The sequence below is a fragment of the Scophthalmus maximus genome, chromosome 19, assembly GCF_022379125.1.
Source record: "Scophthalmus maximus strain ysfricsl-2021 chromosome 19, ASM2237912v1, whole genome shotgun sequence".
Taxonomy (NCBI): Eukaryota; Metazoa; Chordata; class Actinopteri; order Pleuronectiformes; family Scophthalmidae; genus Scophthalmus; species Scophthalmus maximus.
Genome location: NC_061533.1, coordinates 20028765 through 20093201, shown reverse-complemented (window position 1 = coordinate 20093201; position 64437 = coordinate 20028765). Strand labels below are relative to the sequence as shown.

Genomic DNA, 64437 nt, shown 5'->3' with positions numbered 1-64437 from the left:
TACTTCATGTTAGGATTGATATAAGACTAAATATTCTTTATTTCATCTGTTGGGGGAATCTGGGTGTTAGAACAGCAAAATGGATAGCAGAAATTGCATTTTAATTGTTCATATGAATTACTATATTGGTTATTGGGGTTTTTTCAGAGTTTGCATGTGATCCATACTCATCCTCCTTCTCTTCAATTGGAATCAAAACTTTGCATTTCTCTGATTGCTCCTCTGTGGATCCTTAACATAGTTATGACAGTTTTAATCAGTCTCGGGCCTTTTCAGGCCTCTTACCACACCATTGTGTGCTCAACCTTTGACCCATGAGCTCGTCCTCGTCGTCAGTTAACACCTGAGACGGTTCTCTCTACCTGTGAGACAAGGAAACATTCTCCAGAGATTGGAGAGATTTGATTAACACACATTCATCTGATTTTAAATTTATAGACACATAGACCCCCATGATGAAACAACATAAACAACACGGACAACAGTTGTGACCAAGTATTATGGCTGAAATTGAACAATTATGACAATTATTGTAGCAGCAGCGGCTACATCTCCAAGACAGTTCTCCATGCCAAGACCACAGGTGGAAACCATTATGAGCAATATGCAACAGGCCGATGAGGTGACATGCTTCTCATGCAGGTGGAAGCTAATGATGTTCTGAGAGGCCCAAAGCCGGTGCTGAGGTGAGCGCTTGCCTTAGATCAGGGGAGGTCAGATACAATGTTCCTTAGACATACAGTCAGTGTCTCCTTTTCTTTCTCAGCATGAAATGCATCTTCAAACAGTATTTTAGACTGATATTCCAGTGTCTCTTGTTCTTAAAAACAGTCCAGTGTCTCTCAACTTTCTGTTGCTGACCTTTGGCCACTGCATGCCTCTCTCGATGTTAACTTCACTTCTCACCGCTGCAACACAAAACTCGAAAAGGCCTCCAACTGTGTTTGGAGCTAATCTGGCCCAGTCATTTTCTGCCTTTACTGTATGTAAAAACAAACAAATGCTGACTGTCTCTCCATGGGATAGATTAAAATGAACTCAAGTCAAAGACTGTGCAGTACTGGAATTATTAGCAAGATATCTGTACTTTTCAAAAAGATTAACTGCTGCAATGTTTAAAAAAAACAAAAATGGCCACATGGAAGACACGTCAGGTGCTCGTGTGAGAAATATTGGCTGTATATTGAATAGATGATCGCAAAGATTAAAGTCATGTCAAGTCTGGCAACTTTTAGCAATACAGTCATCAACAGATTTAAAATGTAATCTCTTTGATTCTTTAATCTCTGTAATCAGGAATATTCATTATAATCTAATTAACTTCAACAGTAATGTTGGGTCATCATAATGATCATTTCAAAGTTGAATTTTAACTGCTTATAATTTAGAATCTTCATCTAAATCCTTGCTTTCCCTGTCTTTCCCAATGCTGACTGTGTGTGTGTGTCTGTGTGTATATATGTGTGTGTGTGTGTATGTGTGTGTGTGTGTGTGTGTGTGTATGTTATTGTGTGTGAGTATGTGCGGTGTGTGTGTGGTGAACTTCCGTATCTTAGTGTCTGACTCTCAAGGTTGAAAGACATCTGCCACTGCCAGTGTTTTGTTTTCGGGCATTTAAAGGAATGAAAAACATCTACTTTGCTCATTCAAGAATTAATCTTCATCATGGTTTTGTTAGGGTATTGTCAATCATTCTTTTCAGGCTTGATAATAATTAACAGTACTGAAACTTATTTAAAATCCCAGACTCTTTACTGGCTTAAAAAACTGAGCTCTCTCTCAGAAAGCATGTTATGGCTTCATCAATCAGCTGTTTAAAATTCTTCAGAACTCTCGCTCACACATTCAAACACATTCAATTTCTTGTTGCTCTGCTCTTGTGATCCGATAAACCGTGGGTTAAGTTCTCCCCCCACGTCTTTGAGCAGGTCTCCCATTGAGCCTCATGGGCCTCCTCCTCCTGTGACGTCGTCGTAATCTGAGCCAAAAAATGCTTCTTCAATATCGTGTCTGTATAATAGCTGCGGCATACAAAAGCAATTTATCATCTGTTTGTTTTCTAACTATTGTATAAACTACTTCTTGTTTGTAAAAAAAAACATTGTTTCTAAACTTAAGCTTTTTAACATTAATACTTTAGCGTATAGACAATTTATCTTTGTCTTTCACATCTCATTTGAAACTGCAATCTCATGTTTCTCAGTTGCCCTTTTCAGACACCTCAGGACGTCTCCCCCGATGAGCACAGCCGCACTATTGGATATCTACCTGCGCCGGACTCATCTAAAGGCAGAACAGGAAGCAACTCTGTCAGAGTGAGGACCTACGCAGTCACACTATACCACTGCCAGAGCACACCATCTCCACAAAGGCACGATCAACCCTAATGGGATTATACTACTAAATGTCGTATTTCAGCTCAAACTTTAAACTTAATTTAATTCCAAATCCTTTAACTTAATTAGTTTATACATCTTAATTTAATTTGTCACATTTTTTTCAGGTAATTTATGATTCCGTCAAACACAGACTATGGAATAATTGATGGAGTGGATGCTGATTCAGGAAGACGGAAAACGAGGATGTGTTAAGCAGAAGTATTTATTATAAGCTCAATATTGAGGAGACTTCCGGTTCGCTACACAGATCAACAGGTTCACAGTGTTCGGCGTCCGAAGATAGTCTGCCCATCCCCAGTTTCTGTAGTGTATTTTTAACTTTGAGTAATGTCGTCATCTCCCCGCGACTATGACACCTCAAGTAAGGCTTCAGCTGCTCAATGATTGTTTTGGCTTGCCATAGATAAGATGACCTTGCTTGGTGCCCGAGAAGCCTCATCTTAAGAGTTTCTCAGGGAGGATAGACGAAAAATCCTCAACACAAGAGGATGGAGAGTCATCATGCTGTAACAGATCAAGAAAAAGCTTTTATACAGTATATGGGAACTAGATTTTCTATCAGAACAAAATTTTGTGTTGAAGTGGGGACAGCGATATCAGATGTTTACAAGTAAGTGTCAGTGGTCCACTGTTATTCAACATGATGATTTTTTTTTTATCAATCTAGACGGGAGGATATGTGTACCAATATATTCAGATAATGGAGCCATATGGATCAGGAGTGCTGAGAATGATTAACGAGGCTATTGTAACGATAGAACAATGTTCATATAATAGGTGATTTAAACTTTCAGCCAAGTCTTCTTATATGAACTTTACTAGAAAGAGAAAAGTAGAACAGATCTAGGTTACATTTATATAGACAGTAATTGCTTATAGGTCTTTTGTTAATGTGGCAGCAGCCAAATCTCATTTAAAATTTTTATTTGTGTCTAGGTAAAATGTGGCAGAAAAGTGAAAGACGAGAGGTGGGTGGTTCTTGGTATACGGTTTACTCAATCCTATTTACACTAAAATGAGTCACATATTCATCACAAATGGCTTAAATTATTTATTTAGGTCTTATTTATTACTTAAACAGAGATGATAGACATAATTGCATTTAAATGCTTTAAAATTGTAAAATCAAAGAAAATACATGAGATGTTACGCCGTTGCCCAGGAGACGCGACAATATGGCAATACGGCAATACGACAATACGCATGGGCAAACAGTGAACAATTGAACAACCTCAGTCTTATCGCGTTGTCAGCCTTTACTATGGCCCATAGATATTGCGCAGTAGAGTTTCTCCCATCATGCCTCTGGGACTGGGCTATGAGAACAAGCGAATAGCGTTCTGGATCTTTCTCTGTGCATTCATGATATGCTATGCTATATCCTATGCTAGCTAACTTCTCGGATGTTTAATTAGACTTCTACAGGACTTGCCTCAGACTTTAAACCATAGATGTATTTATACTGATGGCAACAGACGAACATTGAAGATAATTTGAAAAATAATATGATATTAAATTGCTAAAATCGTTGATCATGGTTAATTTGTGTTACATTTTAATCTATTTGTTTACAGGGAAAATTTGTAATTGGATTCTTCACAATAAATCATAACCAGGCAAGAAAATTTAATTCTAACTCTGTCATTTTTATTGAGACACTGATGCAACTTGTTGGATAAAGTTATTACTTACAAACAAGTTCTTAACCTTTAATATTGAAAAGCATATTGTATAACATGTCTTCTTTTTAAAGGTGTGTATAGTGTTATTAGTTATATTTTTCAAGGTTCTCCACAGCTGTCTCCGGCATTCAGGGTTGGAGCTGAGCCATGAGTTCCTTATGTATTATAAGATCTTGGCCCTTTTCAGTTATACGTTCACAGATTATTTGTTTTGGTTTTGTTAGATCAAAGCACACATCAAAGACTGCTATAGAAAGTATGACACCAACAATTCCATCCTATTATTGAACATTGCGAAGTAATCAGAACTTTTGCATCACTTGACTAGTATGACACAAACCTGCAAGTGAGAGAGATGTGTTTTCTATTTAACAGAGCTAAATGGTGAAGGAATCAAACAACAGTGACATGTTTCACTACATCCCTAGAGTTTCTGTGAATATGGGTCCACAACCTGAAAACCCACCAGCTCAGAAGCTTCTTTCAAGAAGAGAAAACCTGCCCACACCTACATTACGGGAAGAGAGGGTTGGTCTAATGTCAACAATACGGTTACTTAATCTAACCCTAATGTGAGGCTGGAGGTGGCTCAGGAATGCACCTCCAGCTGCACCAGGGGAGTGATGACTATTTGTCTAATCACTCACCTGGATCTTCCTCAAAGGAGAGACACGATTAGCCAACTCACTGAAGCTGTGCCAATCATCCCACCTGGCACTGCTCCCGCTGAGCCGGCTTAGCACCACCTCTCTCTCCTAAAGCTGAGCCCTACACACCTAACCACTGTAGTTAGGTTCAATTTTAGGATACTTACTTTAGTATGTCAGTTTTATGCCACCTTATGCTTCTACTCTTCCTCCACTTTTGTGGATGGAGTCAGTGTAGCAGTGAAACCAGTACAAATGTAATGAAAAGCACTGGAGAGGCAATGCCTACCCTACACACCATTCATGCTATATCTGTCCCACCAGAGTTGCATATTGATACAAAATTTTTTACACAACATAGATCTTAAAGGTATGCTGGCCTTACACCAAATGACTTTCATGCGATTGCACTGTCACAGACAAATTTCCAATGTCTGTATAAAAGAGTTTTGCTAGAGTTGAGGCACGCTCCCGTCATCTCGATTGTTTGGTGTAAGGTGGTGATCAGAGCTGTATTAAGTCGGTCTTTTTCTCATCTCTCTCAAAACACTCAAACACAATACAAACTTTTGCATCACTTGACCAGTAGCCTATGACACAAACCTGCGAGTGAGAGAGATGCGCTTCTATTCAACAGAGCTAACAATACGGTGAAGGTAATCAGACAACAGCAACATGTTTAACCACATCCCTAGAGTTCCTGTGAAGATGGGCCCACGACCTGAAAAACCACCAGCTCAGAAGACTCTCTCAAGAAGAGCAAACTTGCCCACACCGACATCAAGAGAAGAGAGGGTCGGTTTAATTTATTTAATTAATGGCTTAATCACAAAAAAATTGAGGTTAGGATTCTGTGTGAATAATAAGGTTACTTGATCATTTATTATGATTAGATAGTTACCATCCTCTGCTTTGATAAAGGGTTACCTGTACAACAGCTGCATAGACTTTGCACATTGATTATCTTAACCTAAGCTAATCACTCACCTGGAGCTTACTCAAAGGAGAGACACGATAAGCCAACTCACCGCAGCTGTGCCAATCAGCCCACCTGGCACTGCTCCCGCTGAGCCAGCTCAGCTCTACCTCTCTCTCCTACAGCTGAGCGCCAAAACCACATCCCCTCCACACCTAACCACTGAAAGCTCTGGAGGGGCGATGCATATCCTATACACTATTTACTATATTTGTCCTGTCCGAGTTTCATAATGATACACAAAAATTTTTACACAACATAAAAGATCTGCCATGCCCCCCCTCCTACAACCAGTCAGTGCCAATCTGGAGATACCCTCCCAAGGAATATTTCCACCAAGTTTGGTTAAAATCTGTCCATGCATTGTTGAGTTATTTTGTACAAATACAGGTGCAGGATAACTAGTGCAACTTTACCAATACAACCAATACCAATGATAGTTTGAAGTTACAGTGAAATTATGTTTGTGAGTTGAATAGTAGCCCACAATCCCTCTGTTGTTGTTCATAGATTCATTTCACAAAGACGGGCAACGCGATCGTTGTGGACCAGCCGCCTGTCATTCAACAGGGGGCCAAGACCACTCAACGGTTGGCCCTGCCGTCAATCAAGGGCCATCAGAAAGCCCAACATTTCGGCCACAACAAGCAAGCTGCCCAGCCACCTATCTTTAAGGGCCTACAGCAGACACCTTCCCTTCAATATGCTATCAAGGTTTGTCCCAATATTGTTTTTTTTTACACATTCATTTATCTGCATCATCATGGCATTTTGTAGGAAGGTTTGAAGTTTATAAGTATGTTTACTTGATACTGTAGCAGCAAAATGAGGGTATACAGACGAAAGAAACCATTGATTCTGTGGTGAAGCAGAGAGTCATTGGGAAACCCCCTGATAAAACACCAGCCGTGTCTCCTGGAGGTATGTTCTTTTCAGATTGGTTTGTATTAGTTTTCTATTTTTTTTCAATCAAGTCTTTTCTGATTTCCTTGTGAGAACCTGAGAAAACAAGAGATCTGTTTTTTTAATGTACAGCTGTTGTGAGGAAATTTAAGGCATTTCTGACAGCGCATGAGCTGCAAGAAATCAATAATTACAAAGAGGTGTGGTACTGGGGTCAAAACGCCCACAAGATCAAATCCTCTGAAAGACAGGACACCAAGGATGGAGGCTACAGTGCAGTAAGAGCTCAAGTCTTTACTGTGCAGACACAAACAATTTGATCGATTGTATATATAAGTGCATCTTTAATTTCATGGAAAAATAATTGCTGACGATGATTTTAAACACCTTGTCACGTCTGCAAGAAGTAGATGTGATGTGAAAGTAGGTTTACTTTGTCTTCTAATGAAGCTATAACTCTTAAATCCACAGATTATAGATGACCACTTGGCCTATCGTTTTCAAATCCTGGATGTGATTGGTACAGGCTTCTCTAGTCAGGTATTCAAATGCATGGACCACAAGACCATGGAGAACGTGGCTGTCAAGGTCTTTCGAAACAACTTGAGGTATAACACAAAACAGAAAACAGACAAAGGTTACACGTGATGAGAATCATCAGCTATATAGATACGATGTTAATTATAGGCACCCTGTGAGATTTCTTGTTAAGTTTAATGTACATTTAGTGTACTCAAAGCTCTCAAGCTTATATTTTGTTCTTCATATGGTTGATAACTCGGCATAAGGGGGTTGGTGGAGTTAGAATTATTATTATTACCATTAATGATAATAATAATAATAATAATAATAATAATAATAATAATAATAATAATAATAACTTGTATTGATATAGCGTCTTTCAACGGACCAAAAGACGCATTTCACACACACAAAAAATGTTATCACAAACAAAATTTGTTGGTTGAGGACTCTTGGCTATCACTTACAATAATCAGCACTCCCTTGATATCTTGCGAGGCGGTAAGGATTCTGGTAGAAAGATGTTTGTGACTCCTTTTTGTCAAACATATTGAGCAGTTCTGCCCTCCACTGTGTTGCCATGTGATCTTTAATATCTGAAGGCTTTAATATACCTATTCTCTCCTCCAGTGATGCCTTCCTCTACTGTTTGTCCAAGGCCCTTCTCTCCCCAATGCATTCGATTTTAGGTTGCCTTGAAGACTTTGGAGAAGGCATTATTTTTAACTCACAGTGTCTTTTGTACCAAAGCTTTCTACCATGTAGCTGTAGATCAGGTCACCAGCTTCTTCTCTGCTGGTCCACAAAGCCCATCCTGAACGTTTTTCAGGTCATTGTTGATTGACGTCCACTCATCTTTTTGTTGCTGGACTTCAGCTTTCACTTTTTATATGCATTCCCCTTTGTGGTCCAATGGTTTTTCAGTATTCACAAGCTGGGAGAAGCTGAAGTGAAAATTTTAAATGCCTTGCGAAGGTATGACAGGGATCGTTCAGCCAATGTTGTCCATTTAAAGGAGAAATTCTACTTCCGCCAACACCTCTGCATCATTTTTGATCTCTTTGAGTAAGTTCAACACACATTCTGTTAACTTTCTTTATTGTCTGGGTGAGGAAATTCTATAAAAAAAAAAGTCAAAGCAAGCCTTTCCAATTAATTTTCAGTGAGGACCTACGTAAAGCCGTAAAAAAGACCAAGACGCCTGGATTTGGTGAGGAAGAGATTAGAAAATACACCATAGACGTGCTGAAGTGTCTACAGCTACTCAAGAAGAACGACATTGTGCATGGTGACCTTAAAACGGTAGGAAACAATGCTTCAGCATTCTTTTGTATTTGTCTATTTAGTCATTCATTCCTTCATATTCATCCTTTTGTTTATTATTTTCACTTTGAATTCCCTCCACAATTTATTCATTTAGTTCACCAAAGTTATTTCTGTTTTCCCTTTTTTAAAATGTATTTATGCATTTCGGCTTCATTATGCATATAAGGGGGGTTGTGTGTCAACTTTTTGCCTATTGGCTGATCGACATCATTCAATTCAATTCAATTCAATTTTATTTGTTTAGCGCCATATCACAACATACATTGTCTCAAGGCACTTTACATAGTGAGGTCAATATTACAATCATTGAGCAGTAACCACAGACAAACTGACCATAGAGATACTCATGCAATCACAAAATCCAATTAATTAATTTATTGCATGAATGATGACATTGCTTATCAATTTATCATGATCATGATGTCATCAGCAAATGCATAATAGTACCTGCATGTTATTTTTCAGGATAACGTACTGCTCCATAAAAAGGGCAAAGGAAAGCATGTAGCAGTCTGTGACTATGGAGGGAGTTACCATATGAAACACAGCGGTGAGTGTAAATGTTTTATCAATACCAAGTTCTTTTAGTTATTTTTTGCAAATACTTTTGGCAAGAAAATACAGACCACATAAACACATCTTTGTTTTTTTCTCTCCTACATCTTCCTCCACAGATAAACCCCTCGTACACACTGTGAACTACATGGCTCCAGAGCTGCTCCTTGGCAAAAGGTGCGGCCCAGCGATTGATATGTGGAGCCTGGGCTGCATTTCAGCTGAGCTCCACATTGGTGACCGTCTATTTATTGGAAGTAATGATGTATGTCTGTTTGGCTGCATAATGCAGGTAATGTTCATCCTTAAAAAATGTATAAATTCAATTCAAACTGGGTTTTTTTAACAAGATGCAACTTTTACAAATGTTTGAATGTGAATTCTTGCAGGTGCTGGGAGTCCCTCCGGCAAATCTGCTGGCGAAGTCACCTTACAGACACATGTTCTTTGGTGAGCAAAAACATTCAGGACCTTTTGACCCTTTGACATTATGAAAATTATTCATTGATTTTTCATGTTTATGCAGATTCTGAAGGCCTCCCTCTGCTAAGGGAAAAAATAAGATGTAACAGCACCACTCTGGCCCAAAAGCTGGACTCTAAGAATGCTGATTTTATCGATTTCATTGAGCGCTGCCTTGAGTAAGTACTCATGGGAATGACACTATAAATAGGCCTTTAAGTAAAACATATTTGAATATAGCACTCCTAGAGTTTATCTGTGTCATAAAATATCTTCTTTCTGCACACGTATCTCATTTAGATATAATCCAAAAAAGCGTATGACACCAGAGCAGGCCATGCACCATCCATGGATTTGGCAAAAGTCCAAACCTGCAATGTCGGCTGGAAAAACTCGATCAGGTAAGACCATAGTGCTCTCACACCTACAGCACTTAAACATATCATCACTAGTAATTACACAACTGCACTGGCAAAGAACTATAGGATGCATTGAAATCTGGTGCAGATTTTCAGTTCAGTTCAATACTTTATTTATCCCAGATGGGAAACTTTAAAAAAACAACACAACTAAGTAAAAAAAAGAACAAAAGCATATTTCATCATATTTCCTGTACATACAACACAGAACACAAAGACTCAGGACGACTTATGGAATATTAAATCTCCAAATGCAAATTAAGCAGATTTATTGTACAGGGAACAAAAACGTTTTTTAATGATTCATTTTCTTGCATTCGTTCTTTAATCAAAAGATTACTAATACTTATGGCTCAGGTGCTTCCCTATTTTTCAAATGGCGTCACCAGCAGGTTAAAATTTGACTTATATTTGGAAATATATCAGCATCTAAACAATAATTTCACTGCAGACATTCATATTAACTAGTGGGTGATTCCTGACTTTTCTATTAGTGCTACCAGAAGGTCAATTTTGGTTTTGCTGTGCTGCCAGTATGACAGATATATCACATTTATTTACCTTTCCCTGTCAACTTCTACCCAGATGTCACAGGCTCCAGCAACAAACAGCCTGCCCTACTGAACAGAGAGAAAATCACATCTGCGCAACTGGGGAAAGGCTTGAAATGAAGAGGCAGACACCAAGATTAGACTTAAAACTTTACTCTTTGATAAAAAAATCCTGGAACAAGGACCACGCCTCAAAAGCAATTATTGTTGCTCTATCACATTTGTAAGAATCATTTTCACATCATTTGTTGTGTGTTAATGTAAAGTATTAATGGGTTAATTATTCTATTCTAGCCTCTATTGGGATCGAATTAGTCACTAATAGTTTGTGCTGTTGTAGTTAGACATCAACTTTTGTGTAAGTTTTATAGCAGTAAATGATGAAAGATGCATCCTATGGATGCGCTGCGAAGCATGATCAGTAATGTTTCCTGGGTTCATTGGTTGTTTCGGGTCTCACAACATCATACACCCTCGGCCAGGTGACACAGAATATATTCATTCTGCACACGTAGAATGAAGATCAAGTCCCAACTTGCGTCAGCGAGTGGGCCACTTGTTCTTCAGTGGCCCACTAATGCCCAGCAGGGTGTAAAAATGATTTGTACATGTGTAATTCAAATTTGTGCAGTCAAATTTTCAACAGTGAGCTTTCACAAAGTTGAGACAGACAAATGTCCCATCTCTGAATGGCTCTTTTCCGGTATGAACTCTGGAAAATTGTGTGGACATTTTGCAGAGTTTGTTGCTCACATATGGAGAACACAGCAGGAGATTGTCAGTCAGATTTGTTCACAAAAGCCAGAACATTTCCTGAACATTCAGGCGAGTGGTGGTGCCTGGGTATAGGGCCGAATTGCTCACCGTGAATCTTTCAGAGATTTTCCTGCTGTATTCTCAAATGGGCTCACTTTCCGGACATTTTACTAGGGGGCTAGCAGGAACATTTCTGTAAAATATTCTGAGCAACATTTACAGACGATTGCGTTCTCACATACAGCCCCTCCGAAAAAGTTCTAGAAAATTTTCGGACTTCAGTGCATGTGTGGATGCAGCTTATGAAACACTGAAGTAACAAGCTATTAATTACAAGTTACATGTAAGAAATTGTGACCCTTTCTTTACTCTTAAGCTGACACAGCATGTTGCCCACTGACACTGACCAAATCAAACTGTCAAATTGGGGCAGAAGAAGACCCACCTCCACCCTGACACTTGGCTAACCCCTTTTAATAATAATTTAATTTCATATCGGTAAACCTAAGTGCTGATACAGATATGTCTGTGAAAGGCTCAAATCGGCCGATATAATTGGCAAACCGATAAATCGGTCAGGCTCCAGTATTAACAGTGAAATAAATTTACTGTTGTCGCTTGTAAATACACTCTGTCACTGCTGACTGAATAAAGCAGAGGAGCACCTCTTTGTGATAAAATTCATGAAAACTGTCACTACTTAATATTTGGAACTACCAAACATGTTTGTAGTAGAACTAATCTCACAATCTCACAGCAAACTTACAGTTACTTTGTTATTTGCAGTCATGGTTCTGTAGTTGTCCTGCAGGGGAAATGTTTTAGTCACAGAAATAGATATTATGATATGCAGTGACGGCACACATACTGTACTAATATTCTGATGATGACATTTCGTAAAGAATTATAGACAAGAAAATATTTAGTGGTTTGAAATGTAAGGTCCATGAGAAAAACAATGTGTCTCATTTGAAGTCTAAATAAATTCAAAACTCAAATGTAAACACCTTTTATTTTCAATTTGGCGAAATTATTTTGTTTACTTTGTTCGACAAAAATGCAAATGTGCATACTGAATGTAATAAATCTCTCTTTGGCATGCATAAAAATTGCTTTAACAAGACTGATCGGTGGAACGTTACCACAACTAGAATCATATTGACAAACATACAGTACAGGTACAACATAATCACATCCACTGTTAATAAAGTTCACATGTCATTCCTGCAGTATGTTCACGGACAGAGCATGGTGGATTTTTAAAAACTGACATTGCTTGATCGCAAAGCTTGGTTAAGACTCCAGGAATTCAAACCTGTGAGCGTTTGGTGTGGATATGCTTGAATTACTCTGCATAGGATGCTGCAAACCAGAGCAGGCTAGTGTCTTTGAGCACATTGGTCCTCTGGAGTTAGTTTTGAAAGAGTTTGTAATTGTTTTCAACTCCCCTTTGATCTCAGACCATAGAGAATGAGATACTGTATCGGAAATGTATTTCAGTGTTCTGTTTCTCATTGATATCAGATCTACTTCTTCATTGCATGTACTGTAGCTGTCAGACAGTGATGCTTCTGTCGGACTGGGCTTGCACATTGAAAAATCACAGATGGTCACACAGTTACAACACAGGTGTGATCTTGCCACATGGGTTCCTTGGTGTAGCACCAGGGTCACACAAAAGACATTCCACTTATAGTTTCTAATACAACACATACTGGGTGAAAATGAACTAAAATGTTCAACAGTGCACTGATCTTTTACACCTTTTTTGCAGGCATTTGCTCTCTCATCCTGACTACAATCTACACAAAAATGCAAGATTTTGCGAAACACTTCTATTTGCCATTTAGAGGATGAGACGAGACATCAGCAATCTATCCACACAGCAAGTTATTTAGTGAGAATGAAAGTGAAAAAACCTAAGTTGAACAATCATCAGCTAGGCTATAGCAAATTTATCCTCATTTGAACTGGAGACTTTTCAGGAAGAACACTTATTGAAAGTGTGAGGCGACTTTTATTTCCAGTTTCACTCGGATTCGGATGCTCAGAAGATCTTAGCAGGTCCTCTGTTGAACTCGGTCAAGTACAGAGAAGGACACAGCTTCACATTCAGGACCGATCATTTCAAGATCTCAGCGAGACATCATTCGTACAAATTCTGTGGAAAGAGAGGGGGAGGGTGAAAAAATGCAGCAGTTGCACCACACTTCACATTATATTTTGAAAAATGAAGCAGTTTGTGAAAGCTGCTTTACCTTCGAAGTCAACAAGCCCGTCTCCATTCAAGTCAACCTCCCTCAGGATATCTTCTACTTCCTTTAAACCAACCTATATAAAAAACAACAACCAAGTTGGCAGGAGTAAGTGGTGCACCGCACTCGTACAAAAGTTGTTTTGAGAGTTATATTTTGATCCAAATCTTACTTGTTGGCCCAGCAGCTTTCTCATTGCGTCTCGGAGCTCAGATGTGCTAATGGCACCATCTCCATTAGTGTCAAACTGAGATTACAAAGCAGCGAAACAACATTAATATTGGAAATGCCACTCGTATATGTCAACATGACCAGAGCTATGGAAACCAGTTATCTAGGTTCAAATCAAGACTCTCTTACCTCTCTGAACGCATCTTTTAACTCTTTGATTCCAATCATGTCTGCCGTTTCGGCGAGGAGCTTTGGGCCCATCAACTCTACAAAATCCTCAAAATCAACATGACCTCCCACTGAAGAAAAAGAGATTTTGGCACAGAAGTTCAAACTACAATACACATTCAGGATACAGTATGTATGCATGACATACAAATACACATGACACTTAAGTCCTTACAGTTCATGTTTATCTGTTGACTCAGTTCAATCAACTCCATTTCAGTGGGCATGTATCCCATGGTTCTCATACAGTTTCCTAGGTCTTTACAGCTGATGAAACCATCCTTGTCCTTGTCAAACTCTTTAAAAGCGTCCCGCAACTCTGTTGAGCAATTACAGAAAATGTATTTGTAACTAAACTGTATGACAAAATTTTCTTAAAACTTTGTTAAAACTTGTCTCCCTTTTGTGTTTGCTCGGTAAAGAGCTTTGACAAAACAGTAAAAACAATTAAACTAATTTACAATACATTTTGTTTGACTCACTTAACTTCAGTAAAGAAAGAGAAACTTACCATCCATTTCTTCTGGCCGCAGCTCTCTGTCCTATTAAGAAATAAAATTTCATGCTTGGTAAGCACAAAAACAAATTCACAACTGTTGAAAAAGCCAGTCATCATGATCACACCTCATAAAAAACACAAACACAGTGTGAGGTACATGCAAACAAACCACTGACAATTCTGTGACTCGACTGATGCCCAAACCTAAATTAGTAACCTTCTCCATGACAGTCCTTGGCCGTTTTGTGAACCTGTACTTAAGGACGCCCAACGATAAATGATGTGAACGGCACACTGGAACTATTTCACATCTTGATGACAAAACCTCCAAGTATAAATAAGCCGATTCCTATCAAAGCACGACAGGGCTCCGTAATCCTCAAGTTTACAGAAGAATGTGGCGGTTTCTATTTTTTTCCACAGCTTGCTTACGATGAGCACAACCTTTAAAGGGCAGAGAGAGGCAGACAAATCCCAGAGCCCTAAGGGGTTAACAGCAGGAGCAGTGACAAGTCTAAACACTACCGTGAGTGCTGACGTCAGGTTGGAAGAACTGCCTGACGGGAACCTCTGAGACAGAATACACAGGAGGCACAGGAGCCTGAAGAAGCGTATCCAATCAATACAACATGCATGCATGCACAGCACCATCAGCCCTTCATCCGTTCATCACTGCTGGCTGATCATCCATCACCATTTACAGGGACATATAGGCCTGATCAGTTTACTCAAAAACATCCAGTTCTGTACCATTTCCACTTGATTCTTGCACTATATCTTCATGGTTACATGCACTTATTTCAAGTCACTTTGGAGAAAAGCATAAGCGAAATGATTCAATGTAAAAAAAAAAAAGTGGTGAAAGTACAAACTATTATATATTATATTTCACATTTTGGGCAATGTGCTTTTTCACTGATACTACTCATATCAGTCTGCTAAATATGAGGCTACAGTGCAGCCAGAAGCGGGTTAGCATAGCATAGCATTAACATTAGCAAAAACAGGGGGAAACAGCCTCTACATATTTACTGTACAGGCATGAGAATCCTATCGATCTTCTCATCTTACTCTTGGCAAGAAAGTGTCAAACTATTGTATTTCTCAAGTATTTTGTGCATTCACTGTACACACTACCGATATGGTATATGTGAGAGGCAACCAGTGGAGCATTACTACACCTGTTCAACCTGTTTGAGCCAAAAGGACTGCATTCATGTGCACTGCATGTATTTACAAGTTCCTGAACACTCTTGCTGTCATTCATGAGCTTTAAGGCTCAGTTAATTAGCAAACCTATGTGACCCCTACTGGCAGATGTCAGGATTCCATTCAAAAGCTGGAAGAGTGGAAGTAGTTAAAAATTATGACAGGAAAATAGGTTTTAGTCCAGACTTACATACAGTCTGCCTGCACTTGGCCGTGCCTGTACTCAGGAAGACACAGGTTTGTCCCAGCATGTTGATGACAAGAACACAGTTTTGTGTCATGGACACAATGGAGGCCCAAGATACCCTCCTCTCAGGACATTACCCCTCTGAATCTGCTGTCACCATTCTGCACCATCTTCCCAGAGGGGAGCAGAGACTGAGTTAGAGGCTTCGGAGCAGAATGAAATAAAATTACAAACTGAGAGACCATGTGCGACATTCACCTCTATAATGTGTAAAATAGGTTTAGCTAACTAGATTTAATAGATCTGTTCTTCTCTGTAAATTATGTTGTCTGCGTGCTTGTGTGTTGTGCACTATAGCCAATTACAAGCAGTGAAGTGATGTGATGTATTAAAGAAACTTGGCACATGCTGACCTTGACTGTTTTTTAAAAGCTGGTTGTGTGTATCATCAAAAATACCTGTAAAGACAAAAATGCTTTAAATCTTCTTTAGGATTTTTGCAGTGTGAGAACTCTATCAACATCCACACAAGCATGAACAGAAAGACCAAATACAGCTTCACACAAGTATGCAGCTGTGTGCAACATTTCCAAAAATGTCAAACCACTGTGAAGATTTATTTACCAGTTGCACCACAAAATCTACCATACAGACTGAGAAAGACAGGGCTGTCATCACAGCTCTCTGTAAACAGTCTTACCCTTCTCAGGGAACAGTCTAAGCAGTTTCCCATACTAAAGGAGAAAAGAGACACTAAAAAGGACCATGAGGACCTTTTCTCTCTTAAGTTTGCAGTTTGGGTTCTGGTTTCAGCAAGACCCATGTAGCCTGGGGTGCTCACCTGCAGCTGATTCAGAGAAAAAAAAAGTGAACACTGTACTTCACTATTTGGCGTGAATGAAAGTAGCAAAGTAGTGCCTGTGACTCAGTCGGAGAGAAAGAGAGAGAGGGAGACAGAGAGAGAGAGAGAGAGGAGCTGGGGTGAGGGGGAAGTAGGAGGGTGGGTGAGAAACTAAATGAGAGAGGGAAGTGGACCAATGAGGGAAAGAGAAGTATGCCTATTAAAGGAAAAGAGGGCGAGTGTCTGTGAGATATTTCACCCAACTGTCACACTGACATAGCTGTTGTAGCTAATCTGCAAACAACACAGAAAATTGAACACAGCACCAGATGCCAGAATAAACAAGAGAAATGTGATGAGCTGTGTAAGCTTTCCCAAAGGAATAACTACAAAGCTGCACCTGACAAGTCACCTTTCACCCAGTGTTGCACCTAATGCCAGGTGTTTGCTGCGTCTGTGCTATAGGAAAATCTTTCCCAGGCAAGTTTACAAGAAGACTCTTCTGCAAAGATTTCTTTCCAGTTCTGCTGTCCTCCTCACCTGCACTCTCACTTACTACACTCATTTGTCAATGTGCAACCTTGTGATTGCATTTTGCATTCCTGAATTTGCACTTCATATTTCTGCATATGCCTTTGTTTTTTTTGCCTCCATCCCCTGAGCCACACACACATCATCCTGTCCTCTCTGCATTCAAAGACAAGGTCACATGGCACCAAAGAGAAGTGCATGAAGACTCTGAGAGGCAGGAATGCAGTTACCATATAGTCCACCTATTTCTAATCAAAGTGTGTGTTTCTACATTTGCAAGATGAATACTATCAAAATTAGATTAGACGTAGTTGATCACCAACTGTTCACATGTATTTCCATTTATGGCAAAGTAGCAAAACACTGTAGCCAGAGCAGTGAAAATCCTGGTTACTCTCAATGTATTTTTCAGACAAAAATGCCAAAGGCATGTGTGTGTATCTCTGAAACCAGCTGTTACATTTTACATTTCTGCCTGACATTGAACTCCTCTCCATCCAGCTGTCTAATGAAAGACCTTTTTCGGGTCACGCTAATGTTTTCACAGAGCTGCTCGCAGACTGACTCATGGGATATTTGTAGAGTACTGGAATATATTTTTCTCCTCAAGCCACAATAGATGCTTCCTGTTTCCCCCGCATGGAGCCTGTTTTAGAGTTAAGACCATTCTGTATCATAATCCTGATTCATGATCAGGTAAAAAAAATTCCAAACACCACAGACAATGTCCTCCATGACCAACATATTATCAGGAGTTGGGCTTTGTGATGATTTGTGATGAACTTAACTGTGGTTGCAGACCTTTTCTCTGTCAGCTAAATTTATGCAAATCCACATCATTGATACCAATCCAAGCATAAAAAGCAGAAATCATTCCTTATGTATGAATAGATTGGTTGCTCAAAATAGAGCATCCATCACCAGCGGGAACATCAAAGTGATTTCCTTTGAACATAACACAACAATCACTGCAGAGCTCCTGACTGAATGATGCAGGAACATGAATTTACATCTCGTCTTTGGTCAAACACGCATTAGCACATCATAGAATTCCCCCTCTCTGGTGGAGCATTTAATCTGCCCTAGCACATCCACTTCACGAAGGAAGTGCTGACTGACTGAGGTCTGTACGAGGTAGTACAGTATTAGACAAATTACATAAGAAATGAATGTGTATAGAAGACGTGTTTCCCTCTCTATCGTCCGTCCTGTAATTATTATGTTTTTTGCAGACTGCATCACAGAGCACAATGGCGTATATTGTTTAGAAACAGGATTTTAGTGGAGCCAGTTGACCACTTCTGGAGAAATTACAGTAACAAAGCAGAGCAGAACTGCAGGCCAGCGGACCCTCAGCAAACATAATGGTTTTTTTTTTAAAATTTCTAATAAAGCCTGCAGTTCTAACCCTCTTTTGATCCAACCCATAGAACAGACTTTTCCAATTACTCTGCAGGATTTGGGTTTGGGTTATCACAGCTTGTCAGTGGCCACAAACATTCAGCATCCCTGCACTTCACACTTGAAATTGTTTGAAAAAACAATTTGAGGGGGGATTTAATTAAGTCAAAAATGATGGTACTGTAAGTAATAGTTTTCTAATTCCTGTATATTCTTCGGTCTTACCTGGCCAAAGAGTGAATTAAGGATGGTGCATAAATTTATGTCGGATGTGGAAGACGCCGCACTGGACCTACGGGAGCGACGTGATGACCTGCTGGACAGCGGGACCAGGGAGCAAGAGGATTTGGAGGGACTGGTGACCTGACCACCACTATTGGTCAAACTGGCCCCGTTGTGGCCCCTCGGTTCACAGAGTGGAACCCTGTCGTCATTGCTTTCCGACACCGAGGGCACCCTGGGAACCGGGCAGGTGTGAGTGTGACAGCTACGGGGGTTCTCAGGTGCAGGTACTCCTGCTGTCGGCGGCCGTTCCTCCCGGTTGTGCTTCCTGCGGTGGTGGTGCCGGTGTGTGGGTTTGGATGACCTGCAGAGCTCCTTCACACCTCGGCCCTCCTCATCGTTTGGAGGGTAAGGAACTTGGATGTGAGGGGCGTGTGACTTGCTCTTGTCCCGGGTGGCTGCATTATCACCACTGTCTTGGCTGCCGACAAGGGAGGGGTGGCACAGGGGTCTCCGGGCACTGATGTCACCATCGGCTGACCTGAAAGACTCCTCGACTTTGCTGCTACTGCTCCGGAGTGCGGTGGGACGGTGGTGATGCTGGTGCTGATGCTGATGGTGATGCTGACTTTTCCGGCTTTCTGCTGTGTGTTCAGGGAGGTGTGTCGTTCTCCTTGCCGCCGCAGATGATTTCAATAAGGAGGTCGTGGATTCAGATTTTGGAAAGGAGGAGCTCATAGCTGCGGATCGGGTGTAGTCTGTCTCGGGTTGATTCTTGACATCATTTGCCGTTCTCTCCCCATTGCCGACCCATATTCTCCAGCAGAGGCTGCCCGCGTTAAGTCGGGCTACATTTCACCATCTGATCGCTGTGCTGCAGTGCAGCCGGCGCGCGCACAGGCAGCGGAACAGCCGAGCACACACGTCGCGAGCGCGTCACCTTTTCATGTGGATGCTTGGCTCTCTGGCATCGTGTCAGTGACGCGGATATGGTGGATGGTAGTAAGAAATAGCCCGTATACCAGTGGTCGGCAAACTTTTACATTACAACGACAAACCAAATGGATGCACATTGCATCGTGAGATGAAATGCCCAATTAAGAAACCCAAACATTTATGTCAGTCACCACAGTGCTGAGATGTCCTGATCCAAGCAAAAAATTAAATAAAAAAATAGCTCAGGACATAATGTCAATAAAAAATTATCAATATATAGGCTGTATCTCTGCGATAATGTCCCATCCCAAGTGAATTAAGGCTTTTTCTCAAAAAATAGTGAATCCCTATACCTTCTCTTATTCTATATTAATTTGTGTGGTCCCTATTAAGCTGTTCGTTATTTTAATTGTGATGGTTGGGACTCCTCGTGGACAAAATATTATAAACACCAGTCACATGTAACCGTTTTATTCTACTGCATTTAACTGAAACAGTTATAAGGCAATATATCATCATGTGTTCAAAAATAAGTTGTGTCTCTGCATTGCTCACCTGCATTTGAACTGGGGATGGGGGTGGGCGCATATTGGACCCCATCAGCTAAACCTAGAGTTCCCTGGTTCCCTGCAGATTAGCACAGCTCTGGCTTATGAGGGGAAAAACATTTTATTCATTCATACACACGTTTGATTATGCTTTTGCTTCAGTGCATATTGCTCAAATGATGATCCTTGTTTGTACATGTCTGTGTTGGCTTTAAATTGGTCTTCTCTCCCACCATGCTACAGTGTCCTGCTCTCGCTCAAACACACATTAGACTCCACTCCCCATAGTCTACTTTGATAATTCAACAGCTGTGACACTATTGCAAAACCAAAATCAGCCTCCTCCGTCCATCAAAGATGTGGAAACAGGAATGGACCTTCGAAAACATGTGGCTTCCAGTGAAGGATGCTGATGCTTTGTTTAAAATCCCCCGCTGTGGAGACAGATGAAGCACCAAAAATTTAATCTGCATGTATTCTTTATGAATCAGTGGAAGCAAGCATCATTAACATACTGTTTTTATATAATGTGATGTTATTGTTGCCTCAGCACTTTAGTGCTTCTGGTTTGATTTCTCCCAGAGGCATTGCAGTTCTGACAGGAAATAACTACTGTTATAATTATAAAACAGAGAAGACATGCCTACGCCTCCCTTTGCCACTGCATCAAAATCACATCTGGCCAATAAGAGGCAAAGTGAAAGTCCACATTTTTAGTTCTGGTCTCACATCTGTAATATCTGTGGAAAGGTGACACTTCTGACAACAGCTAGTTAAATAAGACACTTGACCATTTATTAAATGTACAGAAATACCGTTCAAAATCAACAGAATACTGTGTTAAAGGACAATTCTTTAATCCAAATGTAAACAAAATGGTTGCTCCATCATATACTGTAAAGCAAATGCTTCGGAATGACAGATTTCATAGTCTTAAGTGGATTGCCAGCACTCTTGATTTCAAACCTACAGTAGTTATAGACAGCTCAATGTGAGTGTCAGTGTCGTCGATCCTGTAAACAACCTGTAAATGATCATACTTTTGTAAAAATTGTAATTGTTTAGATGATTACCTTGAATCGCAGTGGATTCGTAAAGTTGCTAAAGATTCATTTTCACTACCTTTTAGAGTGTGCACATATATCCATGAGGTGCTGTTGAAAAATTAAGGGTTGTGGCTTTAATAATGGTTAACATATGGCGCTGCAGGAAATTACAGAGCCATAAAATAAAAACATCACAAAACAATTGAGATAATACTTCATAACCATTTTACAGAATATACAAATGTAATCTAGCAAAATTATTTCATGGCTGGCTCTTTGAGAACGGAGGATGAAATGCAATCACTCTAGCTGTAAATCAAGACAACACAATAGTTATAGCATTGAAGACAATCATTTCAAAACATCTCACACTGTTCAGTTTTTTTTCATACCTCAACCCTATTTACAGAAATACAAACCTAATATCAAATACAACCAAATTGCAAGAGTTTAGTAAATTTACCAAAAACACTTCAGCTCCAGTGATACAGCACAGTCCCACTCACACAGTCTGACCTAGAAATGTGCTTCTCTAACCATGTCTTGTGAAAGCACGACTGATTTTCAGAGGGGAGCGAAATGAACGACAACATCAGCTGAAGTCATGACAGAGACATTTGCTGCGTCTGTAAACATTCATGTCATGACTGACATTGGACCTCAGTTATCAAACCACATGTGGAGGAAATCTGTTTGCTTAATAATGATAAACAGCTACTGCAACACTGTCACTTGCCAGTTTAGTCAAAATGTCATAAAATCCCAACTGTGCAACTAATAATTTATTTTTATTAAAACAAACAAACATCCCACGCTGGTTTATTTAATCCTTCATGCATCATTCTGTCAATGGCTTTGGCTTAATGTGTCTATTAGAGCCTTTACTATAGAAAACCAATAGCAGTGGTTCCTTTGCTTCAGCATTTCTTTTACTGTGATATTACACAAAACCATAATGGATGGACTCGAAATATTATTACATTCTGCAAGCTGGCATTTGTCAAAATTAAAATAGTCCAAAGTTTGTTGCATGTTTGAAAGTGGGTGTTTCTGAAAAAAAATGTACATGATTTGTTTAGAATCGGAAATTTAATTTAAGTGGGACTGGATATGTAAAAAGTTGAATGATCAAATATCTTAGCCCTTGCGGAAGTGTGTGTAGTTGTTACATTAAGTGTAAAATAATTAACAATGTGTATGATGTGTAGCGTTAAGTAATATGTTGTTATATCATGTCTCCGCTAATGCCTGTGAAGAGGTTGGGGCCCATAAAGGTTTACTCCATGACTTCAGTTCATGTATAGCTAATAGAATATGTTGACCTATGGGCCTATTAATGCTGTGAAGCATAACACAGTATGACACATTGTTTATTGGCAGGCTAATATCCGTAGTGCACTTCATTCTCTAAGAGAAAACTGTTGAGCTGTTTCAAGCAACAAGCAAAAAAAAAACTGAATAAACTGAATTTTCTCCAGAACGTTGGACGGAAATGGAAATGTGGTGGAAAAAATGTGGGAAACTTTACTTTCTGCTTTAATCTTCAGTCAAAGCCTTCGTCTGTTTGTAAATTCACAGAACATTCAATGGTTATATATAATAAACTAGAATGGCGCTGGCATGGTAATAATACACGCTAATAAAATTGCTGCGTGAATAATTGTGCACCTGCTAAGTTTTGAAAAATTCAAGTAATTTCAAGTGTGGCTGTCTTTTATTACAGAGGCATAAACATGAAGGTGATCGATACAAGAGGCCCGATGTTTAGTCATGTGCTAAGAAGAGTTATGACAGACACTGTATGAGCCGGAGAGTATGTACAGTACACAGTCAACGTGAGAGGTGGTCTGTGAGGCAGAAGAAAAAAAAAAAGATTTGCTCCCCAATCCTAGACACTTCCCTAAAGGCCATCTGTCCTCTCACATGGACATGGTTCCTCACTCACACTTATTTCCCTTCCCTGTCCTCTAAACGGCCTGGAGTGAAAATGTAGTCCAAGGCTTGCCTCTCTGCCGCAGCCACATTGGGGTGCCAGAGGTCCACCATGAAGACCACCCTTGGGCCGTCGTCTGCGCTGCCTACACACACACACACACACACACACACACACACACACACACACACACACACACACACACACACACACACACACACACACACACACACACACACACACACACACACACACACACACACACACACACACACACACACACACACAAATATAGCAGTAGCAAAATCAAGAACCTCATTTTATCATAGTTTCAAACTGAAATCCAGTCTTTTCACTTTCTTAACTGATATTGGGTTATAAACTTTTAGGTCAATCCTCCTTCAAGAAATGAATAAAACGGGGCAAAGTGCAATAAAAGAATCCATTCTAATCCCTTACCCTCGTGAAAGGCCCTGTGAAGGAAGGAGTCGTCAAAGAGCAGACAGCTGCCCTCGGACCAGCACTGTGGCTCCCCACCAACTACAAGCTCACAGGAGGGGGGCACTCTGAGACCTGCCAGAGAAAAAACACAGGTCATCTATAGGGCATACTAAATACAAGGCATCTATAACATTTTGTGTTGCTAAACAATCTCACGTGTTCTGTTCTTAAAGCATCCTGCATTATTATACTGTGCTATTTTAAAGCATCCGACAAAAGATCCTGTCTACACAACAAAAACGTTCCTACTTATTGAAGTAGAGATGCAAATATAACCAAACCTCAGGTTTGTTTGTTTGTCAGCTTGATTATGCAAAAAATACAGAACGGATTTTCCACAAAACGTGGTGGAAGGATGGGTCATGGGCCAAGAAACATTCGGACAAGGGGGCAGATCAGGGAATCAGGTTTTGTCTTTCCCTGTTGTTTTAAGTACAATGCCTCACACATCACATGGCCGAATCCCTTTCAGCTCACCAAACTGTTCACTCTCTTACCCAGGTGGCAGCGCAGCCTGACATTTGTCGGGCCGTAATGCTCAGTGATCAGAGCTCCAGGCGTCAGCACAGAGAAGCAGGCATTGCCGAACACGTTGTTGGCGATGAAGGTGCGCAGCTGTCCCAGCACCCTCCACGCCCGCGGACATCTCCGGACATTAAGAACCAGAGGGGTGCCTTGGTTGACCAGGTAGTAGGTCCACCACTGCCCACGTGGAGTGCTGTTGGCTTTCCACCCTGGTGGGAGAGAGGACCCGCCGCGGGCCGGAGGTTGGTGGTAGATGCTCTCAAACTCAGCCAGAAGGGCGGGGAAGCTCTGCTCCAGCAGCTCCACATCATGCCTCTGTACCTCCCTGGAGAAGAAAGGGGCTGACGGTAGGTCGGGCAGAAAGAAGACCTCTGGCCTCTGGATGGTTGGTCGGCTGTTAAGGTATCGGCCTTGATCACGGACTCCTTTATGCACCCTGCCCATACCTGACCAGGTGTAGCGCTTGGCGTAATCCTGCAGGCTGTGATAGAGCCTCTGGTTCAGACTTTCTCCGGCACTGGTGCAGCGGAAACACTCTGACGACTGGCAGAAAGTGAAGCCGTTCTGCTCCTCCAGCAGTGATCCATGTTTCCCTTTCCCCCTGCTGCGACAGTCTGAATTCATGAAGCCCCCCACCACCCCTCCGATCCGTCCAGGCCCAGCCAGATACCTCCCACGCAAGGGGCTGGAACCATGCTCCCGGCCCACCCTGTAACAATACCACATAAACAGCAGCAGCACACACATGGCAATGGCAAAAGCACAGATCTCACACTCCCTTACAGACTGCATCCCCCCGGCCACCATCTCCCTCACACTCTCTAGCGACCACTCCATCTTGGCTCGTGTCTGAATTGCTGAATCTGAAAATGCTGATGGAAAAACAGTTAACTTGTCTTTTCTTGATTTTCTTGATCGCAACTGAGAGGGGCCTGGAACCACACACAGGGTGTTAGTGAGTCAATTGTCAAGCAGATCTTATCACCCCCCCGAATGTAAACAGTCTGCTGATTTGATCTGACACACTCGCTCTTTAGTCCGAACATTTCAGCACTCTGCAGTGAGGGAAGCTTTCTCTTCGCATGATGTCTGGCTGTGCGGCATTTGTGCTGCTCCCTCTCTCGTTCTTTCAAACAAATGCAGACAGACACCGCGCCTTTGGGTGATCTGTTCTCTGAAAAACAAAGACAGGAGGAGAGAAAGGCGGATGAGAGGAGAAGAGGATGCTGTATCTGACATTAAGTGAGCACTGAGACGGCCACTGACACAAACTCTGCTTAATGATAATGTGCTCGCTGGCGGTCCCATCCTGTGCGCACGACATGCAACACACACCTGCTGAAACTCACCCACACACAGTGGACTTGACTGCGCGCGCGCGCGCACGCGCGCACACACAGGAAACTATTTTGATTTCAGCTTCCACCCACCCTGTGCTTCCACCCACCCTGTGCTGCACTGTGTAAAACCAGGATTCACGGAAAGAGTGATGCATTTAACACACACTCCCACTTGAAATTTTTGGGGCGCACCACGCAAGCTCCTACCAGTAAATTGCATAAACGTAAAGAGTGTCGATACCCACCCACAATTGATATAAATGACATTCATCGGATGCTCAGCAGGAGCTGCATAAATGGATCCTCGGGGTTGGGGTGATGGGTTAATAATCTGTGTAATCGTATGATGCCTAAGTGAAAAATAAAAGGCTGTATTACATGAGTTTGATTATAAAATGACAATGGACCAGCAGCCAAAACGCGAATGCGCAAATGCGTCAGCTGTGATCAGAGCTCCGCGGTACGTCCTCACCAAAAATGGTCGGGCAAACCTTCTCCAATAGATCCTCCCCTAAATCCTGTCTGACAACCCCCCCCCACACACTGCCACTGCTTCTGAGGAAACACTGGACCATCAAACCCAACCATGAAGCCAACACACACAAACAGACACGCGCGCGCGCGCGCGCGCACACACACACACACACACGCCGTGTCATACTCCACAGTTTCCATGCAATCTGACCACTGAAGCCACTGCAACCAAACCAGGGCCGAGGTGCCACAAAAGTGATCAGTGAACAGCGCTAAAAAAGCAATGCGGGGTAACCAAGCTCACTTCCCCTCGTGCCGAGCTACGTAGCTGTCTGGAGCGTTGGTTCGTGCACAGGTTTGCATCCATACCTACTCAACATTCACGAGTGTGGCCAGTGGAGAGGAGAGGCGCACAGGTGTTTCTCCAGGCGACGCTGCGCACCACTGCAGTGCACAAGATAGACGGATGTCACTTGCCAACATTCTAGGAAAATGCACAAAAGAAGTCCTAACTGGCACCGACACCCATCGAAAATTGGGAAAAAATATAAAAGCTGTCCTACCAACGGTTTGACTCCCTGCCTATGGCGGACGGCAGCGTCGGCCAGGCTTCAGATAATATTGTTGTAAATACTCAAAGCTCCACCAGAGGATGCCACTCAGCGTCAAGCGACCGGAGGAATGCGAAATACAATTTCCAGTCGCACCTTTCAAAATAACCAATTCTTAATTTCATTAAGTATTATTTTTTTTCTCTACACTTTTCCAGCCCCTCAACTGTGAAGATTTGATACTTTTCTAATCACATAAGATGAGTGGTGAGGTTGCAGGTTGCAGCAACCTAAAAAAAACTCACTCTCACCCTCTTTCTAAGCATGTTGATAAATAGATTTTTCCATTCTGGGCTACTGTAGAAACATTTTCTTGTGAATATACACGATATAGGCCTACATCGAAACTTGATTATGAATAGTATGTTCATTTTTGTCCTTAGATCCCCTATAACTTACACACTGGTCCTTTAAAGTAAATGTTTTTTAGGATTCAGACAGTCTTCTTGGGCTCTGGGGTCTTTTACTGTTTTCTGACTATTTCTGACAAGACAAAACATTTACTTGATTAATGAAAGAAAATAACTGGCAGGACGCAGGCAATAATGGCAATGGAAATAATCGTTTGCTGCAGCTCAACTGAAACCAAACTGAAAACTTGCAGCGGTATATTCCCTTATTTTGAAGGCCAAATTACCTTATATCCGGTGTAGCTCTGATTATCTTTGGTTGGCTTGACTCAGAGGAAACCCTCCTTCCGCATATGTCTCATGGCTCGCCCATCGACTCATGTTTGTTACGATTGCAGACAGCATTCCCCAAGATGCACTGCAGCCCGCCTGGGTGGGTTTCGGCCTACACTTCCCAACAGGACATTTTATTATGTATGCTGGACCCACATGTCTTTGATAATTAACATCTGTTAAGCACCAGTAAATGTATAGTGCAAGTGCAAACGCTGATATTATTACTATTATTGTTATTATCGCGTTCGAGTTTTTATTGCCTGTATAAATGAAATATTATAATTAAAAAAGATAGGCTTGCACTGCGGTTCTGTTACAAGAAGCTGATCATAACCGAACATAAGACGTAACATTTAGTCGCAGAATTCTTGTTGTATTAGTTTGTGTCCTTATCTTGAATCCCCCACCATTATTATTCTGATTATTATTATTTTAAACGCTCTGTGTCACTTTTAAACCACAGTCTCTTCCCCGCCTCTGTCGCCCCTGGCGGAGGGCGGAGCCTGTGCACGCCCCTGATGGGACAACTGGTCTGAGTGAGTCGGTGAAGTTTGATATTGCAGTGGAAGTGATAACCTGTAAAGGTTACATGGAACTTTAATGATCCCCGCGGAGACACATAGAATCGTCCATGGCGAGGTCAAAGTCGAGGGTGTACACTTGTTGCGCACTGATGCTGCTGTGCGTGGTCGCTATAATTGTGTGTCTTGCTGTATTTGTGAGGCGCAAGTGTCCGGCCGGTACTTTCTCAAATGCTGCAGTGGCGGCAGACTCTCGGAGATGTTCAGAGATTGGACGGTGAGTAACAATAATTGTGGCTGCATTTGTTCTGCCCAGCATGAATTGCGCGCACATTACGCACAGTAAACACGGTCTAGTTTTGGGGAGTTAACTTTTGCACTTCTTTGAGATCAACTGTACCTAACAATTCCAAACGTAGCCCAATAAATTAGCCGTTTCTTATTTTTCTACACTGACACAACTATTATAAGGTTACTTCTAACTATAAAATGCTTCCTTTATTTGTTTTAGCACTTCTTCAAAACAGAAACATTTTTGAGTCTTAAAAAGGAAATGCAATGAGCATTACGTAACACCGGCATGTCAAAAAACTTGGCGCACAACTTAAATACATTGACCTGTATTTTAATCAAGTGCGACATCTTCTAGGGACGTCCTTCAACAAGGGGGCTCGGCGGTAGACGGCGCCATTGCAGCGCTGCTGTGCACCTCCCTCATGAACCCACAGAGTATGGGCATCGGAGGGGGGTCCATATTCACAGTGATGGACAGCTCTGGTAACTGACACATCCATTCATGGTTCCAACACAGTAGAACCAATGACTGTCCTGCTAACGTGACAAACTTAATTGGTAAAATCTCCTCTTTACAAAGGTAAAGTGAAAATCATCAACGCCAGAGAAACTGTACCACAGTCCTTTCAATCTGACCTCCTCGAGTCATGCCCCAAGACCTTCCAGCTGCTGTCAGGTACCACTCCCACATGAAGACGACTGTCAGCTTTACTAACCTGATTCCTCTTTGGAGAGCTTTGCTTGTTTTTCTTGCTCAGGGTGTTGTGTGAGATATGAGGACATTGGGTCCAGGCTCCTGCGTTATCACACTGGCAGCAGAGAAAAGCATAAACACTTAGATCTTTATCTCAGTCTCCTTCCTGATCAGGAATTCAGCTCGATTCGCATCGGGAGAACTGTGTTTGCCACATGAAGGTACAAAGTAAAGATTTATGTAAGGTCCAGCCATGAAGATACTATCAGCCCTTCCCTGGACATGCAAATGTATGTGTTCCTTTTTTGGCTCTGAGCTTAGACCACACACACAGTTGCACAGCAGTCATCATAGCTATTAATCTAGTTGCCACATATCGGCCTACTTGTACTTGTTTGTAAAGTATGATCTGTAACTGATGTAATGAGACAGGGAAACACATCTAGTGTAAAACAACATCCAAATAAGAGCTAATAATATCATGGTCCTTATATTTCTATCTACACACACACCCAGCTTTTCACTAGGTGCCAGGCCTTAGCTGTCAGCGGAGAAACTCAGTATCCTCTTATAAAACTCTTCTTGAAAATTTTTATAATATGATAGTTTCTTAAACGATGATATTTGTTACTTTTATCATTCCTTAACTGTAAAGCACTTTTATCACTTTATCTTTCTTTAGCACCTTTTACTGCGAAAGTAGTACTCAGATCCTTAATTAAAGTAAAAATACAAGAATGTAAGAATCTTCCATTACAAGTAAATGACAATTTACAATTCACTTGCAAAAATCTAAATTTTATTCATACAATACCAGATATTACAAAGTGCACTAACAGGACAAAATCAAATCAAAAACAAAACATACATAGTAATATGACTTCAAAGCATGAACCAACCAGCAAACACAAATTGAATGAGAAAGGCTTTTCGAAAACAGGAGGAAAAGCAATTTAAAATATCTAATTCAAAAGCATCTTGAGGAAAAAAATATAGTGAATTAACTCTTTGATCACAGTATCTTTTTCTGTAATATTAATGTTGCACAGAATGGATAAACTCAAGTATAAGCAGCTCCCAATTGGGAAACAGAGATATTTTAAATTCTTCCATTGACCTACCTATCTTTCTATCATCCATCCAGGGAGCCAGTGGATTGGGGTCCCAGGGGAAATTCGAGGTTACGAACAGGCTCATAGACTTTATGGGAAGTTGCCATGGGCAACCCTCTTCCAGCCGGCCATCCAACTGGCCAGGGAGGGGTTTCCTATCCCCCAAATCCAAGGGCGATACATCCCCTACATTGGTACAAACCAGACCCAGTCACTACGGTACAGTACAAAAGACACCCACAGAAACATTACCCCTATGAAACATTTCACCTTTCTACAAGTGAGTGACATTTTTTGTCTCATTGCGTTTGTCCATTAGGAAGTTGTTTGCAGATAAGGATGGGAACTTGCTGAAGACTGGTGATACAGTGAGGTTTGAGAAACTGGCCGACACCCTTGAGATGATTGCAAATCATGGAGCAGACGCCTTCTACACCGGAAGAGTAGCTGAGGATTTAATCCGTGACATACAGGAGGCAGGTATTGTTTCATTTTACTCTTTCTATTCCCTATTATTTTCTATATCTGCCTGGAACATTTATCTTATTATTAAAAATGAATACATTCTGTGAAGCAATGCAGTGATCATTCACCATCCACAGACTAGTGTTGAGCTTCCTGGAGCTCAGATGCATTTCCTTCAGTTTCAGTGAGCAAAATAACTTTTTTCCTCCATTTCATTGCTCAGGAGGAACACTCACGGTGCAGGACTTGGCATCATATAAGGTTGCAGTGACTGATGCGTGGGCTGTTCCTTTGGGAGAGTACCAGATGTATATACCCCCACCCCCTGCAGGCGGCACCATCCTCAGCCTCATCCTTAACATCTTGAAAGGTTCCTGCAGTACACAGAGCTACTGCTCATCTACACGTTCAAATCACATGATGCAGTGTGGTAGCTTTGTTCATGTGTTGAACAGATCCAGCCAAATTATTGCTGTTGTTGATGGTTGCATATACAAGTTACTTTCTCTCTTACTCTGAAACAAGGAGACTGAAGAGTTTCTTCATGCCAGACAGTCATCAAGAGCCACCATTGGAAGTGGGATTAAGTCAAGTGAAACACGCAATACAAACAGTTTGTTTTTTATCCACAGGATATGGCCTGAATTCAGCATCACTGACAGGTGAACAAAAGACTCTAGCGTATCACCGCTATGTTGAAGCTTTCAAGTTTGCCAATGGACTAAAGAAACACATCCATCCACAGTTCACCTCGGAAGAAGTGAGAGTAACAAAATGCTCCTATTAACATTTGCGCTCATATTTACACATGCTATTGCTGTACACATCACCAGTACTCTTACTTAGTAAAGTTGACCTCATTACCAGTGGTGGAAGACGTATGTAGATTCTTTGTAAAAAATAAATATAAAGTCCTGTTTTGTTAAGCACAGAAGTCTTATCAGTGAAATGTTCTTAAAATATCAAGAGTAAATCTAGTTGTTTCATAGAATAGCTGCAGCCACTTTATTATTTTGATCTCTAAGAAAACAACATGTTTGTTCATAACATACTTTGTATCAAAAACCTGAGTGAGATGTCTCCCTAAAAGTGTACAGCTGCATAAACTGGAAAGACTCAATGGTTTTTACAAATCAAAATCATAGTCAAGAGCAGCAATTGAGTAAAAACATTTAGTTACGGGCCACAGTCAAAGAACTATTTAGTGTTACAAGTGAGGTTTACGTGTGAACCGACAGGCGTTTTGCCATTTTCAGCCAACGTATCAACAGTCTTCTTGTGTTGTTATGGTGACCCAAGAAACGTGTGCATCATGTTGTTCTTTCCTCTTAATGTTTCTACCAGCCTGCTTAGTCTGAAAAAGAACAGGCGCAATATTCGAAAGAAATAAGAGAGATAGTTAAACAAAAGTCATGCAAAACAAGGACTCAGAGGGTTAAAAATGGACAGCAATCCCTTTCAAATTTAATTCTGGTTTTGTTCTTTCTTGTTATCTAACTAGAAGCCCGGAATGTGATTATAACTTTATCTATAAAGTTATAATCAGATTAAAGATTATTAAAGATTATAAAGATTACAACTTTATCTATAAATTTATAACTTTATATAACTTTAAATGCTTTTAAATTCTCTGTGCTTCCCACAGATGGCACGGAAATTCACAGAGGACAGCTTTGCCGACAGAATACGGAGCTTGATCAGCAGCGACAAGACTCATGGTGCCCAGTACTACAACATCACCCCGTACCTTGAGAGTGTGGGAACCACGCACGTGTCGGTGCTGGCTGAGGATGGGTCTGCTGTGTCCGTCACCAGCACCATCAACCACATGTCTGTACCTGAAGATATGTTTCTTTGAAAATAGAGTAATGAGAAGATTATAAAGTGTCATAGTGTCACAGTCCAGTTCATCTCATGTACTTTCCTCACAGCTTTGGATCCAAGGTTTTCTCTCCGAGTACTGGGGTCATCCTCAACAACGAACTGTCCGACTTCTGTGGCAGAGTTGATAGCATCTTTCCTGGTAATCAGATCACTGTGGTTTTCATTTGAATTATTTTTTCATATTCATAGAGTTACATTCTGTTCCTTGTTGACCAGGATCACTGGGGATGGAACACGATACAAACTCTCAGTCCCTTTAACCCTTTAATGAGTTACCTATTGAGCAGAGTTAGATGAATAGATGTTCTGTAACAGTATTGCGCCTGTTCTTTTTCAGTCTGGGGGGAAATAGGTAACTCATTAAAGGAATGAAATACAAACTCTCATTCCTTTAATGAGTTACCTATTGAGCAGAGTTAGATGAATAGATGTTCTGTAACAGTATGTGCTGCAGTCGGGGGGAAAACCTGTTTGACTGTATCTGAGACCCCAGAATTTGCATTATATATTTTTTATGAAGTTGTGGGTTTATATATATTTGGGGGAAAAGATCTTTGTGTCATGTAACTTCTTATGACACTTTTACAACAACTCAAGCTCAACATTGTTTTATCAGCTTGTTTCATGAGAAATGCTTCTAAACTTAATTGTGAGCTTAATTTTTTATCCTCTTTGGGGTCTCATGCACCCCAGCTGCAAAACGTGATTAATGTTGAAAGTAGTTCATGGCAGCACTAGCCTCCCAAATCTTAAATACATCTATTTGAATTTAAGACCTCTCGACTTTTACAGAGAGTGTGAAACATCCACGCAGCCTTAGTATTCACTACTGGCAGATGTCCTAAGCCGCCCTCTGATGGACGTCTGTGATTTTGTCCTTTCAAAGGCACATTTCTAATCATATTATTCTTGTTCCTCTCACATTGATGAGTCTGAATTGATGACGTCTGTCCTGTCACTCAAGGCTTTTTGTTGTTTTTGCAGGGGAGCAGCCTCCCTCCTCAATGTCCCCCGCTGTGCTCAAGTCTCTGTCGAAGACCCTTGTGATTGGATCGACTGGTGGGAGTATGATCACCACAGGGATGGCCTCGGTACACACCCATGGCAATCACCCTAAGTGACATTAAGATAAATTGCTGCAGGCTAATGCCTGTCACTGTTGTCATTGCAAGAACTGATTTCACCATTGTCTTAACCATAATGTCCATAATCCATTGTTTAATCATCACTGTCCCATCTGGCAGATTAAAATATATTATTCTGCCTCTTTTCCAGACGCTCATGAGTCACCTTTGGTTTGGAAAGAGCCTAAAGGAGGCGATTGCTGCTCCAGTTGTTTTTGTTGACTCCAAAAATGCACTGAGGTTTGAGGCCAACTTTGACAAGGTACTGTACTACATCCAGTGCATTTATCTGACAGAGTAACACATAACACTGTTCATGTTATATCTGGCCTCCTCTCCTCTTTTCCCCGCAGAATGTAATCAAGGCTCTTAAAGCTCTGGGACACAGTCAAGACACATCGAGCATTTTCTACAATGTGGTCAACGCTGTGGAGAAGGAGGACGGCTGTATCTGTGCAGTGTCTGATGCCAGGAAACTGGGCCAAGCAGCCGGATACTGAGACTGAGAGCGAGTGACACTGGTTGCACGAGGTGGCCAGAAGGTTAAAGAGACCGTCCTGCTGCCACAAAACCTGCAACAGATTCATCCTGATGGAGGATCATGGCACGAGGCACTGAGGAACTGGCTTCTTGAGCGGAACACATAAAAGTAACATGTAGGAGTTAAAACACGTGACCTCTGACTAGACTGGGACTAGACTAGTATTTATCTGAACAAGAAGAAATTCATACCCCTGTCTCTGATTGTATCTGACCTCCTGTGACTCTTTTGTTCTGCTCGTTTCTACACGTTTTTATCTCTTGTGCAATTTCTGAAGTGTTTCTCTTTCACTGAAAATTCTCCATTCTTCTTACATCATACAAATGACTTGATAAGACATCCATGTAGATACCTGAGACAATGCTGGCTGTTTTGGACCGTATCACTAAGTTAATTATTCATATCTGGTATGATATGTTATTCACACTTGGTACAGTCAACGCCGTTTACATCATATATGAATACTATGTTAGTGACATATGAAAAGATTCTAAAAGCTGATTTTGAATGTGGAAAAGTCCTGTAAGAAATGTGTTAACCGTCCATACGTTAAAGGGTAGTTATCATAATAATACTTGAATACATTTTATAGGAGCATAGGAAGGTGCACACGATTAATAGCAACATGTCATAATTCTTTACCTGTATTTAACGAGTTCAACACAATAAAAAAACAGTGCTTGAATGGGATTTAATCCATTAAGTTACAGAATGAGTGCAGTGCTGAAATAAGAAAAAACGAATAAGGGAAGAGTTAAACAGAAACACGACAATAAAAATATTGAAAAGAATGATAATAAATAATTCCTTTCAATTTATGACAAACAACTAATAATGGAAAGTGCTTTTTTGGATGCGGCCCTCAGCTGGCCGGTTCCTTTTAACCTGAGGCCACTTTTGAAGACATCTGCTCTGTAAATCCCTTCCTTTGTGCTGTAATGTATTCTGAACAATCTGCTTGACTTGCTTGTGCTGTTTTTCATAAATTATTTTTAATTTTTGTGCCGGCGCATGCAGCTGGGGCAAGAAAATCCAATCAAAAAGTGACTCAAAAGTTTGTGAGGAAATACAATGCACTTTCTGTGTCTGTACGAAGGCTCCATGAGCCATCGTTTTTGTTACGATTCTGCCCCTGGAACTCTGTCGACTCTTGAGAATTCTTTATTTTTCTTTATGGTCTGTTGTACATGTTTTAATTACTTCTAAACTTTGATTTATTCATTTAAGATTCCTCTTTCACCTCTGTTTAGTTACCTTTGTTATCCCGTCTGTGAATTCTTGAGTTTCCTGTTTTATTCGGAAGTCCCCTTCCTGGTGTCTGCACTTCTTTTCCCTCTGTCTTGTTTCTGTTCACTTTACTTTTCCTGTCTCCTCCCCCTGTGATTGTCCATGTTGTCTCAGTTTCTCATATAATCATGTATTAACATATACTATGTTTAAAATGTGTGTCTGGTATGTTGTAATAAGTAAGTAAATAAATAAGTAATAATTAGCTGAGCCTGGTGTAAAAATTCAGATAAGGGAAGTCTGGTTTACAAGGAGTTAATGAACAGCTGGTTTATTAGGGGTAGTAAGACATTTGTGCCAGGAAAGAAGGATTTAGGAAGATTAAAGGGCCAACACTCTTGTTCACCCCGGCCTGGCTATTTAAGATGTATTTTCTGTGATCTGGGTCAGACTTCTGAACCATTCCATGGTGAACGAGCTCTGAACCAGCTGAACAGATTGTTGTACTCTTGACTTTGTTTCAATTAAATATGACTTGTAGACAAACTTGTTATATTTGAATCATTTATTTGTTCATTTCTTGAAGAAATCAAGATTTCCACCACAGTCCTCACCTGTTATTAATTTGTCTCACCTGTTTCCCATCATCTGTGCCTTCTTGTGTCTATTACGTCTCTGTGCTTCCCTTTGTCTTTGCAAGTTTTACTGTTGATTTCCCCCCACAACCTGTGAGTTTCCTCAGTCTGTTTCTGTGATTTTCGCCCTATCCTGGATTCCTGTCTGTACCTATTACCAGTCAGATTTGTCTATTCTCCTGGTCTGTATATTCTTTAGTTTTACCCTTGTGATCCCTCCTGCTTGTTTTACCCTGAGCTTGGATATTGTTTTGTTTTGCACCCAAGACTGTTAGTCTGTTTTTCTGTTGGACAATTAAATATCCTTATTTTTGCCTTCTGCATTTGGGTCCTCTTCCTGCACCACCTTGATCACACAACAAATGAAACAAATAGTTTTGTTTTTTTCAGTTTCCTCAAGTCCAGGGAAATTAATCAATCCTGTAAGGAAATGGTCAGATAATAAGATCCTGGGGATTCTCAGGGTGGGCTCTGTTGCCCTGTCACATGGTATTTGGACCTCGGGGGGTATGACAGTCACACTGTGCCCTGACCTTATAGGAGCCACCTGTGGCAAATGCCACATTACCATGTCTGGCAGCAGGAACAAAAGGTTTCCAGGAGAGGATCATGGGTAGAGCCTCATGCGATAACCACCCTGCCTTTCCCCAGTAAACGGTGGCAGCTCAGGCATTTCCCTGACAGCCCATAGCGGCACAGATGATCCACTGGCCCAGCAGCTTGCACAGCACTCCAACAACCGATCCTATTTAGCATTGATCCAAGCTAGTTTGCTAACCCTAACCCAATTCGCAGACTGATCTGAATACATTTTAACGTTTGGTTGTGTGAACAGATGGAGGGTCTGCTCGTGACCCAGGTGTCGCCACCATCCTTTTTTTAGAAGATCTTCGAAAAAATCTAAACAAAAACAGAAACAACAACAACAAAAAAAACAGAATCACTTCTCAATTTGGATCAGTTCTTTTATTGGCAGTCAGTGTTTGGGATGAGACAAGTACACACAGGATACAACAATGTAGAGTTTGACGATGACGCACGGACATATATCACAAACCAAGTGGACAGTGCTCTGCATTATTCAGATGGGTTAGGGGGGTAGCCACTCAACCACTCAACATAAAATATTTTCACATTAAATCACATTTACATCTGTAACCCCATCAGCCATGTCCCCTTTGGTTTACTGCTAAGGTTTACAGCAGCAGGTCACCGGGCTCAGTTTCTTCGTCATTCGAGTCAATATTATAATTAACAAGTTGGACGAAAGACAATACACCAAAACAGAAACCAATAATTACAGCAGTAGTTATAAAATTTACTGTTACAAACACATAACGCACACTTAAAAATGTATCATATATCTGGTGATGTTTGTAATGATCCTTCTAAAAAAATCATGAGCCATTAGGTTGTCATTTCATCTTAATGAGGAACACGTTCACCTTCTGCTTTGTAAATATCTCTAATGTACACAGAGTATATGCTGTGGAGAAACTGAAACATAAAAATAATAGGGCCTTAAAGTGCATTGCAGTGTTTTGGTCGGTCTAACTAAATCATTGTGTGCTACTGTAGAAAGACTATAACCAAGAAATAACAGTCATGGCTGTGTCTCATAACAAACCCAGGGCCAATGGAATTCAATAAATGGAAATGACAAAATATCTTTGGAGACGAATGGCAATGGGAAGGGCAGTTTGGGCTTGGCGCATACTCAGTGGCCCATATTACAGCTGGAAGTTGTGTCATAAATGCACTGAAACAATGTGGTGATGACTACAATAGTTCAGCAATTACTGAGAGGTAAATATCAGCATCGAGGCAAGTAAAAAAACAATCAGTGACAGCTACCCATTGTTGAGTCCTACCTGTTGTCTTCTAAGATTGCTTTGTTCACCGAAAGTGCACAAAAAATACCCCGTGGAAACACAACAGAGCCCTGTTTTGTGTCCTCATTTGCATCTACACAAGAGCTGCGTGGGTATTCACAAGTGGACATTTGGAAAGGGGGGGAAAGCGCAAAAAGTCTTGACCTAGCAGTTTTGCCTGCGTCACGTGACAGGTCGTCGGCTGTATAGTCTGTTGAACTTGTGTCATAGCTTTTGTTGAGAGATTAACAGAGAACACACAATGTGGTGATGAGGCCCTGCCCGCCAGAGATAGCCTCAGTCCTGGTAGCGAACTCAGAGGGACCCACCGTTTCCAAACTAACTCCAGTTCCACTCCAGCTACCGCAGGGATGCTGCTCCTGCATCCAACCAACTGATCTAAATCTCCTTGGGACTGGTTCCTCAGCTGCCACAATCACAGAGAGATAGAGAGAGAGAGAGAGAGAGAGAGAGAGATTGAGCATCGGTTCATTAACTCTTCCAGCCCCCCTCCAATGAAACCGCACCTTGTTCCCAAGAGCACCATCCACCAACACAGTAAGTCCACCATTGTGACTGTCACTTTCTTGTGTGGGTTAACTTAGAGAAATGGTTAGGAATAACTTGATAGGTGTGTCTGGAGGAGAAATTCACAATGTGGGCACTGGTTTCCCCCATGCCTCGAGGGGTGACTGGGCTCGTGGTGTGAGGGCAAGAGGGTGAAGGAAGTAACGGAGTGTCAGAGGAGGACATTTCATCCACAGTTGTAAGAGCCTGAGAGAAAATATCCCATCACCTCTCACAGTAGTGAAGGGTGAAGTCTTTGGAGAGCTGCTTTTCCCCTAAACCCCACGACCCCAGCTCGAATTTGTTCCCCATGTCGTCCTCGTCATCCTCTGCCTCGTCTTCCTGTCCCTCTTCCTCCTCGTAGTGGCTGGGCTCCTCAATAGAGGTCTCCAGGTGGTAGCAGTAGGGTTGACCCTCTGTGTACTCGTAGATGGTTGGTAAACTGCTCTTCAGGCTACAGCGCCGGCGCAACGCAACTAACAGCGGCTGTGGCATGGTGAAAATATCCACGTTGTTGCCCAGGTCGATCCAGGCCAGACTGGAGAACATCTTGGGGTCTTTGAGCATCTCAGTGAGATCTTTGATAATAGCCAGGGTGAGGCGGTTGCCATTGAGAGCCAGGGTGCTGAGTTTGGGCAGCGAGGCGAGAAGAGGCAGAAGAAGCTTCAAGTTCTCATCCTGAAGTTCTGTGAAGCTGATGTCCACAGCCACCACAGTGTCTCTGTTGTTTTGGAGGTAGAAGGCGACTTGACTGACATCACGGGTGGACAGAGGGATGCCGGACAAGTCAACGGAGTCATTGGATAGCTTTTTCTGTAGGGTGGTCTTGAGACTGTTGGAGAACATGTAGAAAGAAAGTGGGATTACTAAAATCACGCTTAGACATGAAAAAGCACATGACAGTTTAAGATTTGGGGCTGAAAATTATCTTAGAATGGTACTGCTTTCTGTGAACAAGGCCCTGGTTTTATGTTATGTTTCCTGTGTTGTATAAAAGAGGGGGTGACTGGGCCGACTTGGAGCGGAAGGCTGACACAGAGACTCCAGCATGAGGATTTACTTATGTAAACAGAGGAGCCAAAACATCCGAGTGAGCCAGCAGCCTGAGCTTAGAGCTCTGACAGCCGGGAGCACGGAGCGCCTTGTAGCACAGAGCCAGAACAGTTTACTACTTATATGATAAACTATGACATGTTTTAGAAAAAGATAAAACTTGAATAGATGCTCGGCCACTATATTTTTAGGGCAGGAAAGAAAAAAGAAAAGGAAATACCGAAATAAATAGTTCAGACAATGCTACAGATAAGATGATATTAGTTTCTCCACCATAGAGTAAATGTTTGAAGTAACTCATGTCTCCACACTACTCCACACATATATGATCACTGGTATCATTTACATAAAGCAGATGTTGTATACTAAGTAGCGATGATGTGAAGATGTATTGAAGAGAAGTCCGCCGACACTTGATTGTATATAAAGGTTTATTACAAAAAGACCAGCATCGATTCAAGCCCTGCAGAGCTTGGAGAGTGTCCGGCCAAAAGGACAACCCTCCCGACTCTTCTTGGGGGTAATATTTATAGGTCCATTTTTTACTTGTGTTAGAACCTCTGGTTAGAATCAAGTTATGCTATGTAAGACATGGAACTTAAAGGGGCCACAAGGAAAGGTGAGGGGTCATCAGGAGGCCCCTAACTTGGCATTCCAAAGAAAGAGATGTAAACACATATTCCCCTCTCATTCCGTATATGGACAAAAAGACACTACACAGACCACCACAGCTACACAATCCCTTAAATATATTATATTTATAATTGGAGACAGTTGTAAATGTTTTAATCTGTGTTAAAATACACACAAAGACAAAGACAATCAGGCAACACTTTAAAACTAGGATACACAACATATGCTTAAGTAATGCTTAGCTAATGCTTGACTTGATGATGATTTATTACATTACAACAAAATAATGTAGGATGTACAATGAATTCCTGCTACTTGCAATTAATAAATAATCCAGTCATTATAACTTCAGGATAAGGATTGTTAGATCACAAATATTTCATAAAATCATTTATGCCACCACATTAGCTTAATCCAATTACAGTACATAGAAAAGTGCACTTCAGACTCATACATTTAATCTACTTAAATTGATGGCATATAAATTACTGTATGATGTAACTGTGAAGGTAGAGTCATTATCTGGTGATCCACTACACATCACATGAAGTCATATTGATGCTGTTCATTTGTTAATGTTGGCAACAGGAATTCAAGTTACATCACTGCACTGAATCATCATGTGTCAAGCATTAGCACAGGGGGCATTTCAATGCAGATTACAAAACTAAGAACATTTCCACCATTAAAATATGACATTTTGTGCGGCATTGCATAACTTTGTGAGGTGCAGTGGCTCTGGCTGAGTTCTACTTTTAGTTGTGATTTTTTTGTATTTGAGACTACATTGATTTGGAAATGGATTTTAAGTCACTGAATGAAGCTTTATTTGATGTTTGAGTGAGGAGAACCCAGGATATCTATGTTTGGGGTTTTGTGGTGCACACAATTTACAGCAAAAAGGTCTTTCAATACAGGAAGGATTTGTGGCTAAAACTGAACATAAATGACACTCTTGTGACACTTCTATCTACTAATTTACACTGCAGGTGAACATATTTGTGCAATATCTACACACTATTTTACCATTTTGATTCAGTCAGTTTCCCATCTTGTCCCGTGAGGATGCGGGGTGTTTAGAGCTGTAACTGAAGTGGCTTGTACAGCTGATTTGGCGTCACAATGAATTATAACATCCTTTGGCACCCAGTGACTTACTGTGACATTTACTGCAGCACCTGTCACTTGCGATGCTTTAAAGTGTTTTTGGTCAAGTTGAAGACAAATGTGCCCTTAGGAGCATTTGCAGCTGGCTAAAAGAGGCTGAAATTAAAATGTTTTTGGGAGTTTCATCAGGTTTTAAGCACAGAATATGTGGGATAAAGACATTAGTGAAGGCTCCTGCATCTTTATCAAAGTCTTGTAAGTCCCAGTCCTCCACCTCTCAAATGTCTGGCCCTGGCAGCCTATTATTTGACAGAAACCTCATCTTCACCAAAGGCACCCAAGTCCTAACAGCCTGGCAGAGGCTCCGCTGCAGGTGTGGATGGGTTTTGATCTCACAATTCCCTCCTTTTCAGACATCCTTTTGAGCTCAGTAAGCATGAAAAATGGATGTCTGAGGCGCCCTCTCAGGAAGCCTCTTCCATCCTTCCACAAGATTAATTCCATACCAGAACACAGGAGTGTCCCAGAAAACAAGAGAATGGCTGTTTTTGCCATCTCTCCATCCATTTGAACACAGACAACCGTTTAAAAAAATAAAACAATTTGATAGGTAAGCGATTAAAAAAGAAATGGTGCAGCTATGCAGTGTTCTTGACCATGATCCTTAAATGTCACTAAAAAGATGTTTTAGCGCAGCAGAGAAATAAGAGATAGCAATCCATCCCTGCATAAGCATGGAATTGAATAACACAAAATAGCATAAACATTGTAGTAATAGTTTTTGCCAAGCTACATTCAAAATTGTATAATCTAATAAATATCCATTACTGTACATAATTAACAAATCAATTACATTTGCATTGTATAATGAAGCTGTATTCAAAGTATTCCCACGTAAGTACTGAGGAAGCCAAGCGCATCTCCTGTCATCACGTGTGGCTCATTAGTCTCTGTGTGTCAGTGATTTCATATAATGAGGCAGCATTTGATTCAGTCAGCGTAAATGAAATCAGTCATTTAAACCACAAGCAATACGTTTTGAAAATGCACATGTTAACAAGGGGTGGACAGTAACAGCAGTCATAAAAATATTTTATGACTAAAATATTAAAATATTAAAATATTTTAAATATAAAAATATTTTATGACTATACGTTATTTCAACTTTAAATATGTATTTTCCAGGAGTTTATTTTCTCCTTAGCCCTCCCTGAATTTGTTATTGCATACTTTTTGTTTTTCACAGTCATTTACGTTCAAGCTTTTCTTTATTATTCATTTCGGTTCTCCGATGGCTGAAGGCAAACTACACAAGAGAGAGGTGAGGAGAGCAGTCTAATCACATCAGCTCCCTGCCATTTCACTTATATTTCCAATTCATTTTCTTCTGTAACGTATAAGGAAGATATTACAGGGGAGGTGCCAGAGTGAAAATTGTGGATAGGAATCACACACTCACACCACTGCATTGTCCTTGTTGGAACAGGGAATCCAACCTCACTGTTGACAGCCCAATAAAGACGTATAACCTCCATATCTTTTTGTGTGGTGGATGTTTTGGTGAAGACAATTTGTAAATTCCCTGAAACAATCAGTAAAAATGAAAGGTGTCCCCCTGAGGAAGCGAGTGAAAAATGAAGATGGGGTTGAGTGATTCAGAAACTAAAAAGACACTATTCACTAAATGTTATTTTGTGTTTCTTGTTAGTGAGAATTCAGGTGACAGACGAAAAAAAGATAATTGTAAAGTCAAATGATGCTGATGGAACAGAAAGACAATGGTTTGAAAATTGAAGAGGAAAAAGGCCCCAGTAGTTTTGGCAGTTTGCACTCACATGAAATTACCCTTAAGGAGGGAGAACCTTGGTACTGTTTCTGGGTCACTTCCTCCATCAAACCTACTGTGGAGCTCTTTCATTAAATGTAAAAAACAAACAAAAAAAACAACATTTCTAGCAAAACCCAAATTATCTACTTAGACAGATTAACGGGATTAGTGAGATTAAGACATTAATTCAGTGTGGCATTTCAGTCAGAAATGTGTGTACAGTATTTAGAGTGACTGGTCTGCAATGTTAATGCTGGACATTAAAGGAATGAACAAGCTGGTGGCATTAAAAATGGACTGATTCTGAGTGCACAGAAACCTCACAGCAGTGAGATTGCTGCATTTTAGCCCAGATGAGGGCAGTTTGCCTGCAGTTGAAGTTAAAGGGAGGTCCACGTGAATATAATATTTACGACATGTTTTCCTTGTTAATGTGGACAGGTAAATCCTTATTTGATAAAGTAATTGTTCAAAATTTTGGAAAATACACCTGATCATTTTCTTTGCAGAGACATAGCCGGGCAGCAATTATCTTAGCTTAGCATAAAAACTGAAAATAGGGGGAAACAGCTAGCCTAACACTGTCAGAGAGTAGAAAATCTGCCTACCAGCACTTCTAAACCTCAGTAATGTACATGTTACAGTATATCCTGGTTTTTAAAGGGCAACTTCAAATTCAACTCAGGAATGTCAACTCAGGATGCCTGAAGCCTCTATTCTCTGGCATGACCAGCGAGTCCACTGGTTGCAACAAGAAGTCAGTTTTTATAGAAGTCGATGAGAAAATGACCCTACTTCTACATTTGATTTGTAACATCACTGAACATTTGGTCTCAACTGGTAGTTTCAAGTCTTCTTCAATACAGATTGATGCTCACAAATCTAATTTTGAGTAAAAAAGACAATAACGCATGGTATGCATTGGGGCATGGATTCAGCGAGATTGACAGCTATACCATCCAACGAGCTCTCAGTCAGACCCTACCCCCACTCCTCCAAATATAGTTACTTCTGGCTCCAAAAAACCAAGATACTAAATACTAAATTCGAGATTTCAAAACGGCAGCAAACCAATGGGTGACATCATGGTGGGTTGCTACTTGAGTGGGCATTAGGAGACCATGGTGGTCCTGAGCTGTATCAATTGGAGAATGGTTTACTGGGTGTAGTCAACACAATAAGATTCGGGTTGATTTAAAACAGCAGATGGCATGTTGTTGTGTGTACAAACGAACTACATTTTTTTTCTCCATACTAGGATGGGATTATCATGATGACTTTATAATGAAATGGTATTTTTGCAACATAAAAAAAGTTTGCATTAGCATAGCATGAGCTATCATAGACATGGATTTGAGTAGCCTACTTTGGTAGGTGTTTATATGTCTGTCTGTCTTTCTGTCTGTGGACAGATATTGCCACTTTGACAGCATCATGACCATGCAAAATAGCATGTAGTAATGAAACGTCCACATGTTGATGGGAGTCATGGCTGGTGTGATGCCATTGCAAGATGGTCTCTAGTCAAAATCTGGTACGTAATATCAGTATTAACAGCAGCATTAATGTGTTTCATCACAGCAGTCATATTATTTGCTTTACAGCTCACAACACATGTTTAAGTAGCCCTTTAATCTGTACAAGTAGCTAGTTAATTCCTCCTGTTTCCAGTCTTTTTGCTAAACTAAAGATAAGATAAGTGTCTGCTGGCTGTAGTACACAAAACCTCATCTGTACAGATATTAAAATGGTACCTTCTCATCAACTCTCGACAGGAAAGTGAATGAGTGCACTTTCCCAAAACATTTACACAAGCAACCTCTGACCTTCCCCACACCACAGCACCACAATGCAATACAATACACAACAACTGAGCCAAGCTTCTTTTTTAAAATAAGAATAAATTGAAAATTAACTTTGCACCCAGGGAATTGTGTCATAGCTTCTTTATAAAATTGTAATTGTATTAAAAAGTATCACTAGAATTGAGTTCGTGAGGAGATTTTGCAGTCAGTGGCAGACTGGCCTCGTCTCATCTCTTTCTGGCTTTGACAGGTTTTTGTTCATGAACACAATGGCAGGCAAAGCTGTCAGAGCTCACAGCATCAGCTGTATTAATATTCTGTTTTAGGGTGTATTTCGTGGTTTTGTCTTAATGATTCATGTTGTTCCTGCTGTCTCAGCTGGTGCCAGACTGTCTCTCTCTGTCTGCAGGTTTATGGAGCCAACATGACTTAGTGAAAAAAAAGTCCCTTCAGCTAAGAATTTAGCGATTGTATATATCTGCACATTTTCGGAGATGCTGTCATTATCAGTTAAATCCGTTGTCTTTCCTCTTCCATGTTGAATTAAAGGTCCATGACTGCAGCATCAACAATGATCAACAATGAAAGGGTCGGATCCTGCCAGATCCCTGTGAATATGTTGTCACTTTTCCTTAGATTGTGCGTGTTGATACCTCTGACTGACTCATAATGAACCTCCCACATCTCACTGTGTTCACATTGTCCCCTTCTCAGTTCTTCGATTGTGTTCTTCTCACGAAAATAAAGGCATTACGTGCTAGTCTAGCCAGCTGTAGAATACATGAGTGGAAAAAACTATGTTAGCCTGTTTGTGTTCATGCCTGTTGGCATACAAAAAAAAACTATTTATACATAAGCTCATTCTCTTGTCATCATTTGCACATCAAAGGTAATTCAGCCTTTCATCAAGATGAGTACAATTACCTTTCAACATTACCAGCTTTATCAGCTTTTCTTCAACAAGCAGATGGACACATTTTCTGCTGTGCCACTTTCGCAGAGAAAAAAAAAGGCCAGTGGCAAAGCACATCCACTGCCTGGATCTGACCACTTAAAAAGAGAGATGACTGACAGCTGTGGTTACCATGGCACTCCTGTCAGGTCAGCCCGTGGCCAGCTCTGCCTTAGCACAGTGTCAGCTACAAAGATGGAAATCTCTACAGCTCGACATGGAGCAGAGCCCTGTTCTCTGTTGTGCAGAGCTGCTGATTTATTACAGACTGGATGTCTGGACACAGGGGCTTACCAGGCCTGGGACTTCTGTCTGGACATGCTCTGCCTCAGCCACTTTGAGTGTGGGGTCAGGTGGTAGATCAGCTGCCTGCAAATCTTATCCATAGACTTTCTGGTGTCCGCATCCTATAGAAAAGAGCAGAAAGGGTGTTTCGAATGGCACACAGAACAAAATGACCAACAGTGCATAAACAGAAATTAGATTTTCTGCTTGTGTGCAAGAGAAAACCTCCTAACAATTAATTATATCAGCCATCTATCCATCTATAAATCCTGTAATGTTTCCTATCTGAAGTATCTTTCATATGAAAAGAAAAAATTGGGGTATGTTATGATTCATCTTACCTTGAGCTACGTCTGAACAAAACAAAATTTAGCTGCCTTGCTGGTGCAAGAAAATTTAATCACATGCAATGTGCATTGGGGTGTAAAACACAGGAAGTGCACAGGAGAAGTAAGATTCATCACAGCCATGGGTAAACAGTGGTCATTTCAGTTCGTTAATCATGGTGTGGCTGCCTGTGCCCACTGACTACATCAAAAATAATTAAATATCACTGTTGGAGGTTGAGTTATGATTTTATTTCTTTACAAGAAACAACCTTTTTTTTTAGTTTAAAGTTCTGGTTTTGTTGATTCCTTTAGAGTTATCACTTGTTACTGTGCAGATATTTACAGGTTACTCCAGTTTTATGAGTTTTCAGGTATGCGATTCTAAGATTCAACAAACTGCATTCAACACAGTTGTACAGAATTCATACTGAACAGCTGTCCCTATTTCTAGCTCCTCAAAAGTAGCATGCGTCTGCAGGATTGCTGTCAACCCTCCATCTGTTGAGATGTGAGTCGATAACAACCTCAGATTGGATTTTCATTGATCTAAGATTGCTCAACAAAAGAATCCACTGGGGGAATATTTTTTTGGAGAATGCTTTCTGTGGCAGAAGGCCAGCATTGAGCTTGATTTCTTGATTCGGTGAAATAACTGACCTTCTTAGGACACTGCATCTCTCGAGCAAGGCTGAGCAGCAGCTCGTGTGAGATCGGGTCCACTAGGTTGAGGAAGGCAGCGTTTTTGTACAAGATGTCGTTGAGCGAGTTGCCTTCCAAACCCAGATCCTACCAAAACAGAAATAAACGTAAGAATCAAATCAGAGAAAGAAATGGAATTGTGAAAACATCCTGCAATAATGATAATTATACAATGTGTTTTTGGACTTGGGGCAAAAAAATAGTGCATCCGTGATGAAAATGGGGCCTCTGCTGTGTCAAGGGCAATGTGCCTACTGCAAAGATAAAAGAAAATGTTTTGTTTAAAATATTCATTGAGGAGCGTTTTCATCTACAGTGGGAGAGGGAAATCTAGAGGGAGTCCCAGGGAATGCAGTGTTTTAGCATATATAATCACACCTCCATGGCACTGAGCCACAGTGCATATATTCCAACATGCCACAGAGCGAGCTACGTAAACAAGACTCCAAGAGTCTCCCACTTTAAGAACCATTGCATGCTCGTCTGCCTTTGAATTCAAATGATTCAAAGCCCTCTTGAAATAACTAAAAAAAGGATTTTTCATCCCTAAGCTGCATGATATTTCCTATGTATATACATCTTTCTAACCACATTTATGGTATTTATTTCTTGTTTTATCGTTCATATGACAGTGGCACTCTGTGTAAATATGAATTAGAAATGTGAGCAGGACATAAATACATTTCCAAAGAGGTCAAAGCTGACAAGTGTCAAGGCAGCTTACTCACAAATATGACAAATCTAAAAGCATCTGCAATAAAAAACAAATCAAAGCGAATAAAAAGGAGCAGATTTCTGAAAACGTCTCGAGTGAGACGATGACACAAGTAACAGTCAGCAGCAAAGCTGTGTGCACTGTGCTACACAATCTGCCTTCATCAACACATCCACCCTCAAGGTCCTAAGGAGGGCAAAGCCCTTGTGAGAGCCCATGCAACTTTAATGGGAGAGGCAAGCCTTTGAGACATTCAGTGTGCACACACCTGCTCGCACACAGTTGTTTCTCTCTCGAACACGATCGACATTGATTATAATAGACAGTTTGAGTGGGAGGTTGGCAGCTCCACATTGCTGGCTCCCCTTTTAATGACGGCAACAGTGAACACAGACTTGAATCCAAGGCGGCAGAGACACTGCTCCTGCCTGTCTGAAAAACAAGGTATAAAAATATCTCCCCATCTGCGTTTAGACACAATCAATTGTCATGTGCAAAGCGCAGCACGAAGCCACGGATCCTTCTCGTAACTGCAGCAGAGCTCAGATCCTTTTTCATATGTGGAGCAGAGCCCAGTTACACCAATTAACTCTGCCACAATCTCCTTCTTAATTCAAAGACAGAATCTCGCAGACATCTGCCTGCTTGCAGTGCTGCGAGTGAAGATGAAGTAAAGCTTATTTTAATAAAAGTGGAGCTCATTTGGGGGGAGCAAGTGAGCCCATGTCCCCTGCGATGTGGCTGTCACGGAGTCTCGGCTATCTGGTTTATCGCATCGTCTTGATTAAGGAGGTTCCACTCTCTCCTGTCTCCAGTCTTCACGGTAATTAATGCTGGATTTGCCGACAGCTGAAAGACAGAGGAAGGCCTGAGGCAAGAAAATGAGATCACCATAGCTGTTGTCACATCTTCAGTGCACCTGCATCTTTTAGGCACATTCTAATGCTACATATCTCACATTGCAGGTGACAAGAGGCTTCGAAAACAAACCTCCGACTGAGATCCAACAGCATTTGCTCAGTACAGTGGAGCTGCATGGAAATATTCTAGGTCACAACTCGAATATCTGCTTATAACTATTGACTATTCTTTTAGATAACAATAAAACCCCCTTGTGCTTTGCTACGTTGGGTTTAAAATTTTTCCTCAGTGAAAAAAAGCTAAATCAAAATATCAACTCAGAAAAAAATATTGTGCGGCAGCAGCAGCAATGACAAATTTATATATATATATATATATATACATAAAGAGAGAGGGAGAGACATTGTAAGTGGAGAGGGTTGCAGGGGGCAGGGCGCTCTAATGCGAGCAATAGAACAGGCTTCTGAGAGGTGAGACTGGCCACAGCAGAGGAAACAAGGACAGATGTTGAGCGAGGATGGTGGCGTGTGTGAGTTTGTGGCAATATCCACCTCTCATCATCGAGACAATGAAATTTGGGGTACAGCAATGACACGCAGAACGCAGTCTGAACGCTTCCTTCATCAGAGCGCAAGCCATGACACGCAGGATGCAGTCTGACCGCTTCCTTCATCAGAGCGCATGCAATGAGACGTAGAATGCAGTCTGACCACTTCCTTCATCAGAGGGCAAGTTATCCTTTGAAAACAAGTGTCAGCATGGAGCACGTCTGCCCACAGTGCGAGTGAACACTGTGTTGAGTCACATGCTGCAGCTGCCACTGAAGGTACACTGCACAGCCCGTGGCCTACTTTCTGTAAAAACAAATACTTCTGCATGAAGTGGTCGAAGTAGTGAGGCCATGCAGTGCAGACTCACCTCGGGGTTGGTGGTGGTGGTGGTGGGGGGGCGGCTGGGGTCAGAGGTCAGGATGAGGCACACGCACACACACACACACACATACACACATTTGCCCCCCCCCCATCTGTTGCTTGGGGATATGTCGGTGATGTGTGCGCAGCATCAGCACCAGAGGAGGCTTAAAGCAGCAGCGCATATATTGTCTATGTGTAAACAGGTCGTTTCACCGTGCTCATGCAGGCCGAGCTGTGCGCAGACTCTCCTTACCTTCCTCAGTAATTTGAGCACGTCGGTTGCCTGCTCCATCCTGCGGTCGCGGAGCAGCTTCTGTATCTCTTTGATCCATGCCACTCGCCTCATGTACGGGCTGTGGTTGGACCTCCGCAGCATCCCGGGCAGTTTGTCTGATTTCAGCATCAGTGCAAACAGAAAGTCCCCACCGCCCCGTCCGCTGCCTCTGTCGCTCTCACCGGTGCTGTCCAGAAGCTTTCGTCGCTTTTTGGAGAAATTGTCATTGTCCAGGCTGCTCTGCCTGCTCAGTCTGGAACCCATCTTTTTTTCTCTGGGTGCAGGCGGGCGTTTGTGTTGCAGCTCTGACAATGTTAGCCTACCAAAAATAAGAGCCCATGATGATCAGCCCGTTTTTTTTGATTGTTTTCCTGCCAGCAGATGCTCCTCACTCAGTGGATGGAGGGAATCAGCGCCGTGCTGTCTGGCGCTGCGTTGCTGCCTGGCTGTCAGAAGAGTGACGATCCAGTGCGGAGCCAAATATCCCAGTGCGACACTCTAATCTATCATCTTTCTCTCACACCCTATTGCTATTTTGACTTTTCTACCCAACGCGAGATACGTGCGCCAGGCTCGGATGGTGAGGATGCTCCTGCTGCTTTACGCTGCTGTTTAGATTTGAGCAACGTGGAGCGTCCGACCAATCGCAGCATCTGGTCATCCTCCGAGGCTTGACTCCCCCCATTTTTGTTTTTAAACATGGGACCAATGCACAATCGTAAACAAAAACATGCAGAAGTCAATACAAATTTATGAAAACTACTATCTGCAGTTTTTTTTTCAAGTCTTGAGGGAGTATGGTTCAGATGAATCCTTCAAAAGAACATTTAGTTTGTGTTTTTAATTTCTCCAGTTGCCTGCATTCGTGCTTTTCCAATGGCCCGAGATTAATATGAATTTCTCTTTCGGCAATCTTGTAGAATTAGACAGCCATTGCACAAGCTGTTTGCTTGTCACAATCATTGTCACTGTGTGAGGAACATGTCCCAGTGAACCTTTTTGTCATGTGGATCAGTATCTTGTTCAAAAACACAGGGGTCAGTGAGGGGGGAATCATCTGCGAGGAAAAATTAGAGATTAGAGACAGCTCTCAATTAAGATGACCTTGGTCACACCGGCACTATAGGGAATATAGTAAAAATAAATAAAGATTTTGCAGATTCCTTTGGATTCAATGTTATCAGATGGGGGCTTTGTGATGTAGTGTGTATCTACAGTATCTGTAGGCCCCATCATTGTGATCTTGATTTGAACTCTCTAATAAACATTTCCCCTGGCTGCACTACTCTCACTGGACACAGCCTGCTGCACATTTTCCTTGCGGTTTTCATCATGACTTAATTCCCTTAATTTGATGGATCATGTAACTCATTTGTCTTGTCAGAGCTTTGGCCCGCTCTCATTTATACGTCACGTGCTAAACACGGCCTAGCCGTTTCATACTCTATTTTTTTTCAAAGAAGAAAAAAACAACAACTACTAAACAAGCAAAGGATTGGAGCACCTGAGTGGCCACGAGGTCTGGATGACTCTTCTGTGAGGTGATTAAGGGGGCACACTAATTCTCACAGAGGAAGCTCAGTTTGCCTTTTATAAACAGCACCACTCATCTTGTGAAAATGATTGTATAATATCTTCTGTGGTTATCAGCCTGTTCAACAGGCAGCCAGCATTAAATACAGGAGCTGAAAGATGTGGGCAAACCCCACTAAGAAATAAGCAATGGAAAATAATTTTTCTTGCATTTTATAGTCCATTGGGGCTAAAATAAAAATTTAACGGACCCCACAGTTTTTTTTATTATAGGCCTCTACCAATTTGCAGAGATGTTGCGTCATGGTAAAAGTACCGAAATACAAACATATACCATAAATAAGGAAAAAAGTCAAATAAATGCTAACTTTTTAAAGAAATTACCAGCAAAAATGTTTTGGGGCAGATCCACTTTGTTTTTGGTGATATGCTACAGGAAAACATTGCATTTCTGGTTTTCATTTCAACAAATGATAATATTGCATGAACAAGAAAATTGCATGTCTAACATTTTTGACAATCAGATTTACCTCTGATTGTATGTTACAGTATAAGACATTGCTGGTTCACAGAAAAAAAGGAGAATATCGCGCGCACACAGGAAAACATTTAATTTTTAGCTTTTTTATCTCAACACACCTCTTTGGTGGTGCAACCTTACAAATATTTTGTGGTTATCAGATTTACTTCTGAATGTATGCTACGATACAAAACATTGCTGGTTTGCATTAAAAAACTGGAAAATATTGCAAACACAGGACAACGTTACGTTTCTGGCTGTTTAATCACAACACACCTTATTTGTGTGGTGGTACAACCGCACAAAAGCTTTTTGGGCAATAGATTTGGGCCTTTATTTCTGAAAGTAAGCTGCAAAGCATTCTTGATTTGTGTTCAAACACAGAAAAACACCCCTGGTGGTCACAATGAAGTGGCCAATGCCAGTGCCCGCTCTACCCCAGGATTCTACTTCGACATAGTTGGGGCCTTACTGATGTCAAATTTGTATCCAAATTTGGGGGTGGCTGTCAAAAAGGCCATGCCTACGCCCGATCTGTGTTTCTGTTCGGTTTTTCAAGGCTGACTGCTAGCCTGTAATAATATTTCTGAGTTATGATAGTGTTCTACTAGCTACAGTTATGTGCATTATACTTGTTAGATTCATGTTGTTTATGCTCTTCTTATAAACAAAGTGCTTCTTGATAAGTGAGTAACTCTCATATGTTGCACAGCTTGGATGTTAATTTCTATTCTTTATAATCAGGTAATTGAAATCCTATCACACAATCCCTGTTGATGCAAGGATCAAAGGCATACATTCTCCTTTGATCTAGTATACACACTCCTGTGATCTGGACATACACCCCCTGAGATCAAAGTGATCCGCTTCTTCAGCAGACCTGTAATCACGCACTCTCTTCATCAGCTCTGTCATCAAGGGAGCTCTACTGATGCAAATTGAATTGACAGTGCCAATGCACATGCAGGTTCTGGACCAGCCATGTCTCAACCATGTCAATTTGTTACCATGGAATTAGTAGTATTATGGGCAGTTGTATTGTTTCCACATATCTATTCTAGATATTAACCATATTTACTTAGAAAACCTCTAGGAAATGGTAAAAAATCATACTTATGATGACATTCTGTACAAATATTTATGAGGTCATCATAAAATGTCCATCAAATGTATCATATTGACTGCAGATACTGATCAGAAGTTTTTATTTCATAGCAAATAGTCAATTTTTATCACTAGTTTTATTCTGCTACCTTTACCATAAAGTGCCAAATCACCCATTTGGTAGAGCACAATTTTAAAGGTTTTAAACTTCAGAATTCAATAACAGAACAGAAAAACTATGGGTTTTTTTCTCTCTAAGTTGGTAAATAATTTCACCTCTGTGATTCCAATGAAGCAACAGGCTAAGAAGTATTAACATAAGGCTACTGCCTTAAATGAAACTGAAAGGAACTGAATGGCTGAAAGGAACAATGGAAACAACAAAAACACTATAAAGACTGCACACAAACCAGGCTGAATGACAGAAAGCAGCAACACATTGATGTCCCTGCAGGTCAGGGTTAAGTCTGGTTGGGGACCTTTGTTGCAACTCTCAATTATTAACTCAAATAAAGCCACATATGTCCCAATAGATACTTAAAAAACATCCTTGCAAAAATATTAGAGTTTGATTATAGCTCGTAAACATGTCCAAACAATTTTATTAGATACACATTTGTCCAGCCCTGTTTTGAAAGAAGAAGCTGACTTTCCAAATTGCAATTGCAGCACATGACTCATATCTGTCTATGGAGGCCCTATCATTAAAAGACTGCAGTTACATGTAAAAAACACATGACATCATCTTCTCTTCTGTGCCATCGCTCTGCTTTAAGTGTGTCTGCAGGCTGCGTCTCACCTGTACCCAAGGAATAACAGAAGTGTGTGATTTGATTTGCTGCGGCGTGTACAGTGTAGCCATAGACAAGCCTCCCTCTTCTTCGTGAAAACAATTAGAGTGAAACCTGGAGGGTAGCAGTGTATTCCTTCTAGCAAGTCAAAATGAAAAGCCAAAAGCCTCTAGCTGAGGGATAAAAATATTTTTTAAAAAGCACCAGCTGATATTTCATAAAATACCCTCCATTCAGTGACAGAGATGAGCGCACAAAAGCTGAAGGAAGGCTTTTGTGATGTGCAACAAACACATGTAATTGTCATTTTCTCCTATGAATCAGCTCTGTCCATTAAATAAACTGACATCATTAGGGTGGCACTGAACCTGGGAGATCCAGAGCAGGATAGTAGTGATTAGATTTAGCAGTAGCAGCGGCCCACAGTCTCCTTTGACAGTGCTTTATCAGTGTGGCCCAGCAACGGTAGTGCTCTCTGGATTAGCCAGGGTACCACAGATGGGTAGTTGCTTTTGAGAAGCTCCTGTCACTGACGGCGCCAGCGTGGATCTGTGCTGTTGGGATAATGGCTCAGGCATCTCATTCAGTCTGAGGATGCCGGCAGAATAAGCCAAATAGACTGTGACACGGCTAATGAGCACGGCAACGCTGCCGGGTAAGCCAATCATACAGAGCCCCAGAGTCAGGGCTGAGTGCTGCGTGCTTCTGTAAACAGACAACCTCACCTTCACTTTGGCAAGCCTGCCAGATTGATATGAGAGTGAAACTGAAGGTGATAGACTCCAGAAACTCAAGAGTCTCACTCCAAAGCAAGGAAAGGGAGACACCTATAATAATAATAAAAAGACTGAATAGACCACAACAAATTAGATTTTTGCAAATTGAATTAACAGATTTATGCAAGAATTTCAAACTTAATTGCTAATGTTTCCAAGAGACATTTACATAGTAGGTGAAAAACACATAGGGTGGGCTTCAACAATAACAGTGAGATATATGATGCAAACATACAAGCAGACAAACAAATAAAAACAAAAACAAAATGAAAATTAGGATAAGTAATACAATTATGTGTGACAATGTTTTGTGTGGGGAACACAAGTATCCTAACAGGCAGATTGATGGGGAGAGTGGAATCTTGCACTAAATGAGAGAATTTATTGGTGATTTCTCTCCAGAAGTGTTGTACAGATGGGCATTGCCCGATTGCATGTATGCAATCTTCCTATCATTTTCTTATGTACATTACTGGCAAGTGATTACACACTTGCACTACTATTATGTACATTCTTTTTATTTCCATTCCTTATACTTGTATAGTTTTGCAGTTCTTATATTTTTACATTTGTATTTCTGTATTTTTTTTAAATATATATCTTTTAGGAACCGATAAGCAGAACCGAAATGTAACTTTTTCTCACGGGTGCTCAGTAACCCTACCATGTCCTTACTCATCTCTCTTCCTTGCACTCCTCGGGGGCGTGTCGCCAGAAGATTCCAGAGCGCTCCGTCATTGTGGCTTGTCGTGTCAAAATAAAAACTCTTGCAGAGTCATGTAAATAGAAAAGAATTATAAGAATGATTATTATCAAGAATGATAAGATTGATTTTGAATGAAAGAATGAAAATTAACATTGAGGAAACACTGAATGCGTGTTCTGTGGCTTATACTGTATGAGTTAGAGGTTGGATTTATTCGTCATTGATTATGTATTTGTGCAAATTTGAGTACAGGGGTCATTGTTTATAGGAAAAGATAAGTCTTTCTTAGCAATGGGAGGGATATTGTTGAGTCAGGTGTGATGCGTTTTTTTTTCTGTTGCTATTGTAGATGTTTAAAGATCCAGAAAGCTTTGCTCAGCAACATTACAATATGACGCCACAGCTAAGTAAAACCGAAGATGACACATCATGTATTGACACTAGTGTGGCACACACTGAGAGTTAGTGGACTGGCCGACTCCCTTCTTCTGTCTTTTTTATGTCCTATATTGTACATCTATCTGTTAAAAAAAACTAAAGGTGAGTGAACCCTCTGCTCTCGCTGCTTAAATGATTGTAGTTGTTAAGGCTACCACGATGATGTCTGAACGAGACAACACTTATGTTTGAGCCGAGGGGATTTTGTCTAATTTTGAGGTGTGTTGATTATCCCGGGACAGGAAAATGGTTGGGAAGCCTGTGATTGCTGGCCTGGTGGTCCTGCTAGTGGCTGCAGTGAGCCTGTTCCTCGGGGTCTTCATGGGTATGGGGAAGAAAAACACGCTGCCCCCCTCCGACCACTTCTACTCAAAGGCTGCTGTGGCTGCTGATGCTGGAAAGTGTTCAGAAGTGGGGAGGTGAGAGGACTCGACTGCTTTACAAATGCGACACACACTGATTGCACATTGTCCCTTTCTGCATGTTTGCTATCAAATTTTGCATTAGGTGAAGTTTTGTATTTTCAGAGACATTTTGAAGAAAAACGGATCAGCCGTGGATGCTTCCATCGCTGCCTTGCTATGTGTCGGTCTTTTGAACGCTCACAGCATGGGAATAGGAGGGGGGCTCTACTTTGTCATCTATAATGCTTCCACAGGTGAGTGTGCATCATCAGTCGCACCTCGTCAACACAGCTAACTATACGCCAAAATCATCAATCTATCCTCATTTGCCGGTCAACAGGGAAGGTGGAAACAATTGATGCAAGAGAGACTGCACCCATGAACGCCACTGAAGACATGTTTGGCAACAACACCAAGCTTTCCCGTGCAGGTAGCAACTGGCTGTGAGCTGCTGGAGAATTGCCAAGGCTCAGAGTAGAGAGAAAGAGATTCACTCAATGCAGATCTGACTATATTGAGTTCTGTGATACTGTTGAAGCTACTGTAACGCGTTCTTTAGAGGCTAGGGAGGGATTTAGAGAGTATAAATATCCTAGCCTCAGGTCTTTCCAGCTTCTCTCAAATCTTCCCTCACACTTTCAGACAAGAGACATAAAGAAAGAGCTGGTGAACTTCACACGGTGCTCTGGCTGTTTCTACATGACAGGTGGATTATCCATAGCCATTCCTGGGGAGATCCGTGGCTACGAGATGGCACACAAGAGGCATGGCAGGCTGCCATGGAAGGAGCTGTTTGAGCCCAGCATTACCTTGGCTCGCCATGGCTTTCCTATAGGAAAAGCTTTGGCTCATGCCATCTTCAAGAGCAAAGATTCAATTCAAGGGAATGCCAACATGTGGTAAGGACGAAGCATTCAGAGGAAATACAAACTAACTTGAAGGGCAGCAACAGTGGCTCCAATACCTTCTGATGCTTTTACTTATTACATGAACACAGCAGTTATTGCACTGAAGGTATATTTCGACATCTTGGGTAATATGCTTCTTCCGGCAGTGAGTTAGATAAGACTGATACAACTCTATATAGCATCCCTGGATCTAATACAAGAAATTGGCGCTTAACTCCAAGATGATGCCCCATTTATTTTAATGAAAATCAGTACACTGGGCAAACAAGCGACCTTGCTTCCTTGTTTACTTCTGTGCTGTGTGGAGAACTGCACATAAATTTGTGCTTCTCTTTCTGGTCCCACCCGCTCAATCGCTTTGGGACCTTAAATGATGTCACATGCATTTTCTAGGTTCTGGGATAGTTTTCAAATATAAAATCTTCATGGTTTAAGAATGTAAAGAGTAATATCTACACTTGTTTTCTGTTACTGTGTGAGCAAAAGTCAAACATTTTCAAATAGCAGATTACATTTTCTAAAAACGTAAATACATTTTTGTGAGTTTCATAATTGACATTATTAATTTTTTTCTCATCTTCCAGTGAGGTGTTTTGTGATTCCCAAAAAAACATCTTGAAGGAAAACGATATAGTCAGATTTCCAAAGTTGGCCGACACATACCAAAGAATAGCAGAAGACGGGCCTGATGTGTTTTATAATGGCTCAATGGCACGGAGTATCGTGGAAGACATCCAGGGAGCAGGTCTTGTTTTCTTGTTCATTTTAATTTTAGTCAAGCCGAGACTTTACAAAATACAGCATCGGTAATTTGATCATAATACCTCAATTTAAATTCCCTCTGCTCAATTCTGTGCTCGTTTCAGGTGGTATTATCACCCTAGAGGATTTGTTGGAGTACCAGCCTGTGCTGAATGAGAACCCTCTGAAACTGAATGTTGGGGAATACACCATGCACGTCCCAGACGCCCCCTCCAGTGGCCCTGTGCTGGCACTCATACTCAACATAGTGGACGGTGAGCAGCTTGGCCGAAAGCATGTGCGGCCATGCAGAAGAAAAGATGTCAGGTTTCCCCAGGTCGTCCGCCCGTTTTGGAAGCAGAAAACCTGAGCTGCTGCTCAGTTCTGCTTGCCAAATTTAATTTGCCATCAACACCCCATCTGTTAAATAACAGAAAATATTTAGTCATGCTTTAAATAAAAAGTGGCATAGTTAATTTCATATTAGGGCTAAGATTTAATGTGTTCATATATGACTCTGGAGCAACACGTTCTTGCAGACGCATATCTGCTGAAAGAGCGCATGTCGTTGGTTGGAGTTTAATGACCTGCCACTTCCAGAAATGGTCTTTTAGCACAACGATGGCGAAGCATCATTGTCTGAGTAGGCTGAGAAAATGTAATTCTTCATTTACTCCAGATATGATTTTTGCTGTGGATATCTTGTAGGGTACAACTTCACAGACACCAGTGTCTCCACAGCAGAGGAAAAGACTCTGACTTACCATCGCATTGTAGAGGCTTTTCGTTTCGCTTATGCCAAGAGGAGCAGACTTGGAGACCCACGTTATCTCAATATTACTGATGTAAGTCTTAATGTTGTTATTATAATCCTACAGCCCTTTGCTGTGGAACATTCCTAACTTCACCATACTCAGTATGATCACATCTGTCTCCTGCTTGCCACTGTGCCATTTTTTTAGCCCTGATTTTAAAAAAATCTGATAGTGCTCCGTTATTTTCACTCTGCAACTGACTTGTTTTTCTCTCCTCAGCTCATCCACAACATGACCTCAGACTACTTTGCTGATGGCATAAGAAGTAAAATTACAGATGACACCACTCACCCAGACAGCTACTACGAGCCAGACTATTTTGTCCCAGACAACCATGGGACAGCTCACCTGTCAGTCATAGCTGAGGATGGCAGCGCCGTGGCCGCCACCAGCACCATTAATCTATAGTAAGACATCAAGCCTTCAGAAAATTTATCATAGACTCTTTCCTTCAGAATAGGCAAATGTATTTCCTGAACCTGCCAGTCATAAGCAGTTATTGTTGGTGACTTTGAATGAGTCATAAATCATTAAGAAGCTGTTTTATTTCCCCAGTTTTGGCTCCAAAGTCATGTCTCGATCGACTGGAATAATTTTCAATGACGAGATGGATGACTTCAGCTCTCCCTACATAACAAATGGGTTTGGAATCCCTCCCTCCCCCAACAACTTCATCCAACCAGGTGTGGCTAGACTATCACACTTGTTTTATTCCAACCCCCCAGTTTAGTTTATGACTTTGGGACACGTCTGTTTTGATGAATGGTGGTTCTAAATTAAGCCCCAATATTCTACCATCACAAAGATGATGTTATTCAACCCTTTCTCTAGTGAATAGGATGCAGAGGTGATGATTCCAACAGCCTTTCACTTATTCCTGCATTTATCATTGTCAAGAGGTCCGATACCTTTAGCTATCACACAGCGTACTCCTCCACCATTTTAAAGCCACAAGCTAATTTCCAACCTCAAACTGTTGCCCACTGCTACTCTTTGGTTTGCTCGCAGTCATTTTAAATAAGTGTCAGATCAATATGGCTGCATGGGGACCATTAAACCACAAGGTAAACAATCAGAAGTCATAGCGGCATTCTGTTTATCTGTTGACAGGCAAGAGGCCGCTGTCTTCCATGTGTCCCACTATCATCTTTGACAAAGAAAACAGAGTGAAAATGGTTGTAGGAGCGTCCGGGGGCACAAAAATCACCACAGCCACTGCCTTAGTAAGTCTGATTCATTCACACGCACCTCCATCCCACAGACACACACTTCATTATTTGACATTTTGCATTTTCCGGCTAAAAACAGGTAATCCTGAACTCCTTGTTCTTTAACTACGACCTAAAGAAAGCTGTGACAGAGCCGCGAGTCCACAATCAGCTCAACCCAAACATGACGGTGGTGGAGCAGGGCTTCGAAAAGGTGGGTCAAACATGGAGACTTACAGTATGGAGCAAATAACCTCTGAAATATATCATTGAAAATCCTGTGACATTGCTGATTTCAGGGACATTACTCATTACATGCTAATAAGGCTACAGGGTTTACCATGTGTTTTTTGGTTGATGTCATACAGATGATCATTCATTTCAGCTCATGCTGATTATTAAATACTTGTAACTTGGGATAATAGTACATTCCATTAGGTAGCCATTTACTGTTTACCAAGCATCTAGATGCACCAACTAAGAACATTTAAAAACGACCCGATCTCTTCTCTGAATTATCACAGGTTGATAAAATTATTACAAATAATAAATCGAATGTGAGCAAGCATAAGCGTGTACAGCCATTGGACTGTTGTTAGTTTTGCAGGGATTCATTAAGTAACCAAATTATTGGAGACATATTGTAGAAATTTGAATTTTGACCTGATGGTGGCGCTAGTTGAAAAGTGATGGAATCAACACAGAATTATTAGAAATCATCGCGAGGGGGACATGATGATGAACTGTTGAGTTATCTTACTACAGAGGAAAGGTTAGGGGCTCACAAATGATTTCTTTTAGGCATCATGAATTGTATTTTTATCAGCATGAACATAGATTGCCCATCTCGACAAAGTTCGAGGTCCATGTAAATTGAATTACTGGGTGCTTGTAAGGTAGAAAGTAATTTTGCTGGATTAGAAAATCATAATCAGAAATGTTATTGTTACATGATACAGAATGGGTAGAGTAAAAACAAGCAAAAGCAATGAGTCTATTCTGTTGTTTACCTCTATGAAAGTCCAGTAATCTTGTACACAAGTCTACATGATTGTGTGTGTGTGTGTGTGTGTGTGTGTGTGTGTGTGTGTGTGATGATACCATGGCAGACTGTGCTGGAGGGTCTGGCCCAGAAGAACCATGTAACACAACTGCTGAGGACTCCAGACTCCGTTGTCCAGGCGGTGGTGCGGCAGGGAGAGCGTCTCTGTGCAGAATCTGACCCCAGGAAAGGAGGCTATCCAGCGGGATACTGAATGCGACTTCAAGTCTTCCTCTGTCTGTCTGGACTGTCTCCTCAAAGATACAGAGCCACAATACACACAAGGTGTCCACACTAAAGACTAAAACAAATGTTTAAGCTACAGAGACACAGTCACCAATCCTTCTCTGAGATGAATTTCTTTTACTCAAACATGGAAAGTGATTCCATTTCAATACCTCTTTTACTCAAACTCAACTTTTCAGCATCATTTTTTATTTTTGTGTTTTGAAGTAAGACAAGAGGTTGCACCTAGTTTGAATCCTGTATCATCACTAATGGATACTGGTCAGGGAGGTGTTTTGGAGAACACACCTGTTTCTATATTATAAACCTATTTTTTGTATTACACAGTATAAAAACAAGTAAGTCCCAAATAACGTAAATTATACTGTCATCAGTAGAAATGTTCAATGGTTTCATCACTATGTTTAAGGTAACAATGTGGTTATAGATTGTCCATGTGCTATTTACATTAATTTAATTGTCTAAGGAAAGTAGAAAAACTATGTCAATAATTGGGCAATTTGTATTGAAAAAAGGGCTAGGGGTTGTTTTAATGTCAAACTGGTGAAAAACCATCAATTAAAAACTACCCCTACAAGAATTCATTAATTAAAAAAATGAGGACACCAGAGGTCGTTTGCCTGTTTTACCAAAATATCTACCTACATCTTTCTCCTGATGTGAGCTGATCATGAAACCAACATTATTTAGCAGAGCCTGACAATGTTGTTGTCTACGTCACAAGTATAGTGAAACTTACTTTTTGAATTGTAAATGTTTAATATCGAGTAGTGGTTCAGTGAATGTATAGTGTATTCTGAAAAAATACATTTGCAGATATATTTTTCTAAACATGCATTGTTCTCATGCCATGTTTGTTGCCATGCTTGTTATTAAACATTTTGAACAAAGATGTTACATTTTACCATAGCATTGTGCTGTTTCTGTACTGCTAAATACTAACATGAGGATGCTGTCATGAATTACCTTACATAAGAAATGCTTATGAGAGGGTTTACCTTTTGTTAATACCCAAGTTGCCTACAGCTGAGGCTGAAGGAAATGTCATTAATAGTGCAGGCCACAAACCAAAATGAAAACAACATTTTATATAATTATGGTGCCAATTATAAATTAACATTGAAATGTAAGATATAGACCAACAGTCATGCTATGATAGCATGGCTAAAAGCCCAAAACAGAGAAAAGCAGCTGGCACAGTGAATGTTTGGCACTTATATATTATAATATTAAACAATACCTAAATATGCTTTAATCCATTAATGTACTCACTATTTAAGCACCAAAAATGACAACGTGAACAGATGTCGGAGATGATGCATTCGACTTAGATTGTTGAGTGAATTTCAATCAGGATTCAGAAAATATCTCCACTCGTGCTCTGAGCAAATTAAAAACCAAGTACCGGCAACAAGACTGCTTCGTCACCTTTTGGGTACACTCCTCAATCTAAAAAAGTTCAGCTTTTTGTTGATAATTACTTTTCTGAGCTCCAAAGAAAACTTATTTTTTTCAATCTCTTCAATGATGGTCGAATGATCTTATTGAAAAGCTGCATTTGAAGCAAACTTGATGAACAACGCTTAGTGATTTAAAACCCCACTGCAGCTCACAATACCTGCTATGGTTAAACTCAATGGGTAAAAGCGTAAACTGAATCCTCAGCTCATAAACATGCTCCTGTATCCAGAGATGCATTAGTTTATTATTAAGCGGCCCTGTGACCTGGCTTACACACTGTTTTTTGTGATCAATCCCTCACTTGTGAGAGCGGGGTGTATGACTTGACTGTGTGATATTTACATAGAAAACAGGCCTGTTTTTACTACGCACCACTGCAATCCATCTGTATATACAGGAAACGACATGAAACCAAACATGGCACTTGAGCTCATTCAACAGAAACTTCCAGGGGGCCGGCACAGATGGTCAATGGGACAGATATGCTTGTACATAGGGACAAACAAAACTATCGCAACATGAAATATCAAGATGACTAGTAACTTTAAAAACAACTGAGACCATAACTAAACTTTACCACATACATTTCCGACTGCAAGTACATTACTGTTACAATTATTACAATGCTTGTCGTATTAAATTAAAACTAAGTAAGATAAAATGTTTGATTTCTGAAAAGCAGTGCTTTGAGTAGCAGATTCAGAAGAAATGTAATCATTCATATCGTGTCAGGCATAAGTGGAATAAAGATAAAGTATCTGCTGTTATGTCACAGTGGCTCTATTACACCATGTGATCACGATTTCATCCCCTCAGATTCCAGCGTCATCAGAATTCTTGTTGGGAAATATGAATCATCCAGTCCACTGAAAAACATGCATCTGACAGCTAACTGTTGTATTACCCTTATTTATCAAAAAGTGGAGGGTAAAACAGCTCAAATCTGTAACAAACCACAAGTGAAGAGATAATAAAAACATTTATGACTGCTTACTATTTAATAATTATCCGGGCATTAGTTCCAGAATAACAACAAGTTCAAAATATTCCTAAAACTTACATTTCAGAGCTGCGACAGAACAGGACAGAGTTTCACTACCATCTAGTGGTGAGCTGAAATGACTCAACTCAGCAGTTGAGGATGTGTTCTCTCCTTTTCAGCAGCCCCCCCAAAAAGTCTACAGTTTGTTGCTGAAAAACAAACAGTTAGAGTCGCATGGAGAATGGTGGTGCTGCTGACTGCAGCTCCTGGTCAAGCAGCCGGAAGAGCATGGCACTTTTGTTGCACTGTGAGATTTGTCCCAGGGAATGGTGGAGTTGAGCCTGCAGGTAGTGGACGTCACGTAGCCGCTCCTTACAGTTCAGCTTGGAAAAATAGGCCGCAGCCTCGTTAAGAGTGTCAACAGCCAAAACTGCCAGATGAAAATCTGCAGGGAGATAATAAGCACCAGTCTTTGAATTGAAATGAACAACCACATGACACCGTGAGATAGCAATCAGTGTTCAACAGCGGGGTGAGGCTGTTACCTGCTTGCCCTTTTCTGTTTGGCCTGAACCCAGCCACCGCCATCTGACAGCGGGCTGTCAACAGCAGGGCTCGACCTTTTTCCATGACTGCTCCATGGGCCAGAACAGGCTCGATGGCTTCATGCAGGACATTCAGAGCTTTCTCAGGAACCCCCAGCATCAGCTGCAGAGAAGAGAGGAAACAAATAAACCACGCACACACACATGACCTCCTGCTTTTATATATCGCATTTACAGCAGCCACACTCTAAATAAAGGCTGCTGTCATTTGCATAAATGGGAGCTGTAACAGTTATACAGTGAAGTCTGTTTCTCTGTTGCGGCTGACCTGAGTAAAGGCCAGGTGAAGGATGGTCTCTGAGGCCAGGGACTGTAGGTGGTGCTGTCTTGCCGAGGCCAAAGCCTGCAGGAGGAGAGGGAGAGCAGTGGAGAAGCCAGACGACTCCCAGTGGAGCCCGGCAGTGGCGAGCATCCCTCTGTATGAG

General features: G+C 41.1%; 7 protein-coding genes across 17 annotated transcripts in view; 3 read left to right on the top strand and 4 right to left on the bottom strand.

Annotated features, from left to right (window-relative positions):
* Positions 1–4369: 4369 nt before the first annotated feature.
* Positions 4370–10626, top strand: LOC118314296 (dual specificity tyrosine-phosphorylation-regulated kinase 4-like). 5 transcript variants are annotated; one of them, XM_035640661.1, is made up of 14 exons: positions 4474–4609; positions 5366–5523; positions 6215–6418; positions 6523–6625; positions 6740–6885; positions 7079–7215; positions 8054–8194; positions 8293–8431; positions 8921–9005; positions 9130–9302; positions 9400–9460; positions 9537–9651; positions 9773–9873; positions 10477–10626. In XM_035640661.1, exons 2-14 carry the CDS (start codon positions 5404–5406, stop codon positions 10560–10562), a joined length of 1611 nt encoding a protein of 536 aa, XP_035496554.1. In that variant the 5' UTR covers positions 4474–4609; positions 5366–5403; the 3' UTR covers positions 10563–10626. The 5 variants fall into 5 exon arrangements, with proteins under 5 accessions (XP_035496556.1, XP_035496552.1, XP_035496554.1 ...); XM_035640662.1 differs by having other exon boundaries at positions 4476–4609; positions 5424–5523; XM_035640659.2 differs by lacking the exon at positions 5366–5523 and having other exon boundaries at positions 4373–4609.
* A 378-nt stretch (positions 10627–11004) lies between these two features.
* On the bottom strand, positions 11005–19679 carry cabp1a (calcium binding protein 1a). Its single transcript, XM_035640666.2, has 7 exons — positions 18746–19679; positions 14364–14394; positions 14028–14171; positions 13814–13923; positions 13626–13700; positions 13457–13529; positions 11005–13359 (listed from the first exon to the last, which is right to left on the bottom strand). The coding sequence occupies exons 1-7, from the start codon at positions 19478–19480 to the stop codon at positions 13334–13336; spliced, it is 1194 nt and encodes a 397-aa protein (XP_035496559.1). The 5' UTR covers positions 19481–19679; the 3' UTR covers positions 11005–13333.
* A 1317-nt stretch (positions 19680–20996) lies between these two features.
* Positions 20997–26734, bottom strand: asphd2 (aspartate beta-hydroxylase domain containing 2). 5 transcript variants are annotated; one of them, XM_035640670.1, is made up of 5 exons: positions 26609–26734; positions 26415–26489; positions 24204–25405; positions 23665–23778; positions 20997–23350 (listed from the first exon to the last, which is right to left on the bottom strand). In XM_035640670.1, the coding sequence occupies exons 3-5, from the start codon at positions 25066–25068 to the stop codon at positions 23220–23222; spliced, it is 1110 nt and encodes a 369-aa protein (XP_035496563.1). In that variant the 5' UTR covers positions 25069–25405; positions 26415–26489; positions 26609–26734; the 3' UTR covers positions 20997–23219. The 5 variants fall into 5 exon arrangements, with proteins under 5 accessions (XP_035496563.1, XP_035496564.1, XP_035496565.1 ...); XM_035640671.1 differs by having other exon boundaries at positions 26415–26529; positions 26609–26714; XM_035640672.2 differs by having other exon boundaries at positions 26419–26489; positions 26609–26703.
* A 1131-nt stretch (positions 26735–27865) lies between these two features.
* On the top strand, positions 27866–35750 carry ggt5a (gamma-glutamyltransferase 5a). Its single transcript, XM_035640658.2, has 12 exons — positions 27866–28140; positions 28513–28640; positions 28738–28833; positions 29996–30182; positions 30283–30443; positions 30652–30798; positions 31061–31188; positions 32074–32258; positions 32360–32451; positions 33297–33403; positions 33588–33698; positions 33790–35750. The coding sequence occupies exons 1-12, from the start codon at positions 27974–27976 to the stop codon at positions 33934–33936; spliced, it is 1656 nt and encodes a 551-aa protein (XP_035496551.1). The 5' UTR covers positions 27866–27973; the 3' UTR covers positions 33937–35750.
* A 1036-nt stretch (positions 35751–36786) lies between these two features.
* On the bottom strand, positions 36787–51017 carry lrrc75ba (leucine rich repeat containing 75Ba). Of its 2 annotated transcripts, XM_035640668.2 has the most exons (4): positions 49712–51017; positions 46927–47055; positions 45950–46062; positions 36787–39109 (listed from the first exon to the last, which is right to left on the bottom strand). In XM_035640668.2, the coding sequence occupies exons 1-4, from the start codon at positions 49994–49996 to the stop codon at positions 38503–38505; spliced, it is 1134 nt and encodes a 377-aa protein (XP_035496561.1). In that variant the 5' UTR covers positions 49997–51017; the 3' UTR covers positions 36787–38502. The 2 variants fall into 2 exon arrangements, with proteins under 2 accessions (XP_035496561.1, XP_035496562.1); XM_035640669.2 differs by lacking the exon at positions 46927–47055.
* A 4456-nt stretch (positions 51018–55473) lies between these two features.
* Positions 55474–61841, top strand: ggt1a (gamma-glutamyltransferase 1a). Its single transcript, XM_035640657.2, has 12 exons — positions 55474–56019; positions 56128–56258; positions 56345–56434; positions 56711–56903; positions 57497–57657; positions 57779–57928; positions 58362–58498; positions 58688–58875; positions 59024–59151; positions 59579–59691; positions 59777–59890; positions 60786–61841. Exons 1-12 carry the CDS (start codon positions 55847–55849, stop codon positions 60930–60932), a joined length of 1725 nt encoding a protein of 574 aa, XP_035496550.1. The 5' UTR covers positions 55474–55846; the 3' UTR covers positions 60933–61841.
* Positions 61842–62037: 196 nt separating this feature from the next.
* The window catches only part of anapc5 (anaphase promoting complex subunit 5), a 7999-nt gene continuing 5599 nt past the window's right edge, over positions 62038–64437 (bottom strand). Inside the window, exons 15-17 of one of the 2 annotated variants that reach the window (XM_035640653.2) lie at positions 64281–64428; positions 63953–64115; positions 62038–63852 (exon numbers count right to left, since the gene is read on the bottom strand). In XM_035640653.2, the coding sequence (XP_035496546.1) occupies positions 63632–63852; positions 63953–64115; positions 64281–64428 (532 nt within the window). In that variant the 3' untranslated portion in view covers positions 62038–63631. Of the gene's footprint in view, positions 63878–63952; positions 64116–64280; positions 64429–64437 lie in introns of both variants that reach the window. The other variant, XM_035640654.1, reaches the window with a different exon arrangement.

Excerpts from the sequence above, each read along its gene's own strand:
- LOC118314296 (XM_035640659.2), top strand. The coding sequence starts at position 4,463 with ATGGTGAAGGAATCAAACAACAGTGACATGTTTCACTACATCCCTAGA. Across the intron at positions 9,006-9,129 it reads TTACCATATGAAACACAGCG|ATAAACCCCTCGTACACACT; the intron begins GTGAGTGTAAAT and ends CTTCCTCCACAG. Across the intron at positions 9,303-9,399 it reads TGTTTGGCTGCATAATGCAG|GTGCTGGGAGTCCCTCCGGC; the intron begins GTAATGTTCATC and ends GAATTCTTGCAG.
- cabp1a (XM_035640666.2), bottom strand. The coding sequence starts at position 19,480 with ATGAGCTCCTCCTTTCCAAAATCTGAATCCACGACCTCCTTATTGAAA. Across the intron at positions 14,395-18,745 it reads TTAATTCACTCTTTGGCCAG|GACAGAGAGCTGCGGCCAGA; the intron begins GTAAGACCGAAG and ends ATTTCTTAATAG. Across the intron at positions 13,360-13,456 it reads CGGGCTTGTTGACTTCGAAG|AATTTGTACGAATGATGTCT; the intron begins GTAAAGCAGCTT and ends CTCTTTCCACAG.
- asphd2 (XM_035640670.1), bottom strand. The coding sequence starts at position 25,068 with ATGGAGTGGTCGCTAGAGAGTGTGAGGGAGATGGTGGCCGGGGGGATG. Across the intron at positions 23,779-24,203 it reads CAGGCTGCGCTGCCACCTGG|GTCTCAGAGTGCCCCCCTCC; the intron begins GTAAGAGAGTGA and ends TTTCTCTGGCAG. Across the intron at positions 23,351-23,664 it reads TCACAGGGCCTTTCACGAGG|GCAGCGCAGACGACGGCCCA; the intron begins GTAAGGGATTAG and ends GTGTGTGTGTAG.
- ggt5a (XM_035640658.2), top strand. The coding sequence starts at position 27,974 with ATGGCGAGGTCAAAGTCGAGGGTGTACACTTGTTGCGCACTGATGCTG. Across the intron at positions 28,141-28,512 it reads AGATGTTCAGAGATTGGACG|GGACGTCCTTCAACAAGGGG; the intron begins GTGAGTAACAAT and ends GACATCTTCTAG. Across the intron at positions 28,834-29,995 it reads GACCTTCCAGCTGCTGTCAG|GGAGCCAGTGGATTGGGGTC; the intron begins GTACCACTCCCA and ends TCATCCATCCAG.
- lrrc75ba (XM_035640668.2), bottom strand. The coding sequence starts at position 49,996 with ATGGGTTCCAGACTGAGCAGGCAGAGCAGCCTGGACAATGACAATTTC. Across the intron at positions 47,056-49,711 it reads TGCTCAAATTACTGAGGAAG|GATCTGGGTTTGGAAGGCAA; the intron begins GTAAGGAGAGTC and ends CTGTTTTGGTAG. Across the intron at positions 46,063-46,926 it reads AGATGCAGTGTCCTAAGAAG|GATGCGGACACCAGAAAGTC; the intron begins GTCAGTTATTTC and ends TCTTTTCTATAG.
- ggt1a (XM_035640657.2), top strand. The coding sequence starts at position 55,847 with ATGGTTGGGAAGCCTGTGATTGCTGGCCTGGTGGTCCTGCTAGTGGCT. Across the intron at positions 56,259-56,344 it reads CATCTATAATGCTTCCACAG|GGAAGGTGGAAACAATTGAT; the intron begins GTGAGTGTGCAT and ends GCCGGTCAACAG. Across the intron at positions 58,499-58,687 it reads GTTATCTCAATATTACTGAT|CTCATCCACAACATGACCTC; the intron begins GTAAGTCTTAAT and ends TTCTCTCCTCAG.